We start from the raw sequence: 72,089 nt of genomic DNA on the forward strand, positions 1-72,089 counted from the left end.
GCACGTGACAATTGAATCCAATTCTTGCCATGATATGATATATGTAATAGCATGGTAACAATCGATCGTATTTCCTTTTACACATGCCCACAGGCTACAAACGCGTCACAGATTCCATGACTAACTTAAAAGGAAAAGGATGCAGTGAGGCAATCCCATGACACAATTCTTCCAATTAACATCAATCATGGTCATAATCAGGAGGATGTAGCACATGATTTTGCAATCGGCTTCAGAACTGATAAAACATAAAGCCATATATAACATGTTAGAAAATCACTATCAATCCTAACAGCCACAAGGTCAAATTCCTTCCCCAAAAAAGCCACTTTAATTAATTACTATACTTCAGTTGTGTATATCCACGAGGAATTTGATGAAAATAGGAAGACTGATGGCAAATATAATCGAGATCCGACAATATTAACAAACAAAATAAGCCAAAGCAAAAAAAAAAAGCTTCTTCATGCACCTTAGGAACAGATAACATAAAACAATGTTCCTGAAAAGATAACTTGAAAGCAGGCAAATTCATTCAGTTGCAGAAGGTCTTGCTAGTTTGTTAGAGGAAAGTTGCGCGGGTGAAATCTCACAACTTCTTGCTTTATCATCCAATTCATCAGTTGATAAGCGCTTTGTGGGTGTTAATGGAACCCTTAGAAGTGGGTCATGATCTATTGTCACTGACACAAATTGCTGCATAAAAAATATACTATTTAATAAGCTGAATGCAAAGTTGGAATGAGCCAAATTTCTATTTTTCCTGAGATGATACCAAAATATATCAGACCAAAAGACACAAGAGCAATCTTAGCTTACAGATTCAGCTTGTGTAGGATCCGTGCACTCAACCACTAGACTATCCATCTTGGAAAATGGCTGCATGATATATAAATTGAGACTAACCAAACACATTGAATATATTGCTATTATGACAACAACTAAAACCCAGGTGGCAAAAAGTACCTCAGTATCAGCCAGCATATCCAGCACAACATTGATCAAATCTAACTCATTTGAATATTTAAGAACAACAGCATTGCCAAACTTTGGCTGAACCTTGACTTTAAATGCAAGAACACAACCTAGCAGCCTATCAAGGGCCTGAGGAGAAGCGTCTAAATCAACATCACCACCCTTGTGCAACAAAAAATTCAATGACTTAATATCCACAATGAAATTGGATAGCAAATAAACAAAATCTGATTGTAAATTTACATACTTCCATTTTTAGCCTGTTAACTTCATCCACTGATTGGCAAATCAACTCTGCACATTCACGGGCCTAGAGCAAAAATTTAGTATCTTTGTCTTTGTCTTTAACCATCACTTCAATTCGATACCTCAAGACAGGTTTATCATTGTGTTTGCCACATCCACATGTGAATGGCACAACGTCTATGTTAGTCTTTTTGTGGCATTGGCTACAAGCTGGGTAACACCATGAATGATTATCCATCACTATTTTTGTAATCATGTCCACAGTAACACAAACAATTTCCTGCACAAATAACACTGACATCAAATTTTGCTCAAAGCGATCATAGAATTGAATAAATCTAGCCTAGTTGGGCTCTTAATTCCCCAGGTCAACGGTGAATATAAATAAGAGCATGACCTCCGAAATGGCATTAATTTGGAAAATGCTGCTTCAGCCTTTGAAAGAAATGCATCCTTCGATGATAACTGACTCGATCCTGAAAGATGTGAACTGGTTCGGCCAGGAGGCGCCAAAACTTATTTGACCTCAAATCCTGAATCAAAAAGCCTATAGGAATAGAATAAATTGAAAACCGTAGTGAAAAATAAGCAACACAGTTAAATAAAAAAATCTATAAATACAGAAGTAACAACATCAACAAAAGACCTCTCACTGAACTCTTGTATTTCCAACACAAGTTCATTGATCATTAGTTTTGAAGCTTTCAAAGAATTACTCATTGAGGGTGGATATGATCCAAAAAGAGCACGCATCATTTAATGAGCATTAGAGTTCACAAATTCCACATTAAGCCTACCCTGCCCTTCTTTGATTCTGGCATGTGTCAGAAGGATAACAATGGGCCTAGCATCTTCAAAGTCATTCAAGTAAGCTAAGAACTACAAGCAGTAATTTTCCCAAAGAGTGCAAGATAGTACTTGGCCACTATCAGAAACAAACAGCAATAAATGTATCAGTATATCAACTTATAATGTTCACAAAATACAAATAACAATTACACGGATTTAAAAAAGTCAAATTGTAGAACATAACCTCAAGTCCTTGATTTTGAATACAACCCTGGTATTTTTTTAGGAGAGATGCCGAAACACCACTTCATCAACCACACCAATAATATCTGAAGGAAGCAAAAAAAAAAAGACATGTCATTCTTAAAGCCATACATTTTTCGATCAAAATAAACGTGCATATTGCAGGTGGACCTACCAACCAACAGGCCAATTTGAAAATCACCAGCAATGACATTAGAAAAATCAGCAAATTTAAATTTCCTAAAAGGAAATTGGATTGCCTAACAACAGTAACTCCAGTAAAAGCTAATTTATATTGATGATCACAGACTTTGAATTGACCATCATTCTTCAACACTTTAAAATTATGTATGACATAAGTAGAATTTTCCTTCAAATCAGCTTTCCAAGACTTTAGCTGATCTTGTTTACAAACAACATGGATTCCATCTCCCTATAACATACAAACCATATGAATAGTTGGTTGAATGGTCAATAATATAGCAATACAAAGAGCCGGCAAAACCATACATCAGAATTAACAATAACCATTTCAGCCTATTCAGACTTGCTGGGGATCCCAATGAACCAAAGATCAGTGATCCTTATAGCAAGTTTTAGAGTTTCTTTTGATCCATCAATCGACTTAATCTTATCAAGAGCACATGCCATAACTTTGCATAAAATTGGTTGCTCCTAAATCTATGATGTAGTCAATGGAAAAACCTGAGCTACAGTGGTTATAAAAACAGATGATAAGATAAGGTCTCAACAGGTGAACCAATAAAAGTGCCCCTGAGACACTCCTTAAACCCAAAAGCAACAAAAAATTTAAAGCCTGGTCATCTAAACAAACACTAACAAACGAAAAGCAAACATGCACAGACATCCAGGCGTGTTGCTGCAAAAAGAATATCTTACTCCTGTCACAACCAAATGCAACACCTGACAAAACGCAAGTTGAAAGACAAACGGAACCCACCAAAGTCAGCAAAGAAACAAAAAAACAAACTTGAAAAACCAGCCGAATGAAGAAACACACGTGGAAAGCCAAACTGGAAAAAGCAGCCGATGAATCAACCTTAAGTCTGGCAACAACCAGTAAGGAGTCAAAGGCAAGCATGCATAAACATACAACAACTTTGCTGCAAAAGTATTACCTTCACTTCCCGCAACCAAACCGAACAACAGGGGAAAGCCAAATTGAAAAACAAAACAAACTCAGTCAAAAACAAACCACGAAAGTTAGCAACAAACCAAAAAGAAAAATCGACAATTACACAAAAAAGGTAGAAAAACAAATGCGATCGCTGCAAAAACTCACAGATTAAAATGTAGGATCAACCAAAAGGCAACGAACTTTGTAAACCCAAAAGCGACAAAAAACCTCATAGTAAAGAAGAAGATAAAAGTCACACATGAATATCGGCCATGACAAATTAAAGCTCTGTTGTGCCAACAAACAGGAACAGAGGAAAAGCAAGCATGCATAAATATCCAACACCATCATTAGAAAAGGATTATCTTACTCTTGGCACAACCAAATGGAACACCTGACAAAACGGAAACTGAAAGACAAACTGCACTCAGCAAAGTCAACAAAGAAGCAAAAACAATTCAAAAAACAGCCGCAAAAAGGCACACTCAACAATAATAGAACACGAATCAACCTTAAGTCTCCGAACAATAAATACAAGAAGTGAAATGCAAGCATGCATAAACAAATAACAATGTTACTACAAAAGTATTACCTTCACTTCACCCAACCAAACCAAACAACGCAACAAACCCAAATTGTGAAACAAACCCAACTCAGCCAAAAACAAAGTAGGAAAGTTAGCAAAGAACCCAAAAGAAAGCTGGAAAATAGCTCAAAAAAGGCTACAAGCATGGCAAAAACAGCCATGCAAATGCATAACATAAAAAAAAGTCATACCTTAAAATGCAGAAGAAATAGAACCAAAAAACAAAGTAAAAGGAAACAAACGAAAATGATACAAAGCACCACTCGAAAACCAAAATCTCATAATGATACAAAACATCAACCCAAAACCATAATAACCGGAAAGCTTTAATCATAAAACCACATGGCTCACCAAAAGAGTGACAAAGCAACACATAACACAAAACCAAGTCAAAGCTGGAGGGCTATAAAATGATCAAAAAGCCAGGAAAATGAACACGTGTCAAGCTTTTAGGCATGTATACATTAGTAATTTTCCTGTCCTTCTCTTTTAATATATAGTATATAGATTTATATTAAATAAAATAACAAATGATTTAAAAAAGAAAAAAAAAGTCAAAATACATTAATTTGTTTCAATTTTTTTCCATAAACTAGGTGAACCAATTCGAAACTAAAACATGTATGTACCGTTGTGTAAAGCTAATAAACATGTCCTAGTCAGTCCCACGAAAATTTCATGACAACTATTTAGAAATAGGACTGACTCATATTATTAATATTAATATTTAATATTAAATATATAAATTTGAACTAATAGTGCTTTGAGCCGTCCCATCATTTCAGCACCCTGTTTAATCTTGTCACTGTTTTTTCTTCTACTAAACCACTGAGAGACTTTCTTTGCCTATTTTCTTCTTTCAGACACACCTCTTAAAATTCAATTCTCTTTCTCCAGCAAAATCCCGAAGCTCTCGCACACTGAAACTTCTCAACATTCTCGCTCTCTACGGCTCCCTTCGCTATACTGCGTTTTGCTACTGATCCGCATTCACATTGTTAATTCTTTTGGAGATATCATTCAACATTTTAATATTATTCTTTTTTTTTTCTCTTTGACTTAAACTTCTTTCCTTTTATTTTTTTGTAAGCATGATGTTTTGTAAAATCCCATTTGAACTATAAATATTAGGACATGACTTGGCCAACTGCTAACTGAAATTTCAGATTCGACTGGGTGAAAACATTTTAAATTTTTTCAAAGTAACTTATAAGAACAAATTCATCATATATAGTCTTAATTGTTGCTATACGTGTACTTAGGCCTACTGAATTTTTTTAATGGTATTAGCCTCTTCAAAATTACTACTCTCATCAAATATAATATTTATTTTTAGAAATCGTTTCACTTAAGTTCATGATTCATTAACAATTTAGTTAACAACTATTGATTATTATTTATTTATTTATCTCTAATAATTCACATGTCTCTCAAAAGAGACATTAAATCTTATCCTCTCTCACTTAACTCATGTGATATTACCTAACATCATAGATAAATAAATAAATAAATAAATAAAACTTACATAATGCACACACAATTAAATCTCTTCATATATTAGACATATCATAATTTCATAATCAAGAATATATATTAATTTAAGTTATGATAATTATCTATCACTTAATTGACATAATCTGTACTATAAATTAAACTTTTCCTTAAAATGAACATAATTACATAATATTTTTATTTAAGACTGCATCTATTTATTATACAAATATGCATGTTAGAGAATGAAGATGGTCATTAACATAGATGAACTCAAAGTGTGAATATCACACTTACTGAGTAGCGTTACACTCAACAATCTTTATTAACAATAATTCCCATGTTTAAGACATGAAGGTGATTCTCCATAGATGTGGAAGTGAGTTGAGATCAAGGCTTGAAGTATTGAAGAAAAATATCATGGAAGAGTGTTGACAGTTGAGATTTTTCCTGTTGTCATATTAAAATGTTTAAATATCTCTGCAGATTTGTGGTTGCTTGTAAATTTGTTTAAGCGGTTTCTTGTGTTAAGAGAAAACATCTAATACCTGTTGGCCACTGATGCCAATTTTAGATTAACTTTACGTTGCTGTTTATTTCAACCAATTAGGGACTTGTTAGTTTCTCCATTTAAGTTATTGTTCAAAGTGTGCAAAATTTGAGTTTACAAATCTAAAATATATCATATCAATTTTTGCTCCTCTCTTCTTCTATATACCTTTATATTTTTACTGTCCTTATGTTCTGTTTTTGTTCTTTTTTAACAATAACCAACTACTAACTACCCAAGGATGCAGTTGAATAACTGCTCCTGTTTACAACTCTTTCAATATGGAATAGGAGTAGCACCCTCAACCATGAAAGTGATGAAACCCTGTCTCTTGGTGCTAATCTTTTCTGCCTTGAGTTTGTCATTCTTAATCTTCCTCAGATCGAACTCTTCCGAGCACCCCGAAAGCATGCATCACAATGGAAAGAAAATTTTATTTCTCATGATCCCGTTTCAAACAGCTTCTTGACCTCGACACCAAATTTTTGCTGCATTCCTTCCTCATGTCGACGTAGTAACCAATTTGGTAAGTTCTGAGGTAGGTAGTTAGGGTGATGGTGCCCTTTTTCCTGTTGGGACTCGAGGGAGTCTCTGCAGGTTGCGAGTTTCTCTGTTTTATTTTCTTCATTAAATAATCCAACAAAAGTGGCCAACTTGGGGTCATTATTTTGGATTGTTAAAACTTACTTTCTGCTTTTCCAAACTTCTCTGTAAATTTTGTTAGGAGACAGACAAATGGTATTACTCACTCTTTAGCTAAGGTAGTCACCAGTTACGCTAGCTCATACATACATCATACCATACCTTACTGTATTCAGTCCACTATTATGAATGAAAATAGCTAATTCTGTTATTGTCATAAAAAAACAAATATACTGAACAAAACAAAATGAAAGATTATAAAATGATAAATCTTGATTTTATTTAAAAACGGTAAGATTGAAAAGAATAATCAAAACATAAACTTTATTTATAAGCAAAATCAATATATTAATAATGCGTTCTAGCTAGCAGTAATCCCAAAAAACTTTTGTGAATTGTTAATTGTGCATTTAATTTTGTGATTTTCAACACAATACCCAACTGATCATAATTTTTTTTTGTTTCATTTCTTTTTTGTTCTCCATTTTGTCTGAAAACCAAACGCTAACTAATGTAAAATATATTGAACCTTTGGTTGCACATATGATCCAATCAATTGAACCTGGAAGAACGTGAAATATATATAATTCAGTATTAATAAAAATTGAGGTCTCTTTTGGCTTCTTAATTTGAAAGTTCAAAGCGACACAGAAAAAAATAATAACGAAGAGCTAACATGAGATCAATATGTGGTCATTGAATGGAATTAATGCCTTTCATTTTGAACAAGATTGTTAAGATGTGACTGTTGGGGGAACTGTCTAACAAACTATAGTAGATAAGATTTTTATGCTATTTTTTAGGAAAATAAAAGTCATGTTGACTAATAGGATAAAATAGTTTTGGTCCTATTTTCTAAGCATGATTTGTTAGTGATGTTATCTCTCTATTAGCCGTTACTTTCTTTTCTATGTTTATAAATATGTTGCTTCATAACTGAATAAAATAAGCCTTTGCAGTCTCAATTTCCTTTACGCTCTCTTTCATTCTTTAACACTTTTGTCTGCTGTTATTAACAAAAAACATCAAATTGGTATTAGAGCTCTTATCTTTAAGGGATCGGTGAGTTGAGAGAAATCGTAATGGAGGGAGAAATACCATACACAACAGGTCCAACACCAATTTTTTATGGTGAGGAGTACGAATTATGGGCTGCAAGGATGACCACTCATCTTGAAGCTTTGGATCTTTGGGAGGCAGTAGAAGAAAACTATGATGTTCATGAACTACCTTTAAATCCAACAGTGGCTCAGATGAAGAATCACAGAGAGAGGAAGACCAAAAAGGCTAAGGCTAAAAATTTCCTTTTCTCTGTTGTGTCAAAAATTATTTTTACAAGAATTATGAACTTCAAATCTACCAAACAGATTTGGGATTATGTCAGATCAAAATATCAAGGTTGTGAAAGAACCAAAGGCATGCAAGTACTTAACTTGGGCAAAGAATTCGAGATTTAAAGCATGAAAGAGACTGAAACAATTAAAGGCTACGTTGACCAGCTGTTAGGCATAGCAAATAGAGTGAGGCTTCTTGGGAAGGACTTTCCTGATGAAAGAATAGTGCAAAAAATCTTGGTCACTATACTCAAGAAGTATGAATCGAAGATATCAGCATTGGAGGAGTCTAAAGACCTGTCAACCATCACCTTGGGAGAACTCATAAATGCTCTACAAGCCCAGAAGTAGAGAAGAATGATGAGACAAGAGGAGGTGGTACAAGGTGTGTTTCATACGAAAGCACAAAATTCAAGAGGTGGCAAAGACAAGAAGAACAATAAATGGAGGAACAAAAAACCAGAAGGCTCCAACAAGCAGCAAGGTGAGACCTTTCCTCCTTGTCCGCATTGCAAAAAGACAAATCATTCTGAAAAAAAAAAGTTGGTGGAGGCCAGATGTCAAGTGTAGAAATTGTGGCAATATGGGACATGTAGAGCGAATATGCAAGTCCAAATCAAAGGAGGCAAAGGTGGCTGCAGAGGAACAAGAAGATGAGCAACTCTTTGTCGCAACATGCTTTGCCACAAGTAATAGTTCCAATGATTCATGGTTAATAGACAGTGTTTGCACAAACCATATGACCAATGACCTGAAACTCTTTAAAGAACTTGACAAAACCATTGTTTCCAAAGTAAAAATTGGAAATGGTGATTTCATCTTAGTCAAGGGAAAAGGGACTGTTGCTATTGAAAGCTTGACATGTTTGAAATATATCTTTGATGTCTTATATGTGCCTGACATTGATCAAAATTTACTTAGTGTTGCTCAGCTTGTAGAAAAAGGCTTCAAAGTTATATTTGAAGAAAATTGGTGCTTGATCAAAGATGCAAAGGGCAAAGACGTATTCAGGGTGAAAATGAGGGCTAAAAGCTATGCTCTACATCTGATGGAGGAGAAGCAAATAGCGTTTTCAAGCATGATCACCAATGTTGAACTATGGCACAAAAGGCTCGGACACTTCCATCTTGCTGGACTTTTATACATGCAAAAACATGCCTTGGTGAAAGGTGTGTCAATGCTTGAAGACAAGTTAGTCGATTGCGTGGCTTGCCAATATGGTAAGCTAGTCAGAAAACCATTTCCTCAATCAGCTTAGAGAGCAACTCAAAAGTTGCAATTGGTTCACACAGATGTTGGGGGATCTCAGAGAGTATCATCTTTAAATGGTAATAAATACTATATTACATTTATTGATGATTATACTGGATTTTGTTGGATTTATTTCTTTAAATCCAAGACTGAGGTTGCTAATATTTTTTGGAAATTTAAAGCATTGGTAGAGAATCAAAGTGGTTGCAAGTTGCAAACAATAAGGTCTAACAATGGGAAGGAATACAGAAATGATGTTTTTGATAAATTTTGTGAAGAAGCTGGCATTGAGCACCAACTCACCGTACCTTACATCCCACAACAAAATGGTGTGAGTGAGAGAAAAAATAGAAGTATCATGGAGATGACAAGGTGTATGCTGCATGAAAAGGAGTTGCCAAAGGAGCTATGGGCAGAGGTTGCAAACACTGCAATATTTTTACTGAATAGACTACCTACAAGAGTTCTACAAAAAAACTCCATTTGAAGGTTGGTTTGGTTACAAACCAGATTTACAAAATCTAAAAATCTTTGGTTTTGTTTGTTTCTCTTATGTTCCATAGGTTAAAAGGGACAAACTTGATAAGAAGGCAGAACCCGAAGTTTTCATTGGATACAACAACACCTCTAAAGCTTACAGAATTTTCCAACCTCAAAATGGGAAAATTCTTGTGAATAGAGATGTCAAATTTATGGAAGATCAACAATGGAGTTGGGATGAACCAATAAGGAAGCAGTTGCCAGAAATCCCACAATTCCTTGATGATGATGTAGATGACATTCTTGTTAGAGGTACAAGATCTTTATCTAAGATTTATAAAAAAAGCAATGTAGTTGTCCTATAACCTGCAGAATTTGAAGAAGCTAAAAAGGATGACAAGTGGATAAATGCTATGAAGGAAGAGTTGAGAATGATCGAAAAAAATGACACGTGGGAGCTAGTGGATAGACCTCAACACAAACAACCTATAGGGGTAAAATGGCTTTATAGAACCAAACTTAATCCAGATGATTCTATAAATAAATACAAGGCTAGGTTGGTGGTGAAAGGCTATGCTTAGGTGTTTGGAGTGGATTTTTCAGAAACCTTTGCTCCAGTTGAACGTCTTGATACAATTAGAATGCTACTTGCCTTGATTGAACATAAAAGGTGGAAAGTTTATCATTTAGATGTAAAATTTGTCTTTCTAAATGGTTACCTGCAGGAGGAGATTTATGTAGAGCAACCTGAGGGGTTTCAAATCAAAGGAGAGGAGCATAAAGTTTACAAGTTGAAAAAGGCATTATATGGTCTTAAACAGGCTCTTAGGGCCTGGTACAACAGGATAGATGATCATCTTCAAGATCTTGGATTTGTCAAAAGTCCAAGTGAGGCTGCATTATATGTGAAATTGGTAAATGCAAACGTAATCATTATTGCTGTCTATGTTGATGATTTACTTGTGACAGGAAGTGATGAGAAACTCATAAAGGAGTTTAAAGTTGAAATGCTTAAAGCATTTGAAATGATAGATCTTGGCTTGATGAGCTTCGTTTTGGGAATGGAGGTCAAACAAGATCATGATGGAATCCTCATTCACCAAAAGAAGTATGCAAGGGAAATACTCAAGAAGTTTCATATGGAGGACTGCAAAAGCACTACATCTCCAATGAACCAAAACGAGAAATTTAGCAAGGATGATGGAGCTGATAAAGTTGACGAAATGCATTATAGAAGCTTGATTGGTTGCTTAATGTATCTTACTGCAACCAGACCTGACATTTTGTTTGCAGTAAGTATACTTTCAAGGTTCATGCATTGTGCTAGTGAAGTTCATCTTCAAGCTGCCAAACGAGTTGTTAGATATGTTAAAGGCACTTTAGACTATGGTATAATGTACTCTCATTCTCATAATTTTAAGCTCTATGGATATTCTGATAGTGACTGTGCAGGTTGTATTGATGACATGAGAAGCACCTCTGGTTACTGTTTTTCCTTTGGTTATGAAGTTTTTTCTTGGTGTTCTAAAAAGCAAGAAGTTGTAGCTCAATCAACTACAGAAGCAGAGTATGTAGCTGTTGTTGCAGCAATGAATCAAGCTCTTTGGATCAAGAAAATTATGACAAATTTGCATATGAAACAAGAAGAAAGCACATAGATTTTTATGGACAACCAGCCTGCAATCTCAATTGCTAATGATCCGGTGTTTCATGGCAAAACTAAGTATTTCAAGATAAAGCTTTTTCTTCTAAGAGAAGTTCAAAGGGAAGGAGAAGTGAAGTTACTGTACTGCAAAAACAAAGAATCAAAGTGCTGACATTCTGACCAAGGCACTTCCAAAAGCCAAATTTGAATACTTGAGACAAAAGCTTAGAGTTTGCAGTTCCAAAGTCAAGGAGGAGTGTTAAGATGTGATTGTTGGAACTGTCTAACAAACTATAGTAGATTAGATTTTTATGCTATTTTTTCGAAAAACAAAAGTCATGTTGACTGATAGGATAAAACAGTTTTGGTCCTATTTTCTAGGCATGATCTATTGGTGATGTTATCTCTCAGTTAGCAGTTACTTTCTTTTCTATGTTTATAAATATGTTGCTTCATATCTGAATAAAACAAGCCTTTGCAGTCTCAATTCCTTTACGCTCTCTTTCATTCTTTAACACTTGTGTCTGCTGTTACTAACAAAAAACATCAAAGATATCTAATCGTGTCCTAATTTTGTTACATTGATTTTAATGTCTCGTCTTCTTTCTCTCTATGGATGAAGTGATAGAACCGTAGAATGTTACCTGTTACCACCTTATGCTCATGTGTGACAATCCTTCACATCCACGCATAAAGTAGATAGAGTTGCACAAAGAATGTAATTTTTTTTTGCATTAATTACATAAATGTTTGTTTAATCACTATTAGAAAATACACTTTCAACATCGATTATTTAGAACATTCTACATCGATTCTAAAACCGATGTTGAAAGTGCCGATGTTGAATGTATCAATGTTAACATCGGTTTTAGAGAACCGATGTTAACATTTATATGACAACATTGGTTCTATAAATACCCGATGTTAAACACAATGAACAATAGCAAAAAAATTGTACGCATGATGAACGTTGACATCGGTTTTCCAGTAAAACCGATGTTAATATGTTTGTTAATATAACATATTAACATCAGTTTTACTGGAAAACCGATGTCAACGTTGATGATGCATACACTTATTTGGTGTAGTTCTTTGTGTATAACATCGGTTATGTGTACATAATCGATGTTAATATTCAAATGTTCACATCGGTTATTTATAACTAACCGATGTTAATGTACAAGAGTTGACATCGGTTATCTACTGATAACCGATGTTAAAATACAAACGCTGACATCAGTTATACATAAATAACCGATGTTAATATACATACGTTAACATCAGTTTTCTATTACAACCGATGTTAAGGTTCATATCGACATCGGTTTTTGTAAATAACTGATGTTGTTTATGATATTAACATCGGTTTTTGTTAATAACCAATGTTGTTTTCAAGTATTTTTTATATGTACTTTCTGTTTTTACAGTAAACCCAAAATTGTACCTGTCAAATGCAATTTCAGGCCCAATTCACAGTAAATAAACATTTTTTTCTGCTTTCAAGCAGTTTTAATGATAATAAACATCAAATAATTGATTTATCATAAAGAACAATCATCAAATGAATTCAATGTTCATGTTACATAGAAAATGTAAAAAATGTTAAATCAAAGTAAACTAAAGCTAAAGATAATGTCCCTAAATCCTAGGCCTGATCTCTAACTCGAAGATAAAACTGTGCCCACTGGATCCGCAATGCTTTTAATCTCTCTGGCTCCAATGGTCTAGGATCGTTAAAATACTGCATGATGAAATAAATCATAATAAGTTAATAATGTAATACAAATTATAAATAAATCGATTTTGTTTGAAATAAACTTACCGCTTCCCAATTATTCCTAAAAGTTCCTAAAATGATGGTGGACATCCAGTGCATCACATAGTAGCCGCACTCAGTACTTCCTTTTTGTCTATTACACTAAATACATAATGAAATTTGGATATTAATTAAACAACTAATGTACAGACACATAAAGAAATATATATAAGTGGAAGTTTTATGTAAATGACGTACCTTGACGACAATCCACCTAGCAGAAGCCTTTGATTTAGGCTGTGGAGCATCATCAAGACCCTTGATAGCACTGTTCCATATAAGTAACAATTAAAAACTGGTGTTATACGTTGAGGTATTACAATGCAAATGTATTGAGAAGAACACTAACCTATTTATAATCCCCTTAAGGTAGTTGTCTGGCCTGTTATGCAATGAACAAAACTAGACAACTAGGTGTTCCTTGGGTAGGATGACCACCATCTGCCAGTGTCCGCTGCAGTGGAACCTAAAAGGGGTTAGTACATTAGTAAACATTAATTAAATTTAGTTATTTTGTGACTTACCCATTTAGGTAGGCTCCAAGATAGACATCGCGTTGTAAACTCTGCATCCAACTCTTTATGTAACTTTCAGACTCAAACTGCGATTGCCCAGACCACTGAATGGACTGTGGCTCGAGGAATCCATAGATATAAGAATTCCCCACTCGCATACATGTTTCAGTGATATGCTTGTTTATGTTAAGTCAAAGTTAAATATTTATGAATTGAAAGCCATAACTTAGGTGATTAAAAGCCTTTTATATAAAGACTTACAGAATCCACAACTGTAACACTGATATGTTGAGACGTTGACCATCGTGTGCGATTTCGGAGAGGTCTTCGTGCTTTATGTAGAGGGAGAAATCTAGATTAAAGACCTCGAACACGGTGGCATCCCATCTAACCTGATAAGGCCTCAAGAAAAGCTCTGGGATGGTCAATTTCATCAGATAAAGTGGATCATCGACCTCCGGATCGGGCTTCGGAGGTGGTTTTGCCGGAGACACAGCTACCTGTTCATGAAACAAAGTTAAATAGCCTAATTTGAGGCACGCTTAATGAATTAATTTAAAAAGAAGAAACATATAGTAAGGACAATAAGTACCTGCTATGATAAAGACTTGACCAGATGTGTCGGCCAAGCAAGGAAGGTGTGAAGTGCCTGCCCCACTAAGGAAACCTCATCAGTGGGTACAGGAACTGGAGCATTTGCATCTGTAACCTCCTCCACACTCACCTTTACTTGGCCAGGCAACAAAGGAGTGTTATGAACAACAGGGGATCCCTCATAAACTCTCCCCATGGCAACCAGGCGGGCGGAATCTGCTTCTATGTACAAGCCGCACCTGTCAGAGTCACCTGTCTTAGGATCGTTTCCTGAGGGATCAACACAACTCCCCTTTGTACTCACTCGAGGACTGGAGGGACCAACCAGAGGCTCAGGAGGCACTGCAAGTCCCTGAGATTGAATCTGCGACTGAAGCTGACTGAAGGATGCCATGACCTGCCTCGTCACTTTCTCTGTGATGAACTCCTCTAGCTGGTCCCTGATCTGCTGGGTCAGCTGCTGTAATTCGTCAGGAGGCACGGAAGAAGCGCTGCGGGACGTCCGTGGAGCCGATCCAAAGTATTGCTTGATGGTGACACTGGCTCCAGCAGCACGGACACGTCCAAGGTGCTCTGGACGTCCAATAGCAGCGGTGAGAACATTCTGACGTCCATGGGGGACGAACGATCCCTGTGTGGCCTGCTCCTCAAACGAATCTTGCACAGAAAACACACAGTGGTACATGGCATTCTCAAAATATTGAAACATAATTGTAATGGTTAGTTGAAAATGATTTACAATCTTCTCAGGGATTTCCTTTGCGGTCTCAGTCGTCATCTCCCCTGTCTTCTTCGTGCAGGCCATCTTCCACTTCACGTGGCGTCTGACCGGGGATGGAGGGTCGATGACGCCATCAACGCTTCTTGACTGTGTAGCTTCCTCCAGCTTCTTCTTCGTCTTCTCAGCCAGGAGCTTTTGCTCCAAATAATCATAACCCGTATGAGACAAAACGTGGGAGGCAGTATTCTGCTTTTCGATGGCCTGTGCCTTCTTGCGCACATCCTGAAAAAATTAAACAATAATGTTTGAAATTGGTAGAATGAAGTATAACAGCATCATGTTTAATATGAAAAACAACTTAAATGGCAAGGAACATACCTCCCAAGAAGGGTCTCTGTGAGTCTGGCAAAACTGGGCCCACTTTTCCTTGCTGATGCCGTATTTCTCACAGACAGTGTCCTCGACACCGTCCTGATCGGCTGCAAGGGCCCATTTCCTCGTGATGTCTGATTTAAACTGCCTTCATCTCTCCCTCATGGTCTGCAGTAACTTCCTTTTCGTCCTACTGTCAGAAGCCTCTGGGATATCAAATTCCGCCTGACAACATCAAACAAAGTTTATTTGTTACAATAATGTATTTTTTGGCTATTAATTAAACAAAATCAAATAAGAAAACAAAAATACCTGAATATCCTCCCAAATCAGGTCCTTGAGAGCAGTAGGGACCTCCTTCCAGTTCTCGTAGGTGATGTCCACCTTATCACGTGCCACAATCCCCAAATATGTTCTTAATTTCTTCCTGTGGGGACCGTCGGCCTTCCCAGTAGCAGGATCAACATGCACCACTTGTCTCTCAGCACCAGGAGGTCTAGTGGACAACGATCGTAGACGTGAGGCTTTGCGTGTCTGCTTCACGGCAGACAGCGAAGCCGATGCATCCGAAGGAGGAGGAGGAGGAGAAGGAGTGGAGGCAGGTGGAGAACCCATGATCTTTTATATAATAACATACAAAACAGGATTAATCAAAAGAGTATCAGTCATAATTTTTTTTTAGAAGGCAAAAGTATAATATTATTAATAAAACATAACTAGACCAGAGGTACTTAGGAGATCAGATACAAGACACCCAAGGTGCCACCTTCCAAAAACATAAAACCCAGCAAAACCCCACCACAGAAGGAGACAAGACAAATTAACCAAAGGACTCCGAAACATTGGTAGTTCTGCTTTTTAATTGTGATTTGGGGCAACCATGTTATAAAAAGTCTATTACATGTAATCAACAATCAATGTATGCTTGATGGAATATAAATACTATATTTTCATAAATACACATGTACATGGCATCCTTAGGACTTCATGCAGCTGATGTTTGTCGCCAGTTTCATCATCCACCACCCTTTTCTTCTCTGCCTTCTCACGTTTGTTGTTGTTAAACCCATATTTATGCCTTCTTCCCTTCATGTCTTGTTTTATCACAACTTTAGCCGAATTTCCTATCTTCAACACAGTTGAATCTCCTGTCTTATTGTCCAATGACACACTTTGATGGCCTGTATCACTTTTCTTTGTATGTTCTAGTGGTTCAGCTTCAGAATGCATAAAGCAATCTGAATTTTCCAGTGATCATCAAAGACTTCTGCATCAGCATTGACACTCTCCACCCTCTTTGGTTTATGCTTCTGTGTTGCATTTCGTGCTTCCTCCTTATAATTCTCAGATTTATTGGAGGTCCCACTAGAAGAATCAGCATCAATCCGTGCCTGTTCCTCCTCTACCAGCTCAATATCTTTATTTTCACTTTTGCTTTTGTAAACTACATTGTAATTTACAAAACAAAAGTTGAAAGGAAAGATATTGAGCTGGTAGATGAGGAAGAAGCACAGATTGGTGTTGATCGTTCTAGTGCAACCTTTAATAAATGTGAGATTTATAAGGAGGAAGCACGAAATACAGCACAAAAGCATAAACCAAAGAGGGTGGAGAGTGTCAATGCTGATGCATAAGCCTTTGGTTATCATTGGAAAATTCAGATTGCTTTATGCATTCTGAAGTTGAAGCACTATAACATACAAAGAAAAGAGATACAGGCCATCAAAGTGTGTCATTGGACAATAAGACAGGAGATTCAACTGTGCTGAAGATAGGAAATTCGGCTAAAGTTGTGATAAAACAAGACATGAAGGGAAGAAAGCATAAATATAGGTTTAACAACAATAAACAAGAGAAGACATAGAAGAAAAGGGTGGTGGATGATGAAACTGGCGACAAACATGAGCTGTATGAAGTCCTAAGGATACCATCTAAAAGAAAATACCGATGCTTCAATCAGAGAAAAATGTAGCTGTCACTTACTTGCTTTGGTGACCTTTGTCTCTGCACAAAATTACATTAGACGATGTTAATCAATTCTCCTTCATCATGATCATTTTGATTAGCATGAACGTCGTCAGCTTCTTCTTCTCCGACAACGTTAGGAGTGATTTGAGCGGTCAAAGGACTAACATAGGTGTCCATGTATGAATCATCATCTTCTACATTAACACCAATTGTTTTGCCCTACAGAACCACGCACCACCTTTCATCACAAGGGTCTTGCACGTAAAATACTTGTCTAGCTTGTTCTGCCATGATGAAAGGGTCATTGTGGTAACCAAGTTTCTTTAGGTCTACCAACGTAAATCCTATATCATCGGTGCGCACACCGGTGTTACTGTTAACCCATTTACATTTGAAAACACATACCGTAAATTTCACATAGTTAAGCTCTCAAATTTCATCAATGAACCCAAAGTAAGGGATGGAAGATACACTGGGATTGGCATCATTGACACTTGCAAAATGTTGAGATTCAGCCCTTAGGGTGACCCCGCTGTTCTGCATTGTACTTTTGTCATCTTATGCTTTTGTGTAAAATGAATACTTGTTTATGTTGTATCCTTGCCAGGTTATAACATTTCTTTTAGGCCCATCTGCTAGCTTTCTTAATGTTTCTGAAGCATTCTCATCTGCAAAGATTTTATCTTTAAACCAATCACAGAAAGTCTTGTTATGCTTTTTCAACACCCAATTCTTTGACATTTTCGGATTATTCTGTTTGACTAAAGCTTCATGCTTAACTATGTATGACAAAACTTCATTACTGTTGTTCAAGACATACAAGTGAGCTTGTAACAAATCTTCTACACTTGGAGTGATCACATGCAGTCCTCTTGAACCCTTACCACCCACTCTGTCATCATGCCGAGACTCAGGAAGCCCAACAGGTTTAGCCTTCTCTAAGTATTCTGAACAAAATTCAATGGCTTCTTCTGCAATGTACCTCTCAACAATAGATGCTTCTGGACGATATAGATTCTTTGTATACCCTTTTAAGATCTTCATGTATCGCTCAACCGAGTACATCCACCGTAGATAAACAGGACCACATCATTTGATTTATCTGACCAGATGCACAATCAAGTGAATCATGATGTCAAAGAAAGCAGGGGAAAATACATATCCAACTGGCACAGTATAATTGCGGCCTCATTTTCCAACTCATCAAACATGACTGGATCAATGACTTTACTACATATAGCATGGAAGAAAAAGCACAAGCGAGTTATCGCTAACCTGACTTTGTTTGGCAAGATGTCTCGTATAGCCACGGCTAACAATTATTGCATGAGCACGTGACAATCGTGAGACTTTAACCCTACAAGCTTAAGCTCCTTCAACTGCACAAGGCTCTTAATATTTGAAGAGTATCCTTGTGGAACCTTCACCCGACGAAGACACTAACAAAAACTTATCTTCTCCTTCTTGGACAAAGTATGGCAGGCTGGGGGCAAGTAAATTTTCTTCCCATCAGACCTTGGATGCAACTGTGATCGTATACCCATATCAGCTAGATCTTGACGGGTATTCAAGCCATCCTTCGTCTTGCCTTGAATGTTAAGAAGCATCCCAATCACACTGTCACAAACATTTTTCTCCACATGCATAACATCAATACAATGTCTAACGTCAAGATCACACCAGTACGAAAGATCAAAGAAAATGGACCTCTTCTTCCATATGCAACTCTGACTTTTATCCTTTTTTTGGGTCTTCCCAAATACAGTATTCAGGTGTTGAACCCGCTAATATACCTGCTCACCAGTCAACGGTATCGGCGCAATATCATGTTCTTGACTTCCATTAAAAGCTTTTCTCAGTCGTCTGTAAAGATGATTTGGTTTTAGAAAACGGCGATGCCTACTGTAGACAGTTTTTCTCCCATGTTTAAGTTGTATGTAACTTGTATTTTCTTCACAGATGGGGCATGCATGATGACCCTTAACACTGTAACCGCTGAGATTCCCATATGCTGGAAAGTCATTAATGGTACAAAAAAGCATTGCACGCATTTCAAACGTCTCCTTGCGAAACGCATCAAACACTACAACCCCCTCGTCCCACAACTTTCTCAGATCTTCAACCAACGGACTTAGATAAACATCAATGTCATTTCCTGGCTGTCTTGGGCCCGATATCATCATAGACAACATCATGTATTTTCGCTTCATGCACAACCAAGGAGGCAAATTGTAAATTACTAGCAGAACTGGCCATGAACTGTGTTGAGTGCTTAAGGTGTCATATGGATTCATTCCATCACTGGCTAGTCCAAGTCTAAGATTTCTTGGCTCTTTCCCGAAATCCGGATACAAACCATCAATCTTCTTCCACTGTGAGCAATCAGCCAGATGACGGACCATTCCATCAGAAATCCTTCCATTTGCATGCCATGTAAGGTCTTTTGCGTCATCCTCATTAGAAAAAAGACGCTTAAACCTTAGAATGATTGGAAGATACCTCAAAACCTTCGCTGGGGGGCCCTTGTTCGAGTTTTCATCATAACCGCTTTCTTCTTCATCCTTCACTTTGTACCGTGAAGTCCCACAGATAGGGCATTTGGACATGTCTTATGTAACATCCCATTTTTTTCATAAATAAATTTAAGAATTTTTTAGTAAAAATTATAAAAATAAATAAATAGAGTAAATAATAGGTCGTAAATGTCCCTAGCTATAAATAGCAACATGCTAGGTTTTTCAGACTGACTCCTCAACCTTCTCTGCCTCTCATTTTCGTTTTTCCCCTTCTCCTCTCAAAACCCTTTCTTTTTCCCGCAATCCACAAAACCTGTCTCGGAAAAACGATGATCTCGGAATCATTCACCGTTGGATCGTTGTGAAATTTGAACATCACGTTGGCAACCCAATTTTGAGCATTTTTACCGTTGGGAATTTCAAAATCATGTCTGAGCTTAGAGGAAAACCCTTCGCATTGTAGCTTTTTATTTTCCCGCAGAAATCCAAAACTGTCTCGGTAGAATTACGATCCAGGTTTCGTTAACCGTTGGATTTTCATGAAATTTGGATATGTTGCTCGAAATTCAATTTCACACACTCTCACCGTTGGGATTTGCGCGATAATATTCTTGGTGGGAGACAAAGGAATCGCATGAAGACAGTACAAGCGGAGGCTTCAATCTCTTCTCCGTCTCTCTGACGTTCGAGAATTCTATCGGAGCAGTCGGAGGAAAAACTTGAGGAATCTCAGGGAACCGCTATAGATGTCACTATCGTTGTCGGAAGACACGTGAGTCCGCTTAGAGGTAAGGGATGAGTTATTCACAATTGGGAACTAGTGAGAACATGTGTAGGGATCCTTAGAGATATCAATTGGAATGAGTTTTTGGGTGTTTTTGCAATTTCATTTTATCCTTATAATTATTACAGTGAATTATATATGTTTGACAGACCAATTGTTGTGAAATTGATATGTTATTATGTTGAGCGTGAACCCTATAAATTGAGTACTTTTTCTAATTAATATGAATTGATAAAATAAAGTAAGGAGAAATTTAGAGAGAGATATTGATTTTGTATTTTCTCTTTTTCTTGCTGTTTAGGTTTTTATATATAATTTAAAAAATTAATATCATAATTGAAACTGACCGAAGTGTTCATATAATTATTTAGAATTTGTGCATTGAAAGCTTACTTTGAAATTTGTGATTTAATATGATGTATGCTAGTTTATATATATAGAGGTAGTTATTTATATTAATAATTTATGTAAATAATATTGTAGAGTGTTATAGTATGATTCCAAAAATTATTAAGTGTTGGAGTTTGAGAATATTATGGTTAAATTTTATGAACATGTGTATGTTGTACCTTATGAATATCATTGGGAATGTTATGAGATGGTTGATGTGATGTTATGAGATGAGATGTTAAAGTGTGGACATGATATTCGATTGTGAATAAGTGGATGTGTTAACATTTGATGTTACATTAATTATATCGTGAGCTATGAATTATACAATAACCCGACCAGTGTTTATGCACAGTGTTAAAGAGAAAGTGTAGGTTCCTAGTTAGGAACCAGTGTTAAATTATAGCGCAATTGTGTTAAACATGTTTGAAACATGAGTGTGAGGTCGTGGTATTGTATAATTCATGAGCAGTGCTTATAAATGAAATATGTGATGAATTGTGGAATGATATGTTGCCTTGAGATTATAATATTGTTATTGAGATTGAGTAAAAGTGTAAAGTAGAACAAGTGTTGAATTGTGAGATATGTGAAAACATGTGATGGTGGATTGTGACATTATGAGATGTGAAATTATGAATGAGTTTTGGTTGTAAATAAGTGTGTGATTAACTCTTGATGTGACATTATTTGTGTTGTAAGCTGTGAATTGTACAATAACCCGACCAGTGTTATCTTGAGAAAAGTGTAAATGCGCAGTGTTAAAGAGAAAGTGTAGGTTTCCTATTTAGGAACCAGCGTTAAAGAGAAAGTGTAGGTTCCTATTTAGGAACTAGTGTTAAATTGTAGCGCAATATGTTGTACGTGCTTAAGACACGAGTGTGAGTTCGTGGGTATTGTATAATTCACTAGCAGTGTCTGTGTGCTAAAATGATTTTAGGGGTTGGACCTGAATCAGGAGGGAGAGGCCCTGACGGACTCTTCGGAGTGTAGGCCTTGGGGGTCACCGGGTTTGAGTGCTCCTTTAAGCCTATGCTGATCCCATATGGTTGGAGCATTCTCGCAAAACATCGTGACCTTGACTGGTCTCCCTATGATCTTACTTAGTGAGAGTGACCTGACAAACCCATTGTGTGGTGCGTCTTGTTATGTACTCCTAAGCACCCCAGGGTGGTTTTTCACTGACATGGTACCACATTGCATATAGGCTTGAGTCTTAGCATAACTGTCTCATGCGCTTGCTAATTGTTTATTATGAAATTGATGTGTTATTATGTCTTGATCAGAGAATGTGATTTTTGTGTAATGTGATTGATGATTGAAAAGTGTGATTGATGGATGAAAAATGAACTTTGAATGACAAAGTGGTGGAATTACGTGAATTACGTGTAAGTAAATTTTATTTAGTTTATATGATATGTATATCTAGTTGTCTTGTTTCTCTATTAGTTAGGAATGTGATAACTCACTCCCCGTGTGTTGCTTGTGTTTGAATCCTGTGATGGTCTTGAACTTTGTGTTCGGGGGAGCAGACGACTAGGTGAATTGATCTAAGGAACCTTGTGCTGAAGGACGTTGAGACACAACGCTCTGATAGGATGTGGCATTGGGGTATAGGGTTTTATATTAATTGTATGAAGTCTTAGACGGTCTTACTTAAACCGAGATAACTTTATTATTTATTTGGACAAGTTTGAATATGATGTAGAAGAAAGTGAATTTGAGCCTTTTACCCATTTGAAAGGCTTGTATTTAAAAATACTATTAATTAATATTTGGATTTTTATTCTTTTATCAGTATATATGTGAGGGGTAGAGGGTGTCACATCTTGGAATTCATGCCTGTACAGTATGCAATCATTGGGGCAAGCATGAATCTTGTGATACTCCATATCCATCGGACACAATATCTTTTTCGCCTTATAGTAACTTTTAGGCAACGTGTTGTCCTCTGGAAGCAGATTGTGCACTACCTCAAGCAGTGAGGTGAAACTTTTGTCACTCCACCCATACCTGGCCTTCACATTAACCAGACTTAACACAGCAGACAACAGGGTTAAGGAATTCTTGCACCCTGCATACAAAGGCTTCTTAGAATCACTCTACAATCCTTTATACACAAGGGCGTGTGCTTGCTGGAAAGACTCTTGTCCAAGGTCACGAATCATGTCCTCTAACCGATCTCCCATTTCTACATCAAACGGTTCAGATTGGGACCCACTCTGCATGTCTGTGACTTCACCATGCCATATCCACGTCGTGTAATTCTTCTTAATCCCATCACACAATAGATGGTCCCGTATGTCATCGAGTAATTGTTGTCTTCCATTCAAACAGTTGATGCAAGAACAATAATATTTTCCTTCTTCATTCGGTCGACCTCTTTCTGAAGCAAATTGCAAGAACTGTTCGATGCCATCCTCATATTCTGGGCTCATGCGACTTTCATTCATCCAACTTCGATCCATCTAAGCAATTCCATGCATGAAAATCTCACTTTTTTTATTTATAGGTGTGGCCCTATCCCATTTAGGAAAACTGTCTTTTATGTTAGCTTCAAACGTTAGGGTTACCATTATTTACAAAAATTTGACCAAATTTCGGCAGCATTTCGCATTGGTCTCCAAGTACACGACATGACATCGGTCAAATGAATTTCCCGATAATCAAGTATGCACTCAGAGAACAATATGAAATGCATTGGACCAAAATTTAATCAAATTAATGAAAATAATAATAACCTTCACGAATGAATCTAACATAAAAATACCAATCTCCCCAAACTGTCCAAGCGGACAATTCAAGACTAAATACAATGACTAATGCAAACTGTCCGCAAGAGTCATTGCATTCAGTCTCAAACGGGAATCTAAGGTTCACTCAGCATGAACAACAGTTGTTTATATAGCAAATTACACTGATCACATACAAGAACATACAAAAGGTTAAATTCAATTACAGACAAATATAGACATCAACAGTTGATTATGAAACTAATTTAAAATGTTGGGTTTGAAGGGTGCTTATGTTTTGTTATTGTAGTTGGGTATATGTGTGTGTGTGGGTGTGTCTGTAGTTCCTTCAGGCTTGACACTGCATAAACTCTTGTGTCAAGGTTCCTTCAGGTTTCTTCTTTTTTCGAGGACAAGGGTGAGAGCCCCGCCGAGTCTGATGAAATAAAAGTCCAAACTTGGAGCAACCAACACTACAGGAACGAACATGTGGTTGTTGTTGCTGCTCCACGGTTGCAAAAGTATTATAGTTTTCATGACCAGAGTGGGGAGCAACCTCTGCTTTTGCCCATTCGAAGCTTGAAATCTCGCTTATTCGAAGAAGATATTGATGTTCAATCTCTGAACATGTTAATGAGTTCTAAAAGGTTTTCAAGCAATTCAAATAGAAATGCAGAAGTTGAAGCTGATGTTGTTGATACAGATGTTCAATCTCTAAATAGGTCAACAATTTCTCAAGGATTTTCAAGCAATTCCAATAGAAAAGCTGAAGTTATAATGTTGTCTTCAAACACTTATGTTATAATGTTGTCTTCAAACGCAGAGGATTCGGTGAGGAAGAAGGGCTTCTACAAGTCTTGTCCTCCACCACCTCCGCCACCGCCACCAACAATGTTTTAGAAATCAGTGTTCATGAAGCCAAGGTTCGATGGTTCATCCAACGAAGCACCTTCCTTCAATAAAGAGTTGAAGAGAAGCTTCACAAGTGAGAGAACCACACTAGTGGGAAAGAAAAGTCATGAAGAAAATAAATCCAAGCAAGGCACATTGTTTAGAAATAACAAGTTCATGGGGCATGCAAGCGTGCCTCTTGTGTCACAGCCAGCTGAGAAAGAAAGCCTTCTTGTGGAATCTAACGATGATGATGACGACGATGACATAGAAACCGAGGACCAAGACGTTGAAGGAGGAAGAACCGTTGCTCAGAACAATGACAAGGGAAAATGTCCACTTGTTATTGGTGGAGAAAGTTCAAAAATAGATGGTGATGAAGGACCAGATGTGGATAAGAAGGTCGATGAGTTCATTGCTAAGAGAATTGAGTCAATCAAGAGGAGTAGAAGGAGTGCAAGAAACTCTTCAAGGTAATAATATTGAAGATGGATACATATCATATCCTTCTATGTACTACATTAGTTAAATGGAATGTAAATAAATTGACGTGGATGTTTCTTTCCACAGCTTAAGGTTGTAATTGGATTGCTGTCCTCTTCCTCTCCCTATAAATATCTATGGTATAGATAGATTAACTGATTTTACCTGTGCTTTGCTATAACTTCAAATTTTTTTGTGTATTTTCAACTTTCTGCTGTGTGTGTGTGGGTGTGTGTATGTCGCAGTCTGTGTGTGTATGTGTCGTAGTCTGTGTGTGTGTGTGTGTGGTTGTGGTTATGTATGTGTATGTGTGTGTGGCTGTGTGTGTGTGTGGTTATGTATATGTATGTGTGTGTGTGTGTGTGGGTCTGTGGGTGTGTGTGTGTGGCTGTGTGTGTGGGTGTGTGTGTGTGTGGTTATGTATGTGTATGTGTGTGTGTGTGTGGGTCTGTGGGTGTGTGTGTGTGTGAACAGCACAACCTGCATTTCAAAGATACCTTTAGGGGAGGACTATTCACAGATACTCATTAGATGTTAGATAAGTTAGTCAAACAAATACAGCAATATATCTACCAAACAATGGTATTGGGCTTGCAAATTCATTATTTGTTATTTACTTTCCAAATTTTTAAATAAATACTACTTTCATGGCATTGCAATTTATGCTGTACAGGACTAACAACTGGTCATCCTATATCAAACAGTTCTAAAAGTATACCAGTAATGCATACAAACAATTTGACAGTAGTTTTCGAATCAAACATATAAATACTTGAGTTCGAGGCTTCAGCACAATTCACTTTCCAGCAATGACTGCAAGACCAGTTTTAATTAATTTCGAAACAACAATGACCTCTACCTTCTGAACAATGCCTATCACCACAGGATAATTTCAAAGTCAACAGAAGCACAATAAATCTTATCATAATAATAATAGGAAGAATTTTATAGCTTTATATCAACTTAAGTGAACTCAAAAACATTAATGACTGTTCACCAATCAGACCAACTTTGGACCAGAATCCTATTTTCTAAGTACAAGGGATGGGCCTAATAAAATATGAAATGCAATTAGTAGCTAACAAGACAAGGTGATTTAATAGCAAGCTGAACCTAAGGACCTTAAGAGTATTTATTTTATTTAACTTTATTTGTGATTAGATATAAAAGTTTAGTCTTAAAATATGAATCATTTAGTACTCACTGCATAAAAAATTAGATTTCATCAATGCTCCCTCATCACCCAAATCCAAAAATTACTTCAACATCGTTCACAGCAATATAATTTTTTCACCAAAAGAAAGCAATATAATTCTTTCTTGTCCATATCATGCCACTTCACCCCAACTACAACCAAATTAACAAGGCAAATGCTTCCATCTTTCTTTCACTGAATAGATATTACAGTTTTATATTCTACCCATTGATTAAAAAGGCCACTTAAATGAATTACCCTTTGAGAGCCCTTGAGTAACTTAATGTCTATTCAATTAAATTAACAGAAGCATATGATCAACCCGCACTCCCCACTTATGAAGCTAACAGACCTCAATGAAAAAGGCCCCATCACAGACTGCCATGCAGACGCGGGTAAGTGGTTTAACACCCATGGGGAAATTTTGGGCAATACAAAAAAAGGAATAGAGGGGGAGCACGAAAAAGCATTGCCTCTTGAGGTATCTATGCCTCACAACAGCATTTTGAATATCACGAATCCCAGCATGGTCTATGCTGCCTCTGGTCAACACGACTTAAAAGTGGCATCTGAGGAAATGGGCCAACAGACATGTGGCCCAACTCTTTTTGCCACAAAGATTTATGTGAGAAGAAAGGAGGTGTTGAGGAGTAATAGCAAGGCCCAACAGTTTGAGAAATCAATTATGGACTTCAACCCAGCCTCTAAAACTGACCCTCTGCCTTCATTACACGAGGACTCTATAGAGCTACAATATGCCCTTTTGAAGGAAATGGGCTTGACTTATGGGGAAGATGATAACAAGGTTAAAGGGTTGTTGCTGGATATGGAGAATAAGGATAATATGATGGCAGCAGAGAAGGGAATTAAAATTCAACAATTATGATCATTCTCTCCTATAACTCTAGAGGTCTGGGGAGGGGAATCAAGTGGGCTGCTGTTAGAAGGCTCATTGTAAAGCACAAAGTGAACCTTGTCTGTATCCAAGAAACCAAAAGGGAGAAATTTAATAAAAGTATTTGCCAGGCCATTTGGGGGGACTCGACTGCCTATTGGGATTATGTTCCTTCTGTGCAGGCTGCTGGTGGCCTATTATGTTTGTGGAATAACTCCATTTTTGAGGTGGATAGGAGGGAGAAAGGTAGAAGTTTTTTAATGTTTGATGGGACATGTATTAGTAATAATCAGAGGATGATGTTTGTCAATGTCTATGCTCCCTATGATCTGGTTGGGAAGAAAGCTTTATGGGATGATTTGGCAGGATTTGCCTTTGTATCTATTTGCTATTTTCAGTACATCTAGTACTGAACTATTATTAATATAATTAATTTTTGCTGTGCAAAAAAAAAAAACCAGACCAACTTTGGAACAAGATTCTGGTTTCTAAATACAATGGTTGGAGGGGTTTGGGTCAAGGGCCTAGAAAGCTATACTTCTCTACTTGGTGGGCTGACTTAAGGGTCATCATAATGGAAAGGAAAAACATGCATTCTTGAGTCTAAATTAGCTCTGTCTGGTACTTTATCTATTCTAATATAAATTATCTTTGCTTTCCAAAAAAAAAAAACATGCATTCCAAGCATCATCATAGCTCAAAACATGCATTCCAATCATATTGCCTAGTCTCAGCTTACTCAAATATCAATCATATTAGTTAGTCTAACTAGGGTTTCGAAACATCACAACAAAGACAGATCATTGAACAATGGATTTTCATCATTAACATACAATAGAGACATACCTTCGATGGCTTCCCTAGGAGTCTTAAAGCCAAGCACAATGGACTTCCAAAATCGAGTCCCACCCTTTCCGGGACTCGATTTTTTCCTAGTTTTCTTCGACCTGCGAAAGTGAGCAAATGTTCAAACGAGGAACGCCTAATGTTAAAACCAAAGGACATACCTCAAAAGATAAGTGCCAGACACGAACTCCACAAACACGAACTCGACAATGTGGTTGCAGTCACGGAAGCGCAGCCCAGTTTGCGACAAACACCAACTCAGGCAGAAGGAGAAACAACAAGAACGCCCTGGGGGTACCCTTTCCGGGACTCTTTCCTTTCCTAGTTTTCTTCGACTTGCAAAAGTGAGCAAATGTTAAAACGACGAATGCCTAATGTTAAAACGAAAGGACGTACCTCAATCGATAAGTGGCAGAGACGATCTCCACAAACATGATCTCCACAATGTGGTTGCAGTCACAGAAGCGCAGGCCAGTTTGAGACAAAGACGAACTTAGGCAGAAGAAGAAAGAAGAAGAACGATAGGGTTCAAGGGCGCGGGTTGTGCAATTTCAAAATTTTAATATATAATGATAACAACATCGGTTTTTTAAAAATAACCGATGTTAACATCAACTACGTAACATCGGTTTTCTTAAAACCGATGTTAACATCGACTCGATAACATCGGTTTTTACAAAACTGATGTTAACAACGGCATACTAACATCGATTTTTCCGAAACCGATGTTAACTACTCCATAGTAACATCGGTTATTAAAATAACCGATGTTAATATCGACTAGTTAACATCGATTTCGGAAAAACCGATGTTAACTAAGTCTACTTATTTACAAAAATGTCACCGCACTTTTGTTAACATCGATTTTGTGAATAACCGATGTTAACCGTCCGATGTTATATCTAAAAATTGTAGTAGTGAGTATATGGTAATCGTATATCTGCCATATGATGATACATGCATATGTAATAATATTAATGTACACACTGGATGGCATGATGTATCTTAGACGCGCATGGATTGCAAAAGACATATAAGGAGAATAAATTCTTTACATTCAATTTGAGCATAAGTTTGATTAATTAAGATTTAAGAATCATGATAGTCATTGGCTAGCGGAAACAAGACCCTAAATCATTAAGAACAAATTATAAAAAATAAAATCAGGGATTCAATTATATAAATATATATGAAATAAAATATAAAAATATAAGATTTTATTTACAATTTTTAATTTAAAAAAAAAAATTATTAATGAATTTTAAAAAATAAGAAATGCAAATGCACACCCTCACATAGTGTAGGTCCACCACTTATGGTAGTTTAAACTTGACGTAAGAACGAAAACTTACTCCTCTGGCTTGGCATCTTCGTGAAACAGCGGGGATATTATAATGCATGATAAGAATATATAGAGGTTTTTGATTATGAGAATCACTAATTATAGAATTATATGTAGTCGGTTTAGGCATCAAGACCGTACCCTTTGATTTGACGCTTTTGGGCTTGGAGGATACAAAAATGTGGTCAAGATATGATGTATGACTACTTAAGAGTGCATGCGAGTATGTGATGACTCAATTTTGTAGTTCCGGTAGCCATTATTTTTTAAAAAATCATCACCAAGAACTTCTATATTTCTTTTCCTCAAATGGCCCATTAATTAGTTTTGCCTTCTAGCTACTTGAATTCATTATACTCTCCCCTTTCATAATTTGGCTTTTCTGATTAAACATCTTTTTAGTTTTTAGTATATGTAAATATATTAGATTTGACATTTAATTCCCATAACATTTTTTATTTATAAACTTGTATCTAAAGACTTCATTTTTTTTGTTAATTTTTGCTTACACAAATGCTTACGTGACTCGGAATTTTATTGCGTAGACGAACATGTACCATATGCCAGATATAAAAAATGCAAGGATTGGATAGTACGTACTTCCTAAACAAAAAAAATACAAGGATTAAAACAATCTAATATAATATTATTCATATAAAAATGAAAAAATATTTAAACCTTTTAACTTTTATCTTTGCCAAATTCTTTCCAATATATGACAAAAACTTAAATTAGGAATTACCTCATGCATGCATTGCATGGTATACCTAGCTAGCATAACTTCCTTGTACTTCAAATGCATGTTAATTGTGAATATGAATTTGCATATAAGCTCCAAGCAAGTACTACACAAATTACAAAGTAAAGGATTATACATACATGCCCTCGAGCCTCAATAATGTCAATATTATATACATTATTGCAAAAAAAGGGTTGGCGTTTGAGACTAAACAAATAACACAGAAAGTGAGGGATCTATAAGCACCTGGAAATAAGGGAAATGTATGTAAAGTGAGGGACAACAAGACAAGGCCTGGGCTTGAAATGCACGCATGCTTTGCCTACTAACAGCAACTTCCCTACTCACCACACCGTAACCCCTCTCTATCACAGACTCGCCAACCTGTTTTATTTTCCAACACGGCTAGCTTCAACCCCACACTCCTTTGCTTTCTTTCGACTCAGCACCTCTTTTCTCCCCCAAAGAAAAACGAAAAAGAAAGTTTACTTCCCTTTTTCTTTGATGCCTTTTAAATTATTTTGTTTGCAGAACAATGTATTCTCATAGTGGGATCCATGTAGCAGACCTTGTAAGATAAGACTTTGTTGTTATTGGTCTTCCAAAAACTTTTTCTTTCAATCTTTGAAAGGTCTCGGAGATCAAATCCTATCAGCATTTTTAAGAAACTCAACTATGTAACTCTTGGGTGCCTTTGTTGCCATTGTTTTGTGAGCTTTATCCGTGTTTGTGTACATATTATAGGACTTTGTCATCTTGAAAGGAACGAACTAAAGCTCCTAAATAATGTGGGCCTTAAGGTATAACCACTTTTCATCCACGCATAGTAATTTTTTGCGGTTATTATAGGGCAAGTATATATGGGGCATGCGTATGTTAGGAATTTTTCTTTTCATGAGTTGACATTTTTTAGTTTTATTGGGCGCATTTGTTTAAATAACTTAGGCTGATCAGTTTGAACTAACTTTTAACTTATGAGAGTACTATTTTGATTGGTATAAGCACTTGGTTATTAACAAAGAAAAGCAAAATGGTTTATAAGTTTATATGTAATTATAGAGGGTAGTTAAATAAGGGATTTTCTGAAATAATTAAGATGCACAAGTTAAATTCAACTTAATTATATAATAAACTTAATTCATTGTGATTCCTATATTCATTAATTATTTTCTATTTCTAATGTTCAATATGATCTTATCACGAGAGAACTTTTTCATAGTTATTTTTAAGACAACGAATGGAAAAAAAATTGAGATATTATTTAATTTTATTTTGATAAATTTTATGATGAAATTTTTTAAATGAAAATAAAAGGAAAGTATATAAGAAAGTTATAAGTTATTATCATAAACCTAATTAAACATTTTCCATTTTCCCATTAAGTGTTTATATAATACAAAAAAATTAAATAAATTCTAGTATTTTTATACGTAGAAATCAAATTCAACTATAAGAAGATTTACAACAAGTTACTGTATTATTGAGGTAGATCTTATTGAAAAAATAAATTCTATTGAAGTTATTCCATATGCCTAAGACGCCTAGTGTATTGTGTATGGTCCTCGTCATACTCATGAATCACATGAATGGGAGACTTTTCTTAAAGTACATTTATCTTTCATATGATCAAATTCGAAATATTTAGCCTTCATTTTCCTTTTCAGATATCCGTTTATCAGCAAGACTTTAATATACACTCTACTTTTATAACAACAGAAAAGCAAAAAATACAACCAAAAACCAGGGCTGATTATGTTAGAGAGCGTATTAAGGTCCCACACAGAAGATAATCAACTTGAATTTAGCATCATAGACAGACAGGTAGTAGGTCACTTTCAATCTACAGGAGCCACACACCGGGATTCCTCCTTTTGTACACAACACTACAGTACCATGCAAAATATTAAGTAGTGAGAAAGAAGATATGCCTCTATATCACTAAATTAGCATCGACATTATTCCCTTTAGTCCATGGTGTATAAAATATAAACCATCTCCAACATGCTTACCTAGAAAACTATATTAATTAGTTCTTTATAAGAATCTAGCTAGCCAATTATCTCTTCCACATCTCCCTCTATAAATGTAACCCTTTGCTTTCTATGTATCTCACCACATATCACAAATAAACCAAATATAGTGTTGCACATAAAGTTTCAGCAATATTATTATCCCATATATATATATATATATATTCCATTTAATCATGGCTGCACCACATGATGATGATCCTAGAAATATGGTTTCCATTTCAAGGATTGTTTCTGTGCATCCCAAGCTTGTGCAACCTCAGAGGGTTTTGACCCTTTCAAATTTGGATAGGCAGTGTCCAAACCTCATGCAATTGGTGTTCTTTTACAATAACCTTCCTCACCAAACTCTGAAGGACTTGTCCCTCAATTCAGTGTTCTCCAACTTGAAATCTGGCTTGGAAGAGACCTTCACTCTATGGTATCCTAGTGCAGGTAGGCTTGGGCCAAATCAAAGTGATGGCAAGCTCAATTTGTGGTGCAACAACCAGGGTGCAGTTCTGGCAGAGGCTGAAACCTCTGTTAAAACATCACAACTTGGAAACCTCTCTGAGTACAATGAATTCTTTGAGAAGCTCGTTTATAAGCCAGCTTTTGATGGGAATTTCTCAAACATGCCTCTGATTGTTGCTCAGGTGAGACAAACATATATATAATCTGTGAAGAATATAATATCTAATTGCAATTAAATACTAGAATATATAGCAGTTACATATGTAAATGTAAAATATGTCGTCACTGAAGAAAATTAACTTGTTTAGGGTCTATGTTTTTTTATCCCATCTGAGTTACCTGATTGATTAATTTTTGCCTTTTCTAATTTGTGTATCACTCCATTGCGTCCCTGAAAAGTACTCTTCTCCCCAGAATTAGTTATAAAGAAATGTTGGGATTTGTTTTTCTTTCTGTAAGTATGACAGAAGTTAGGATTTGTCCTTGTAGTTGTATAAAAACATGGACATGTTCCCTTCACACTGGACAATAAGCGGGGCCGTAAGATCTTCTTGTTTCTATAATTTATTTGCTTAATCTTTGTTAATTCTTGTCTTTCTTATCATTTTTGAGGAAACCTAGCTTCCGAGAAATAGAGAAACAAGAAAGAAGAAAAATAAACCCTCTTCCTTCTGTGCCCTAAGTCTCTTAACTATGCAGCCAAATCACACCTCACAACTAAGTAGTATTTATCACATGATCAACAATGATACTTATTAATTAACTCATGTGGGTAGGATTTGATCTCCAAATTTGTGTTATGAAAAATTATTTGTTGAAAGAAATTAATTTCTCAAAAATGATTTAGTCCTTCAATAAATTAGGTTAAATTCTCAACCGAATGCTATGTTGTATTCACAATACTTCGACTGATCGATGTACTTTATTTTTTTTTCCTACTATATTTTTTTTTATCTATTTCGTCTTATTACATAACATATCATCTCACCTGATACATCTTTCACTCCTCTGCCTTCTTTTTCTATACTAGTGTATACACTTAAGGAGGTATAACGATTATTTCTCTTATCACATTAAAGTTATTAGAAAAAAATATTAAATTGATTAAGTAGACACTTTCCCAAAATAAATACACTATTTGATAAACATAGGTTACTAAATTTGGATGTGGAGGGTATTCAATTGGCATTGGAACAAGCCACTCGTTATTTGACGGGGCAGCAACCTATGACTTCTTGTATGCATGGGCCTCAAATTCTGAAATTGTGAAAGGAAGAAGCAGATCTGATGAGCTTCCAAAACCAGTGCATGAGAGAGGGATACTTCTCAGTGGTAGTCTTCAAGCCCCAAGAGGGACTATGAATTTTCCTTCAGATTCAAGTTCAAATGCTAAGCAAGCTAGGGCCATGGCAATAGATCACTTATATCAACTTATAATGCAAACAGCTAGTGGACAAAAGGGCTTTCCTATGCAAATTGGAGGAACCTCTAATCCAAAGAAGTGTGTGCTTAAAACCTATCATCTTTCAGGTGCAATGATAGAAGACTTGAAAAGGAAACACTTTTCCATGCAAAGAGGTTCTCTTCCTTTCTCAACCTTTGAGGTTCTTGCGGCTCACCTTTGGAAGGTAAGTTAATATGCCTCAGTTGTTGTTGTTCCTGTTGAATCCTGTGTGTTTGTTTTTTAGTTCATTATATGGCAAAGATATGACAGCTTAACATGCATCTTTTGTTTTGCCCCCTAACTTATGCCACCAAATTTGAGAAGGTACAGTAAGCAAGCACTACTAATCGAACCTAACAAAACAACATAGTATAGACTTGACTTTGCAAGTATCAGAAGATTCAAAACCAAAGACTTTTTATTGTCATGAGTCGCAAGCCAGGAGCAATGTTATCCTTGAATAACATTCAGGATTCAAATGTGAAAATTAAAAGTAATATAATCTTGTGAGAATGACAGTAAATTTTAAAGTCGCATATCATCATTTAAAAGAATCGTGTAACATTTAATAAAATTCACATAAAGTATATATTTTAATCATAACCATTAATAAGCTAGATCTAACATTTGGTACTTAGAGAAATCGAAAGGTTTTAGTGCAAATATTTTCGGGTCAATAGTTGAATGTGTTTAGATACATCAAGAGAAAGAAAGGGAAAGAGGTCGAGTTTATTAAATAAAAACTAATTGGATTATTGGTATAGAAAAAGTGTCAAAACATTTAATTTTTTATGGGTACCATGGAATTCTCTAATAACTATTCTTCTTAATCTCACATAGAAAAACATTATCGATAGACATAAACATACATGTACGGATATCAATATAAATATATAATAAGACATAATTAATTGACACCAAGTGTCAAACTTTTATATTTACACCAACTAACAACTTTTTTTTATACAATACGAAATTAATCAATCTAGTCGTTGAATTGAAAGTTCTTTAAGTTTATAAAATTTCATGCAAATCAAAATCTAATTTCTACTTCATCGCATTATTTTATTTTGACAAATAATATGCTATTTAAAATATAATTAAATATTTATTGATATATATATAGCATAAAAATGTGATAATATCAAATGATTCACACACATACTGTTAAATTTGGTAACATAATTCTTTTTCATAAATGATAAAGTTTATGAATTCAACAATTCTTATTTAGTTGTTGTAATTGTCGATATGCCTAAAGAGTCAGAATATATATATATAGAGAGAGAGAGTGACAGAGAGGGGGAACTAAACAAAAAAGAAAAAAGAAATATAATTGAAATAACTAAACTTAAAATTGTATAAGTGATGTGTCATTACATGGTAGGATGAGTAGTTAACAGTGGTAAAACTTTACTTCAAAAAATTAAAAGTGGCTATATATTAAAGGAGTTAAAAAAATTTAAGTCTAATGTTTATTCGGATAAAATATATATTTCGTCTCTCTAAAATTTTAAATTTTCATTTTGTCCCTCTAATTTTTTCATACTGAATTTTAATAATCCAGACATTTCTAGACATATAATCCAATGTTTATAATTTAATTATCAAATTATATATACAAATAAAACAATGTGATGAAATATTAATTAACTTTTAAATTGTATGAACTTTTTGGACTTTGCTAGACTGAAATTTCAATGAGAAAATTGAATTGGTACATTTAATATCTATAAAATATTATTAATTAATTTTGTCTAGTTTGACTTGATATTAATTGATTTTGTCCCTACACAAACATAATTAATCTATAATTTTTTAAAAATTAAATAACATTAAATTTTTATATATTTTACATCATTAAATTATACTACTTTCATTTTTATTTTAAAAATTATATTGGTTAATCTACATCTATATATTATGCACACTAATGTAAATGAGCCTCTTATGATTAATTTACTCTCTTTATGAATTTTACCTTTGTCCAAAAAGCAGTTTTGAGCCTATATTATTAACTTTGGGATTTTAAAATTGATATGAAATCAAGTTTTTGAGCAAAGTTCCAAAACCATTAGAATAATTTTTAAAATAATTTCATGTAATAAAATCTTAAAATCAGTGTGTTGAAAACTGGATCAACTAGTTCAATCAATTCAACTAAGAATTGGTGGGTGGTCAATCCGTACACTCCAAAAAAATTGAGACTTTTCTGAACCGGTGAGAATCGATAAAGCATCTAATCGATTGGTCCAAAAATGTTGTTAAATCTGCACAAAGAACTAGTTTGAACTAAATTAAAAATTATGTGTCTTTTTCAATTTTACTTTTAAGATAAAAAAGAATATTTAAATATTTTACATATCTATAAAAAGTACACCTCGAACCAGTGTCTTTGTCAGTTTAATCACTGATTCGATTTTAAAAACATTACTTAAAATTAATAATACAATGTTTAAAATTAGCTCTTGATAACCTTAAAAATTGCAAAAGAAGGAAAATAATTTTAGGAGGTCTATTATAGGTTTTACCATTAGCTAACATACTTATTTACATTAAAATAAATAAATTGTAACTCATACTAATCTTTGTGAACAGGAAATGCAATTTAAACATCTCAAAATGAGAAAATGACTGTAATTGATTTATTTATGACACAAAAAATGACTTTAATATTTTTAGTCTCTCAAATTTAGGGGGAATTCATTCTACATGGGTCTCAGAAATTAAAAGTTGATCTTTTTAATTCCTATAATTTGAGGGAGAAAAACTATTTTAGTTCATTTGCCAAACACCCTTTGAAATTTTATTTATGTGTCTAACAAATCACAAGTCACTTGTTACATGAAACCTACTTTGATTTTACAGTTTTATTATCAAAACCCACACTACATTTGTGTTTTTGAAGTATTCATTCTAAGTGTGCTTGGGCACAGGACATTTTGATAGAGAGACTAAAACATTATTTTTATAAAAAACGTAGACTGAAAAGGTTAATTTTAAATTTTAGACAAAAAATAAATATAACTTAAATTTATGTAAACAAAAACATATTTAAATAAATTGAGACTGAAAGGTTTTATTTTCCACATAATATTCCCCCATTGAGTAGTCCAAACTATACATTGTTTCATTTTGAGTATAGGCAAGGACCAAAGCATTAGAGATGAAGAAAGAGAAGCTAGTATGCCTCCAATTCGCGGTGGACATAAGGAACAAGATGACACCTCCATTGCCAAAATCTTTCAGTGGAAACGCCTACGTTCTCGCCTCCATCATGATGTCAGTGGCAGAATTGGAACAAACAAGCCATGAATTCATCATTGAGAAAATAAGAGAAGCCAAGAACAGTGTAAACCATGACTATGTAAAAGCCTACGTTGATGCCCTAGATGGGCCACAACAATGTTCTTCACTCCCTCCACTCAAGGAGCTAACTTTGGTCTCTGATTGGACAAGAATGCCCTTTCACAACATTGAGTTCTTTCGTGGAAAAGCAACCTATGCATGCCCTTTGGCCACTCCTATGCCACAGGTTGCATATTTCATGCAAAGCCCTAGTGACAACAAGGGCGTTGACGTGAGGATTGGCTTCGAAGCGGAAAACGTAAGTGCTTTTAGTGAATGCTTTTTAAACATGGCGTGATGGAAACGTCTATTGATGTATCTAATCATAAATAATTGTGTTGGTGAGGTCTCGTAGAAAAATATTTCATGTTGACTTGTGGAAAGATAAATAGCTGAAGCTATAGTATATACACTACTATTGTTTTTAGACCAATAAATCCTTGCCTTTATCTTCATATTACATGATGTGTTGGGTATTTTATACTCCAATTTTGCTAAAATTTCACTTTAGTACATGGTTTCCGAAAACTTCGGCCAAGAAAATCAACATTTTTATTTTTGTTTTATGTTTCTACTTTATGTTTTGATTGTGTTTTCTAAAAGTCTGCACGGGAAATAGTAAAAAAATAAACTTTTTTATTTTTTTGTTTCTATTCACTTACAAACTTTTAAAAATAAAATGATAATTTTTGTATTTAAAAGTGACAACAGAAAATAAAAAACAAGCGAAGGTAACTTTTCAAACTAAATATTTTCTTTTTTCTGAATGATGTTAATAACTAACACAAATGATATTTTCTTTTAGTGAATATCGTTATTTAAATTAGTGCTTACAATAGAAGTTGATTTTAGCCCATGCAAAAAGTTGTTTTTTTTTTCTCCTTGTGTTGAAATATAAACGCATTTGATACTCACCTTACAAAGAAAGTAAGAAAATTAGTAGAGGAATATCGTAGTGTGCAAACTTTTTTCCTATGATGAGAATAAATACATACTATCCAAATTTTCACTACTATACACACTCTAATGGGCTATACGTGTGCAAACTTCATAAGCAAAAAAGGCATTTCTAGCTATAAGCCCCCCATATGCAAGAACGTGTTTATTGCTAAATAATAAATGAATGCTATATATGTATTAAAAAAATGAATACTATTTCGTGGGCCATTATTTGCATTCATAAAGGGAAGACCCCGAGTTTATTGTCACTAAAGTTATTTTATTCTTGCCTATGGACCACTAACAAATTGCTAGAAAAGCATGTCTACACAAAACTAAACATGGTTTACTCCATAATGCGCTAGAGGGCCCGTCCATGCATAAACAACGCAATTTTCACAAATTGAGAAAGCCCTTGCTGAAAGTAATACCCAAGCCTAGAAAAATACTACCAAGAAGACAAAACTGGGAAAAGTGGTAAACCAAGACCTGTGACACGCTACAAAATTCATCAACAAAGCATGACATGATGGTTAAATATACTGCCAAAATTCGTGTCACATGGATGTTCCGGCCGGGTAATTATTGTTGCATAAGTATGACCCGTCCAAGAATTTCACCTTGTCTTGTTTCTGCATCACATGACAATGTTATTATTATTAGATGGTCATGGTGCAAAATGCAAAAAAGGATCAACGAAGAAAGTATTGGATCACAAGTTAAATAGTAAAACAGCTTTGAAGGTCAGTCTAATAGTTTTACAAATCATAGATAGACAAGCATTTATGTAACATCGTCAAGAAGACAAGTTTATACAGAAAATAGTGAAAACAGAAAATAAAAACAAGAACAATTATCCCTTGTATCAGTATGTATATAAACTTCTTAAAAATAAAAGAACAAGGTGAAATTTTTGTAACTGAGAATTAACACACAGGACATTCTTAAACAAACAAGCTCTAAGGTTCTTCCTTCTAATTGTTTTCAATAAAAATTATTCATGTCAAAAGGTGATGTTAGTCTAAAGTACCAGCATTTTTAGCATGAAAACTTTAAGAGTTATACCCAGTAACAGTTCAACATTGAACCAATCATCTTCAGTTTAACATAGCAGCTCATGATCAAGTTAATTAAGCATAGCATCTTTGATGTACGTATAAAAATACATATCATCTCACTGAACACAAAATTCCTCCAATTCTGTTTAGTTCTGAGGTAGCTAGAAGGGAAATTGAACAGATAGATTTATATCCATCATGCCACTAATGTCTCATAGCATAAGGGAAATATGAACGAACTTATGGAACTAATATCCACAGGTGTTCTTATCTGATGCATAAAATATTCAATGTCTATATTGTCATCAATCAACCAATGGTTAAACAAAACATTACATTTTGACATGGATGTGGACCAACTCAATTAGCCGTAATGGCAACCAATAATACTTGTAGCTTTACCTTTAATTCAACTAATTACTGAATACTCAATCAGAAAATAACAAGAGTTTAGCAGGCCCTCCATACAGAGTATGTTGCCTATTTATAACAGTAGTGTATACATTGATAAGAATGATGTATAAAGTTTTAAAACTTTAATGGTATTAGACTATTAGTTAATAATATGGTCAAATAAATAACTTTCTATTATCTTCTCCATGATGGTATCAACCTAATCAAAAGGTCTACACGTGTTTTAATCAATACGCAAACAAGAGTTGAGAAAATTCTGTAATCACATAGAAACAGAAACTCCAGAACAGATGCATAAATAGGTAAACTGATCAGATTTTTAAAACAGTAATGCAGAAATATCAAATTGCATAAATTTGAATACCTGTTTCATCATTGAACTGGCAAAGTCTTCCAATGAACCAAGATTATTAGTGGCACTACTGTTTTGAGACTTCTGCCGGTTCATGATGTACCCATATTGTTGTTTCAATGAGTTTTCTTCACTCAATCCCATAATTCCATCATGCTTCATCTGTAAGGGATTACAGAAATTGAAGTCCAGATTTCTATTATAGTTTGAGTTGATAGAAGTATGGCCTTCTGGATCAATCAGAGTGTCTATTGAATTACCAATAACATTTGCATCGTAATTACTATCATGATTATTGTCATCCCAGCCTTGAAATGGCACATTATTGCTCATTTGTCCCAAGTTATTTGTAAAAATGAGTCCTTGAGAGTGCATATCTGTCGGTGAATCATGGGATTGATTAAACAGTGAAGTAATGGATGATTGACCACTCAGATTCCCCCCTTGCAAAGTTTCACTTGGAGGGTAAGAATTTGTCCCAGATGACTGCATAGGACTTGACCAAATATCACTACACCTACCATGATCCAACAAAGGGAGAGAAAATTGGGAATGCTGAGAGGCTACTGAAGTTAAATTCTCATATACTCCGCCCCCTTGTGTGTTTTCACTATCTGCTTTCAATACCAAGTCATTGTTTGAGATGTCCAAAACCGGAGAGGGTGAGCAACCAATTGTTACTTTTTGTGTTTGATCTGAGAGTTTCTTTGACACGCCAAAAGTTGGTCTATCATCAATTAGGGAGGACATGTTTTGAATAGGACCAACACTAACACCCTTATTATGTTGCAATTGATCAAGGCCTATAGACATTGGCATTCCCTGGATACCATTTTGATTACCACAAGCTATGGCTGATTGGAACTTAAGTGGATCATTTATGGATTTGTTTAAATTTTGTGCATGACTCAACTGAAGAGCTTCTGAAGAAGATATCCCATGCATATTCAGACCAACAGAAGCATTCAATCTACCAATCATTCCACCAGGTGGAAAGGGTCTGAAAGCATTGTTATGAAACTGTTGAGGACCAGTCAATGTCTGCATATGTCCAACCCCACTCAGAGAACCCATTCTCAAATAAGATGAATCTGCAGTGCCTAAGGCTGCCACCAGATTAGCCTGTCGGTTCGCCACACAGCTAATTCTTTTCAGATAAAGCCTATATTTCTGCAACCATTGCAAACACAGTGACATTCCCTAATTGAAAGGGCTCATGTTACATTAAAATAATGAAGACAAGTAGAGAAAAATACCTGGAGGTGGCTGGCCACATTCTCCCTTGTAAGCTTTTCAACATTCATCAAGTCAAGAATCTTTTTAGGTACAGCCTCTGCAAGCAAAATAATTAACACTATCATATCATGAGTCACATAATTTAGTATTGGAACACTCTGGCAAGGTGTAAAATATAAGTAATTATCATTGTATTATATTTTCCCCCAAGGGCACCTATGCTAAGAGTTCAAATTAATTCTTGATAAAATTTTCATTTCATATCATAAGAAACTCAACATTGGATTGCTATCATCCACCCAAATATTCATAAAAAACTTGTTAAAAAAGATAAAGGAAACAACTAGTGATTAACCTCTTGTAGCAATTGATCAGAAATAGAGCAAATTACACTAACACCTCTTGTTTCATCAAATTTCACATGCAATAACAAGAATATTTCTAGTGGAACATCTTTCACAATCCCTGGAGAGATAGTTCACTAAAAGACCGAATACCTCTTCTTTTTTAACTTTACAATAACCCCCTTACAGGGATTCATAGTGTGATGCACTTCTTCAATGATAGGTGCATCAATGTATTATATTTGAAACAATTAAGGGGGTTACTGTAGGAGGGAAAAGGAAGAAATATCGTGTGAATTTCAAAGAAACCGTACGAGGTGTCAGTATAATTTGTTCTAAGAAATATGATAACACTTGTTTTGCAATAATAGATAGATTGAAGAACATACTGTCAATGCCTAGTTGATTAACAGCAGAAACAAACTTGCGGTGCAGCTCCACAGACCAAACAACTCGAGGCTTCTTCAGAGTTGATGAGTCCTCATTGTCATGGCCATCCTCGTTCTCCTCCTCATCATCTTCATCCTGATCTTTCCTCTTTTTGGAAGGCTTTCCATTTTGATCTGAATTTCCTGTTCCTGCTGACACTCTTCCATTGCCATTATCAGCATTAGGTTTGTCATGGTCACTGGTTTTGTTCCGCTCCTTTGAATCGATCTTCTTCCTCCTGATTACATGCTGCCAAATGTTCTGTAGCTCCTCAATTCTAACAGGTTTCAGAAGATAATCACAAGCTCCATGTGTAATTCCCTTCATCACCATCTTAGGGTCATCATTTACAGACAACACTGAAATCAAACATTTAACAATGTCAAGGGTTCATTAAACCACTAAATGAAGCTGCAACACATAATCAAAAGAAAATCTTCCTAAGATCACTTTACATTTGTCTACCAAAGTTTCATATTTATCATTCGATTCTGAAAATAGTTGTTAGAATCGCATGATTTATTGTAGGCTAAAAATTTGTAGCATGTGCTGAATTGCAAAAGACTTTTAATTGTGTGATAGTCAAATACATGAATGACTTTAAATACTTGTTAGGCTTTTGGTTTCCATTTGTATACCAAAGTTTCATGTTTATCAATCAGTTGTGACTTGTGAACATAGTTGTTAGAATAGCATGATCGGCTGGCTAAAAATTAGTATCAGTGATAAATTGCAGAAGACTGACTAGGTGCAGTTCCATATCAAACACCTTTTATGCTCTACAAAACTAGACCCAATCCTACAAAATCTTTGGTAGTGATGAAGTAACAATACTTAGTTAAAACATACACAAAGACAATCCAAAAACTAAAACCTCAACACCAGAAAAATATAAGCATAGTAACCGTTTAACTTCATTAGTAATTATGTCATTAATCAATAATGTGGATAAAACTGAGAAAGATGAACTGTAGAAGATTGACTACAAGATCATCACTTACTTATGACTGGTAGGTCCATCTCAAGCCCCACAAGCTCAAGCAGCTTAAATCCATCCATGTCTGGCATGTGGACATCACTGATTACCAGGTCAAACATGGTTTTGTTTTCTCTCAACAACTTCAATGCCGTTATTGCATTTTTAGTAGTGGTTACTGAAAAATCCATAGCCAAAATAAATATCATTCTGAAAGAGCAAAATTGCATACCGCAGATACAACCAGAACACAAAATCTATGTATTGTTCATTAAAAAAATCCAATCAAAGGAAAAGTTTTGCATCCTTCATCCAATGAAACCATGTTTGAGCGGGTCCGAAGGAAGAAAAAATAGAAAATCAGAAAACAAAGAAACAACAGAAAATCAGAAAAAAAAAATAGAAAATTGGGGAGCTTCAAAATGCAAATTCTGTCCAGTCACTAATTTAACTGATCCGAACGTTTCAGAACAGTATCAAAGAAAAATAGAAAAACAAAATATTAATTTAATTGATTGATAAAAACATTGACAGACCAGAAAGTAGAAAAATAGAGTCCGATGGAAAAAGAAGAGTCAACTCTATTGACAATAATTTCACATATCTACAGATAAATATACACATAGACATATACATATTTCCAAAACTTAAGTTATATCCTATGCAAAGATCTCTCAAATGAAAAATCAAATCAACACCCTCAATTTGACAAATTCAAGTTTACAAAACAAAATCCTTCATTATTTCAATAACAATGTCTAGGCCAAGAAAAAGAGCGCAAGATAGAATTCCCATATAGTAATCAATGCAATCAAAAATTCAAAATTCAAAAAACGAAAAGCAAGAGTAGAAGAAGATCACCATGGTATTGACATCTTCTAAGCAGAGTCTCCAGAACCATGAGACATGTTGAGTCATCATCAACAGCAAGAACACGCATTCCAATAGGGAACTGGTCTCTGAGATCATCCATTCTATGATCCTCCACCACGGTCATTTTCTTGCAAAAGGGTCTCGAAGCCAAAAACCCCAGAACAGAATCTATGAAACACGTACAGAACCCCAAGAGAAAGAAAGAAAGAAAAAGAAGATTTTTAAGGAAGAATATCGTTGACAGGGAGAAAAAGTAGGAGTGATGAAGGGAAAGAGAGAACAATTAAAAAAGTTTTTTTTTTTTGTGTTATCTGTTGTGTGACACAGTTGAATGAGAAAGATACAGAATCTTGAACTAAAATGTGTGGTGGTGTGTGTGTACAGTGAAAGTTTGAATTAACAACGTGAAGATTGACCGAATTATTATGGAAGATGGTGATGATGGACCTTCCTTTCTCGTTAGAACAAGAAAATCGCCAATTCAATTCAAAATTTTCCCAGAAAATTTTGACGCGTTGTGTGCACGCGCTCAGAAAAACGGAAACATTATGATTCTTTCCCTTTAGAATTTAGACACCAAATTACAGATATCTTATCTTTATTATCGATTTTTCCTAATTTCTCATTATTTCTCTGTCTGTTATTTACCCAAACTAACTTTCCTTAATTATTTGAGATACATTATAGCATTATCTTGTTGTCCAAGAAACACATTGCACCATATATCCCCTATTATCAAAAACACTTATTAAATCCTTTACTTAAAAAAAAACATTAATTTTTTTAAGAAATCACCCGAAATAGTACCGTAATTTAGTTTGAAATTTATGTTAAGTATTTATAAAGCTATTTTAAGTTATCATCTAGTTATAAATTGTGTAAGATTATTGATTTTAACAATAATAATTACAAATCATATCTAGAAAAAAAATTATATAACATAATAAAAACAATTATTTTAATATTTTATTAATTATTGTATATTTAATATTTAATTTACAAATACTTATAAGCAGGAAAGAAAGCAAGTAGTCACTAAATATATGATGTAGGATTAGGTTACGAAAAACACGCTCCTATCTACCATATAACCAAGACTAAAAATTAATGTAAGAGAAAACATATTGGTTATTTAAGATTGATAGTAAAAATATATAAGTAATAATATTATAATATATAATTATATAATATTAATAGTATAATAATATAATATTACTTAAAATTTTGCATTCTTTCTTTGGATTGATTAGGATCAAAATGTTGACTTGATTAGTTCAAAAATGTCTTTCAAGAAGAATAAAAGAAGGAAATTTCTATGTTTAACCAAAATTATTAAGTGAAGAGAAATATATATATATATATATATATATATATATATATATATATATATATATATATATATATATAGTAACGGCCGCTACTTGTTGTACAATAACTTTTTTTTTCCTCTTTTGCCTATTATTTTTATGTGGTTTCATTGATTGCCAAATTAGTAAGAAAGGGTAAATTAACTGTATTTAATTGACAGAAAATTATGTATTCGTAATCTCTATTAATATTGCACTTTCTATAATTTAGTGTTTATCTTCCATTTTCTTAAATGGCAACAATTAATTGTTTCAAATTACGGATTTATAATTTATTTGAGATTTGATGGAAATCATCCCAAAGAAGAAAATAAATATTCTTTTTCACCATAATGCTTTCTTTTTGTTTCCAAAAAAACAATGGAAGACGAATCCGAAACTTAAGAATGTTATGTTTAAAGGATCAGAACTAATTAATTTGGAATATTAAATTCAATTTCTAATTAGAGATTATAGAACTAGATAGCTATATACTAATATGTATTTTTTTAATATAAATGTAGCCATAAATAAATTTGTATATTATTAAGTGAAATGACATGAAATAAATACTTTATTCTTGATCCATTCAAATGTTTGTTGATACAAAATAAAAACATTTTACTCCTTAAAGTATTTATTAATTTATTTATTTCTTCAATATGAAAATTTATTTATTTCTTGAAGGTTCTTTTCTTTTCATTACATATTATCACTTAACCTTTTTAATTAAATCCAGAAAAATTAACTTCCACAATCTGAAAATTAAAATTCAAGATGATCAAGTGATAAATAAAAATATATATGTGATTAATTAGTTAAATATACAAACAAATATTTCCATAATAATTTAATGTCTTGTAATGTATGTTGGTGCTTTATGTTCTATTATATGCACTAGGGGATGCACCTTATATGATGTGGGGGAATTGCATCCACCAGATTTTTTTATTTGTTAATATATATAAAAAAACAATTGTCCTTATAAAAAATTATATATTGTTCTCATATTTAACCTAAATCCCAAATAAACATAAGACATTCAATACAAAAATTATATACTAAAAACTCAAACCATTTATCTCAATTATCGTTATTGTTATATTAACAAAAAAATTCACACAGTGCATAAAACACACTGTTTCATGTAACATTCCAAAATAATATAATAATTAGTTAAATAAAGATTATCTAAATATATCTTTTAGTACAGAAAAAGATAGATTAAATTGTTTTAATATATTAGATTGTTGTATTTTTTAAAATATATTAGTATAATAATATATTAGATTGGATAAAGATAATAAAAATAATAGATAAAGAAAGATTTGTTAAACAAATCTCAAAAGATATAATTTCAAAGTGCACATAACGCTTACATAAGGATAGACAATTCTTTTTCCTAGAATCACACAAACAAACAATCTCCCTTGACATTAGTGGGTTGTTAAAGGATTGAGAAGAAAGGAAAAAGCGAAGAAATTCTATTGAGACAAAGATAATGAGGAACTCAAATTACTTGCATCAAGAGGTGAGTAAAACACGTACCTTTTAAAAATTTCCATGGTATAATTCTTTTAGGAACATTTTTCTTTTACTGAATTCTTGATATAAAGAAATCAGGATTAATGATGTTTTAGTGTTAGTTATTTTAATGAAGGGTATTACATTTCACACACTAAATTAGTAACTTATCGCACATGTTTGATTATAATGTGAATCTTCCCTCACTCCTTCTAACCCTCTCATCTTCTGAGCCCCTCAATTCTCAGAATGGCCAAACACCACTGTCTCTCACCTTAAATCACTTTGTCACTCACTTAAATTTTTTCATTCAATTTTTGTACATCTAATTAGATTTAATTCCTAAACTTATTCAGTTATTCATGTTCACAGAATCATAGTGGTCTTACTCACAGATAGGGGTGGGAATAGGCCAGGCCGGCCTACAGGGGCCTATGACCTGACTTACATAAAGTATGACCTGAACTGGCCTATTTAATTAAAAGGTTAGGCTCAGGCTTTTTAAAAAGCCTATTAAATTAAATAGACCAGACTTAGGCTTATTAAAAAGCCTTATATGTCTGATAGGCCGGTATATATATATATATATATATATATATATATATATATATATATATATATATATATATATATATATATATATATATATATATATATATATATATATATATACTTATATTATTTTTTGGGCACAATTAATTTTTTTAAAACTATCAAACTTTGATTACACATTACTGCTCCATAACTTCTATTCCTATAATCAAGTAAGACTTTAATTACAATTTAGGTGTGAGTATGTGCCCCTTTATATTTCTCATTATTTTTATTGGCTTTCCTATTTCTATTAACGTTTCCTTTTCCTTTAACTTTCCTATTACATGTCTACTCCAGAGCAAAGGGATATCAAAGATTTAATGTAAAGAAGATTTTTAAAAAGGCTATCAGGCTAGGTTAGGCTTTTAAAAAGACCAGGCCGAGCCAAAATAAAAGCCTTTGATAGGCTATAGGCCAGACTCAAGCCTCAAAAATTCATCGTAGGCTAGGCTCAGGCCTTTCAAAGCCTGACCTGACCTGGCCTATTCCCATCCCTACTCATAGATGTGTGTATCGTGTGCATTAAAAGCATTGTGGAGTTACAGTTTTTGCGAAATTACGGTAAGACTTTTATCAAAAAAATAATCTTTTACGCTTTTCAAATTTTTAATATAAATTATTAATGAGGCTTAACATAATGTAGGGGCTTTTATTTGTAATCAATAGGGAGATTATGTTTATTTTGTTCTTTTTTTTTACCATAATTAGCTTTACTTTTTTCTTTTGTAGTGTGCTAAACATAAAGAAATTTTTAGAAAGGGATTCCACAACACCATTAATAGAGTCATCTGCGAAAAAATAATTCTTAGAATTTTTTTAAAAGGGATTCTACAACACCATTAGAGTCATTTTGCATTTGATAAGAAAAAATTGATTTGTTTGGCTAAATTTTATACATCAGAATTTTCTTGTGTGGAACTATGGGACCTGAAAGTCAACTTGAAACTTTTATAAGAGATGTTCTATCTAATGAATAATTTTTAAAGTTAAAAGGGATTGTTGATCTTTCTCAATTGTTAGTGAAAACTAAGAAGCATATTGTGTATCCAGTGGTATACTTGCTTGTGAAGTTAGCTTTGATTTTGCTTGTGGCAACTGCAATAGCTCAAAGATGTTTCTCTACAATGAATTTCGTGAAGAATAGAATGCATATTCGCATGGAAGATAAATGGTTGAATGATTTGTTAGAGATAAGAGGAGCAACATGAAGACTAAGCTTTGGAGCTTGAAGAAGTTTTATCTTTTTACATGCCCAACTCTTTGAGTGACATTTGTATTGGTTGTTGCATCTAAATCACTATCTTTTCATATGCACATCATGCATCATCACGTAGAGGTAAAAAGATTGTTTCTAAAGTTAGAAACTTCTTCAGTGCATAAAACTCTCTGTTTTAATCAATTACAAGGTTGATCGTAATCAATTACACAAGTGTTTGTAGCTTGTAGAAAGATTCTAGTTTCGATTTAATCGATTACCAGTTAACCGTAATTGATTACACAGTTCAGTTGAAACCATGTCTGGTTTTTCATGAGTCTCTGCTTTAATCGATAACTTTGTTCTTAAAGTTTTTCCCAGAAGTGATCAAGAACACTTTAATCGATTACATCAGAAATCTAATCAATTACATTGCTCTTGAAAGTTTTCTAGATGTTGGGAAGAACACTTTAATCAATTGAAATGATAATATAATCGATTACTTTTTCAAAATAATCAATTACATTGGATATTTAATCAATTACAGGTGGTTATAATTATTTTCTCTATAAATAACCACCTTGTGTTCTCAGTTTTATGAAGAAAACACATAGAAGAAAAAGTGCTTAGAATAAGTATGTGACTCACAACTTCCAAACTTTGTTTTTTCTGAAGCTCTCATGGTAAAAAGTGAGTTGTGAATTTCTTGTGAGATCAAGAAGAGACTCATTCTCTCAAGCAAAGGTTCCTGCATGTGATTAATCAGGTTGTGTCTTTTTTTTACTCAAGTTTGTCATGTGTTACATGTTGTTTGCATATGCATGAATTTCTAAAGGCATGCTAGAGTATGTTTTTCTATTTTGGGCTAAGGGTAAGTTTCTCTTATGGTCTTATTCACAAAGAACCCTAGGGTTGGGTACCTTAATCTCTTTTTCTCGGGTAAGAACTAAGATTGATTGTGATTGCTTGTAAGAATTCTATATGCATAGTGAAAATCTAATTCGGTTTGGATTAGATAACTGGAGTAGCTCCCCTAGAGATAGAGATAGAGAGTGAACCATCATAAAAATTAGGATATATCTTCTCTTCTTTCTTTCTCATTGTATTCTTGATCAATTTGTTGAAGGTTAAAGAAAATATCTTTTTGAATAAAAACTTTAACAAAATTATTTTGTGTTTAGAGCGGTTGATTAAATATTGGTTTTAACAAAAGTTTGTGATACGATCCTTGTGGAAAAGAAAGTTTTTCAAAACTCTTTCTTTTATTTGATTTAGAACCGATTCACCTCTTTCTTGGTTGGTGAGTTCCATCATTTTTTTCAATTGGTATCAGAGCTATATCTTGAAAGTTGCTCAAGATCACAGTTTTTCTGAAATGGTCTCTAAACAAATCACTTTCTAAAAGGGTGCATCTCTCAATCGACCTCCATTGTTTAAGGGAGAACATTTTTCGTTTTGGCAAAAAAGAATGGAAATCTTTAATCGGTCAATTGATCCCAGTGCATGGAATGCTATTGTTAAAGGACCTTTTATACCAAATAAAGAAGTGAATGGTGAATTGGTGCCTAAAGAATGGGATGAGATGAAAGATGATGAGAAAAGAAAAGTGCAAGATGATCAAAAAGCTAAAAGCATTTTAACTTTTTTCATACTGCAAGGTGCAAAAGTGAAAAGGAAATATGGAAAATGCTTGATGTCACTCATACAGGCACTACGGATGTAAGAAGACCAAGAAAGCACACTCTCGTATCCAAATATGAAACCTTCCAAATGAAGAATGGAGAAACCATTTCAGAACTTCAAACAAGATTCACCCATATTATGAATCACTTTCTTGGTCTTGGAAAAACATTTGAACATGATGAGCTAAACATCAAAATCCTCAACTGTCTTACAAGAACTTCAGAACCAAAGATCACAACAATCAAGGAATCCATGGACTTAGCATCAATGTTGATGGAAGCTCTCTTCGAAAAATTGCTTGCATATGAACATGAGTTGATTCAACAATCTCATGCAGAAGAAACAGAAAATAAAAGAAAATGAATTGCATTCAAAGTTAGTTCTTCAAAGGAAGATTGCAAAGAAAGTTCTAGTGATGACGAAGATGCAAAGAATTTAAGCCTAATGATGAAGAAGTTTGGAAAATTTCTCAAAAGATCCAAAGACATAAAATTCGCTAAACCTTCAAAGAAGATAGAAAGCAACAACAACACCTTCACATGCCTCGAATGTGGAAAGCAAGGTCACATCAAATTTGTGTTCTTGATGGTAGATTTGATGGATGACTCCTCGACCATTGAAGAAACTGAGGTAAATTATGAATTTGAAGAAGTTCTGGAAGCATTTAATGAAATGCACGAAGAAGCGCAAAGACTTGTTGTTTCGAACAATAAGTTGAGAAGCGATCTAAAATTGCATATCACCAAATTGACTTCAACACAAAGTGAACTAGATAAATTGAGACAAGAAAATGAAAAACTTGTTTCAAGCTATAAAGCCATTGGTTGTGTTTGTGCTTATACTTCTCTTAATATGGATGATTACAAATCTTTGCAAATTGAGTTTGAACAGTTCAAAAAGGATCACTATGAAGAACGTATAAAGTTGAAAATTGAGCTTTCCTATCTTAAAGATCTTTTTAAAAAATGAACAAAGGAAAGAGTGATCTTAGTCACTTGCTTAGTGTGAGAAAACATATTACTGATAAGACTGGTTTGGGGTATAACAAGAAAACTAGCTTTTCTAAGAAAACCAAGTTTGCATCCTCCAAAAGGGTGAATCCAAACAAAGTCTCCAAAAAGAAAAACATGGTGCATTATAAGCCTAAAGCAAAGACTTTGTCATTATTGCATGAAAAAAGGACACACATCTTATAAATGCTATGTTAGGAGATTTGATGTTCCTAGAGGTAAATGATTTTGGATTCCTAAAGATTTAATGGTGGAAAATAACCCCATTGGAACCAACCTCAATTGGGTACCACCTTTCTCTAATTTATTTTGTCTTATTGGTGTGCTTAAAAGCAAGAGACTCACTATGGTACTTGGATACTGGTTGCTCTAGGCACATGATGGGTGACAAGTCCTGACTTACTGAATTTGTGTCAAAGGAAGGAGGATATGTCACTTTTGGAGAAAACAATAAATGAAGAATTATGGGAGAAAGAAACATTGGAAATTAGCACAAAACTCAAATAAAAAATGTTTTATATGTTAATGGACTTAAGCACGATCTCTTGAGCATAAGTCAACTATTTGAAAAAGGCTTCAAAAATGAATTCAACAAGAATTCTCATGTCATTTGTGAAGCTATAACTAGTGAGGTTGTTCAAATAGGTAAAAGACTAGGTAACATCTATATGTTGAATATTGAACATGCATCATTTCATGAACTTAGTTGCTTGTTAAGTAAGATTGATGATTCTTGGTTATAGTATCGTAGGGCTGCATATATGAACATGCATCATCTCAATCATCTAGTTAAAAAGGACTTAGTGATTGGTATTCCAAAACTCAAGTTTTAGAAAAATAAATTGTGTGAAGCATGTCAAAAAGGGAAACAAGTTAAAAACTCTTTTCAAAGTAAAAATGTTGTTTCTACTTCAAAACTCCTTGAACTACTTCATATAGATTTATTTGGACCTTGCAGAACTATGAGTTTAGGTGGCAACTACTATGGCTTAGTAATTGTAGATGCTTATTCAAGGTTCACTTGGACTTTGTTTCTGAAAACCAAAATGAAGCTTTTGATGCTTTTCGCAAACTTGCCTAGGTTATTCAAGATGAGAAAGGTCTTAATATTGTTTCAGTTAGAAGTGATCATGGAGGTGAATTTCAAAATGAGTATTTTGAAAATTTTTGTGAAGAAAATGGAATTCACTACAATTTTTCCACCCCAAGAACACCTCAACAAAATGGTGTTGTGGGAAAGAAAAATAGATCCCTTGAAGAAGGAGTTAGAATTCTTCTAAATGAAACAAAACTACCAAAGTATTTTTGGGCTGATGTTGTGAGTACTAGTTGTTATACTTTAAACAGGGTTCTTATAGACCTATTCTACAGAAAAATCCTTATGAGCTTTACAAAGGAAGAAAACCAAATGAATCTCATTTAAGGATTTTTGGATGTAAATGTTTTGTTTCAAACAATGGAAAAGAATCTCTTTGCAAATTTGATGCAAAAGCCGATGAGGCTATTTTTCTTGGTTATTCATTGCAAAGCAAAGCATATAGAGTGTTTAATAGGAGAACTTTGTGTGTGGAAGAATCTATACATGTTGTGTGTGATGAAACTAACTCTATTGTTCAAGAAAATTCTTTGGAAGATGAAGATGTAGGTTTTGAGGATAAGGATACTGCACTTGAAGATGAAACCAAAGTTGAAGAGCTTGAACAAAGCAAAGAGATCACTGCCACACCTCCTAAAGACCTCCCTAGAGAATAAAGAACTCAAAGAGACCTCTCCTTGGACAACATTATTGGCAAAATATAAAAGGGAGTATCTACTCGCTTTAGACTCAAGATTTTATGCAATAACATGACTTTTGTTTCTCAGATTGAACCAAGAAACATAGATGAAGCTTTGTATAATGAGCATTGGTTGCTTGCTATGCTTGAAAAGTTAAATCAATTTAAAAGGAATAAAGTGTGGGATTTAGTTCCTAAATCTACCTCTCTCAATTCAATAGGAGCCAAATGGGTGTTTCAAAAAAACTTAACGAATCAGGCGTCATAGTAAGGAGCAAGACCAGATTGGTTGCAAAAGGATATAACCAAGAGGAAGGCATTGATTATGATGAAACCTATGCACCTGTTGCAAGGTTGGAAGCCATTAGGTTGTTGCTTGCTTTTGCATGTATTATGGATTTCAAGTTATTCCAAATGGATGTGAAGAGTGTTTTTCTCAATGGATACATTGAAGAAGAGATATATGTAGACTAGCCTCTAGTTTTATGCAGATAGAATTTGAGATATCTATGATGGGAAAGTTAAACTTTTTCCTTGGACTTCAAGTCAAGAAAATGGAAAATGAAACCTTACTATGTCAAACAAAATATTGTACAAAACTAATTAAGAATTTCAACATGGAAAAGTTCAAAGAAGCATCAACACCAATGGCAACATCCATTTAATCGATTACTATGTAATTTAATCGAATACTTGCGTGTTTTTTGTGTGTAATTCGTTACATCTCTTCGTCTTCACCTCATCAACTACCATTATTACTGCATTTACTCCTACCACTCATCTCAACCAACCAAAATGCCTCAGCCTTTCTTTATATGCCAACCCAAACCTATCCATAAATCACACCAGCACCTCCTTTAAAACCTCTTATTACCACCCCTCTCTGAACCCAAACATTTTCTGCTCTCAAACCCTCTATCTCTTCTTCAAGATGGTGAGCAATCCTTCAAGAGCACAGAAAAAAGCAAAAACCTCCAAGAGGAAGTAAGGTGAATGCTCACAGGCTGCTCTCAATCATTTGAACACAAGATTCACAGATGAAAGCAAGAAGAATGACTACAAGATGATATATGCTATAAAAAATGTGAGGATCCCCAAGTATTTGGACTTGGAATGGTTCTCTCAACAAGGGTTCAACTTTCCTAATCTGTTGGAAGCACAAGGATTGTTAAAGCTGGTGCAAATGAAAAAAACTTTTTATCCAAAGCTAGTCAAGGTTTTCTCCACTTGTGCACGTGCTGACTTTGAAGGTAACCTCTTCTATACTATAAATGGAGTAGATATGGTCATTGATGCTTTTGTGTGAAAGGAAGTAGTTGGTTTGTGCATAGGTGGAGTCCGCAAGTTCGATGAAACGCCTGATGAGTACAACAAGATGCAATACTATAAGGGAATGCTTCTTGACCCAGCTAGGAACTTGAGGAATCACTTAGGAGTTGGTGGACTGACTATAGAAGACAGTATTTTGGTTTACCTCATTACCTACATTTTCACTCTAAGATCAAGAAATCATGCTCAGGTAATAGATAATGATCTACAAATTGTTTATGGTCTGAAATCAGGTATTAAGATGAACTGGGTACTGTTGATTTAAGACATCATGTTGAAGAGTCATCACCTGGTGGATTATGAATTTCCTTATGTTGTGCTTGCCTCAAGATTCATTGACTACTTCAATGTTGATGTCTCTAATAAGATTGTGGACTTTACCAAAGTGTCTAGTGAGATTATCGAAAGGCATCAAGTAACTTGGAATGAGGTTTGTTGATCATGAATGGATAATGACTGGAGAGCCGGTAGCTAGAAACTTTCACCAGATGGAAGAAGATGTTGAGGCTTAAGCTCCACAAGAGCTTGCACATGAATGGAGTCCTTTTGAGTCACTTATGATTCAAAAGATGAACACTATGTTTCACCTCCATCAAGAGCACTCAGATGAAGTTCATAGTTTGTTGGAGAATATAACTACCCAACTGGAAAACATAGAGACTAGGTTGACCCTTAACAACCTCCTTAACCTTGACGAGGATGAAGCTTAATTGTGTTTTAAGTGCTTGCTTTTGTTGTCTGATTGTCCTTTCCCCGATTATGTTTAATTCTATTTTTGTGTCTCTAATAACTTGTTTTGTGATGTTTGATTAAGTAGTTATGCTTTCTGATAATAGTTGTAATGATTAAGTTGTAATGTTTTTCTATGAATGAAATGCTATGATCTTTTCCCTATTCACATCATATATTTGTCTATTTACTTTATGAGTAGTTGTGACTTTTTGGCCTTGTTATGCCGAAAGGGGGAGAAAGATTGCATTAGGAAGAAGTAGTACATTGCATGCATACATTTGTATAGAACTCTACTTAATGATGATGATGATGATATGATTTAACACTTCTTTTAGTGTTAAAAAACTTTTAGGTTTTTTTAAGAAAAGTCTCTACTCTCAAGACTCTCCAAATGCACTTAAATGGAAATTCAAGTTTGGCATCATCAAAGCCAAAAAGGGGAAGATTGTTAGAGATAGGGGGAGCAACATAAAGACTAAGCTTAGGAGCTTGAAGAAGTTTTGTCTTTTTACATACCCAACTCTTTGAGTGACATTTGTATTGATTGTTGCATCTAAATCTCTATCTTTTCATATGCACATCATGCATCATCATGTAGAGGTAAAAAGATTGTTTCTAAAGTTATCAAGAACACTTTAATCTATTACATCAAAAATCTAATCGATTACATTATTCTTGAAAGTTTTCCAGATGTTGGAAAGATCTCTTTAATCGATTAAAATAATAATATAATCAATTACTTCTTCAAAATAATTGATTACATCAGATATTTAATTGATTACAGACGGTTATAACTGTTTTCTCTATAAATAACCACATTGCATTCTCACTTTTATAAAGAAAAAAGAGAGAAGAAAAAATGTTTAGAATAAGTGTGCGACTCACAACTTCAAAAATGTAAGGGTGATTGATTAAATTTTAGTTTTAACAAAAGTTTGTGATAAGATCCTTAGAAAATAAAGTTTTTCAAAACTCTGTTTTTTTTTTTGTTTGATTTGATTTAGAACCAATTCACCTCCCCCCCCTCCCCTCTTGATTTGTGGGTTTCATCATCTTTTTTCATGATTGTTTGGTTACAAACATAATGAGAGATATATATGTTTTATAGTATTGGTAATGAAAAAATCATAGAACATTTTCAAAGTATGGAAATGCTAGAGGACAATTGTAATTTGTAAAAGCTTAAGTACTTTAGATTTCTTTTATCATGATATTATATACATTGTAGTACCTTATGATATTTTACTTTTATGAAAAATAAAAAAATATTTCTTGTCCCCACTAAGAATTTTTTGGATCTGCCATTGACTATATGGATATGTTAAAAACTATTATACTTGCATAATAATTTCGTTAAAATTATAATTTTTATAATTTTGTAATTAATAAAAAATTAAATTAAATTTTTAGAAAATTATATATAATTTTAATGTAACAATAATTTGAACATGAGTCATATTATATCTGATTTTTCATGGGAGCTAGTTCAATTGGTTGATTAGAGACCAGAGAAAATTGTTCCCATGAGACATGAATATCTATCTCTTCATGAGTAAAAATTCATATATTCCCTGTTACTAATCATCGCCTCACTACTCTCTCATTGTTCCTTCGTGATATGTACTTAAATTTTTTCTAATCCCGTAAATTTTGTTCCCATCCAATTAATGCTCCCGTAATTTGATTTACTGTCGATTTCACTCCTACATTTTGAGATAATTTTTTTTCCTCCAATGTTCAATGTTTTTTTTTAATAGGCAATCCTTACTCCTCTTTAAATCATCATAATCGTCGATCAAAAAAAGATTTTTTGTAATAAGGATATTTTATTAATTATAATATATATTCCCCAAAAAAATCTCAACCAAACACGTCTTTTAATTATTTTCAGGAATATAAAAAATAATTTCAATTAATTTTAATAATTAATCAAACACTTTTTTTTCAATAATACTCAGGAATAGCATTCCCATGATATATTCCCAATAAATATTTCTGAAAATAAAAAAATTCCGTGAAACAAATACCTCCTAAGAAGAAAAAAAAAAGTAGAGCAAATTATATTAACTTTTCATGAGATGTCATTAAATTATTCCTGGTATCTATTTTTGTTTAAAATTTTTTTAATTGTTTGAAAAAAAAACATTACACTAATATTTTTTATACATTACACTAGTTCTTTATTATTTAAAAAATATTCTTGTTGTGTGTTTTTATGAGAGAATTTATTATATAAAGAAGTCATTGGTAAACTAAACTTGATTTCCTCAAACAAAAATTTGAGTTTGAGTTTTTAGATAAAAAAAACATAATTAGAAGAAAAGAGCTCAGGTCAGTTACATTATCAGATAAAGATTAATCATCAATAAAATTAATAAATATTTTACACCAATATCATAATAAAAAAAATTACTCTAAAGTTAAGAGAAAAAAAAGGTGGTGAGCAATCTCAGAAACCTGAAGAAGAGTCTTTGTAATTTATTCTAAAAATATGTTGTTACAAAATTTGGTTAAAATAAATTACAGTACATCACAGGTCCTAACGTTAAAAATAGCCTTGTCTTTAAGACATTATTCCCAAAATTCCAGTGGGCGATAGTCAGAGGTTCAATAGTTTAGTTATTTTCAGGCTTTTATTGTTCTACTGCTTGTCATCCCTATTCTTCCACCTTTTTTTTTTTGTTTGCGTAAATTAATATTTTATAGATGATAAAGGCTGTGTTTCAAATTAAAACTTTTCTCCTATTTTCCTTTTCTGTCTCTATATATACGTGAAAGTGTTTCTTTTCTCTATTTCCTACCCCTGATCCCATTTTGTTTCTAATTTCTTACTTGTTTTTAGGACCACGTATTAGATAAAAAAAAAACATGATAAAAGCGGGGAGATAGGCAACTATCCATCAATGCAAACGTAAGTCTAAATACAAAATTTCTAATTTGACAAAAGAATATATTTAATAATTTAATTAGGATTAATGTCAATCTAGTATCAAAATGGATAGTTTTAATAGGAATTTTGTTTTGGTCGTCATTTTATATTATATTTTTTCACTTTTCCATTATTTACTTAATCAATCAATCACTAAAATCATAATGAACACTTTGGGTAAAAATTGAACGTAAATTTGAAACATAAATAAATATTTTTGTTTTTTTAATGGTAAATTGCCCCAAACTTGAAAATGATCTTTCTACTGAAACAAAAACATGATCTAAGTTTTGAAGGAGTTTCTGGTTATAATTTCTTCACGTGAAAAACACATTTAATTGCGCGCCTGCATTGTAAAAAGGCAACAATGACCTATGGTACATGGAAACGTAGAGAATCACTGATTGGTGGAGAAAGTTAGATAATGACTAATAAATCAACAATGACATCCTCTTAATCCAAACAACTCTAGTTAACAAATCATCTCTTAGTTGAATGCCCACTATGTTGACTGCTGTCTATGCCCTTTGGAGGTGGAGAAAACTTTATCTATGGTTCTAAGATATGGTTCCAAAAGTTGTATAATTAGAGGATGTTGACATTTTCCCTTTGTTTAATTGTGAAATGTTTTATTCTATCATGCATATATACTTGCTCTTAATTGGTGGTGCCTATTCCATCTACAATCCCAATAATCCTATATTTTAATCCCTCTACCTTAGTATAGACATACAAGAAATAAAAATTGAAAAGTAGAACATTAGATAATTAACTAAGATAAGGACAATCTTAGCTAAATCAACTATGGACGTGAAAAATAAGGTTTTATTGAAGTAGCTTTTATCACTGTTGAAACCACAAAATCTTAATTATATCTTAAACCCCTCCATCAGTACATACAGCTTCTCATACATCTCTTTTTAAAATCTCAAATGAAGAAAATATTAAGAACTTATTTAAATGTTTTATACCAATAATAATAACCATATATATTGTCAACTATATATATCTGGTTTCTTTCTTAATAAAGGGACATTTTTATCATTTTGCAAGATATATAATTTTATAATAGCTAGGTTTATCTGGATTGGATACTAGAATATAGTTATTGAAAAAGAAAAAGGAAATTTATTAGTAAGACATTATATATCTAACTTTCCCTTCGCTCTAAATATCCCCATTGCTATAGATTACAAGAGATTTCTTATCTGGAACTAGCAAACATGATGAAGAAATCAAGACAAGAATATTCATTAAAAAAAGGTTGAAGAGAAAGTTACTTCCTTGGAGTTGGCTCCTCAAATCACATGTTGGAAGATCCTCGCGCATTAGAGGTATCCAAAAAAAAATCCTATGAGCTCATTTATGATTATCCTAAGCACCATCATTGGTCCTCCTCTCTAATATTTAAATAGGTTTATAACCTCTGGCTTATATAATAAGCATATCTTAAAGATTCATTCTAGGTACAAAATCTTGGGATTCCTTGCTTTTTGAAGGCACATGACTCTTTAACAAGTTAATTATTTCATATTTTGTTTTTTGGTTTGGCGGGGACACTGTTGGGGGCAGAACAGTGTAACTTTGCTTGCTTAAATGCTTATGCATGCTCGGATAAACTTAATTAGTTAATGCTGTCTCCATGTTGATACAGATTGCATCTTAATTGTATATATCTTGTAACCATATATATATATATATATATATATATATATATATATATATATATATATATATATATATATATATATATTCTCACAAATTGAAAAACTTAAATATGTATTACATAAAGAGAAATATTAGTGACATTCTCCTTATGATTGGCTGTAATTTGTTAAAAATTATCAATTTTGGTAGGTCTCATTTATCATTTAATGACTCTCTTTTTTTATTTAAATATCAAATCCACCAAAATTGATAATATTAAAAAATTTCAGAAAATCACAAAGAGAGTGGTGGAAAGAGAGTGTCGCTGGCATTTCTCATAATGTATATATTGGTTAAAATCACAAGTGATAATTCTGAACTACTGAGTTTCTGCTTTAAAAATAAAGTATTATACAAGGAGAATTAAAGTTGAGAAAAAAAGGTTACGCATAGTGTAAAAAATTTTGCACAATTATCTGATCACAACTCACCATGTATGGTAAGTTTGTTAACTTTTAAAATAATTATCTTAATGTAATTCAAACAGTTATTTATGATTGGATCAGTATAAAATTGTTTTCCAATATGAATGCATAGGCATTAAATTCATTAAAGTTTATGACAAGTAATAACTCTACTTTCATGTATAAAAAATAACTACTTTATGCGTGTTTGAAGTTTGGTGAGTTAGGCATGTAATTTCACTCAAATTTCACATCAAAATCAAAAAAGAAGTAGAAGCTAATAACACTAGCTTTGATCTTGTGAAAAAAAAAACACAAATGAGTGACAAACACCTAGATAGAGGAGGAGGGAAACACTTTAAGTGTGAAGGTAAGGAACAACCTGAGGGATTGAAGGATAGGGAAGCAGGAAAGGAAGATGGATGAACTATGATGCAACAAAGGAAAGGAAAGATGAGTTCTGAGATAACTACATTCTACTTCTTCCACTTCCTGGAAACCTACAGAGAAGTTGACCTGAGAAAGGTTTTCCAATGATGCACGGGGTGATGTTAAGAGGTCATCATAGTATCTAGGAAAGAATAATGAAGGTAGAAGTTTCGACTTTGTGAGGTTCAAGGGTGTTGCAGATGTAAAAAGACTAGAATATCAACTAGATGATATTAGACATAGAAGGGATAAGATGAGGGCAAACCTATCCAAATTTGACAAAAATAGATAAGGGAACAAAGAACGCAAAGGACGAATAAGATTCGTGTCACATATATCAATGACCCTACTCCACTGAATAACTCTACGAGAACTCAAAACAGCAAAGGGAAATAGGCTTGGGGAGGATATAACAATCAAAGGAAGGATATAGGAGAACATCCTATGCCGAGGTGGCAAAAAATGCTATCCAACATGGCGCTCATAGATGGAAGAATAACCAACACGAAGCTAATAGATGAAAGAACAAATATTATACACTATACATGAACAAAGATTGGAAAGAATGATCTATGACAACAACCTCTACCAACATGGATTATTTGGAAAATTGTTTAGTGGGAAAAATGTTGAACCCACTCAAAATTAAGCAGTTTCAGGAAAGCTTCATAGTTCAGGGATTTAATCTGGTAAAATCTTGTACTTGGGAGACAATTTGGTTCTATTACCAAGCCAGGAAAATCATAATATCTATAAGCTGATGCATAACAAGGAAGAATTGTTAGGGGAGTGGTTTGAATGGAACCATGGACCCCTAATTTTGGCATGGGGTATCGACGTGCTTGGGTGAGATGTTATGGCATACTGCTTCATCTTTGGAACACTGAATGTTTCTCCAAAATTCTTGGTGTTTTTGGAGTGCTTACTATGTGTGTGGAGGAAACTTCCAACCTTTCATGCCTAGAGTATGCAAGACTATAGGTCCAGATTCCAATCCATAAATTCAAGAAGCTCTTTGTCAAAGTGCGCACATTGATGAGCAGATAATCCCTACCCAAATCATGGAAGAAACTTCGTTAGATGAAAACTCTTTTAAATGCACAAGATGTGGAAGAGGGGATCTATTTGATGACTTTGCCTCAACGGAATCACTTGAAGGGAAAGATAAAGGCTCCCCTATGTCAAAATGGGATGACAATGTAGGTTGAAGGTATTTTCTTGATGACGGTTAGACACCACCAAAAGGGAACAATGAACCTACAGAAACTCTTTCTCTACCCATGAGGTAAAAATTAAAAAGGGGTCAAGAGCATTAAATGCGGATAAAGGAAAAACAGTGATAACTTGGGAATATAAGACATTAGGGCATGGTCTGAGGTAAACAAGGACGAAAGGCTACAAAATTTTCACCAAAAAAGGAGATTAGCAATGTTGGAAGGGGGTATGATTGGGAAATAATCTTGATTGTGTAGATTTGGGGACAGGTTTTCAAATGAGAGGAGGCTCAATGGGAGATTCAGGAGGAACCTCGGGGTGTGTGTGTGTGGTGAGGGAGAAACTCAATAGACTATCAATCATCACCTTGATATAGGCAACAACAAAGTATGTGTTGGAAGGGATCTTGGACCTGGAAAAAATACACCTTATTTTGCTAACCTACTTGAGGGGGGAGATTTTGGGCTTGCCAGCAATCTAGTTAATATGGGCACTTCACATGAACTTGGTATCAACTTGGGGTATGAAAATTATGAGCGTTCTAAAACAATAGTGATTAGGGATGTTGTCATTTGAGCCAAAAAATTGGGTTGTGAGCCATAGAGCCTTTATGGATCAAACAATGGGGAACAAAATCTAGTTGGGTCATCAAAAGTCTATAGTCCTATCTAGGTGCCAGGGGAAGGCCCTGAAGACAAAGGGGTGCAAGAGAAGGAAAAAAGAACTTCAAAGGTTAACAGGAAGGAACTCAAGCAATAAAAAAACTATGGGGTAGTCAAAAAGACCAAGAAGATCTTTTGCCACTTTCAAGCCCAAATACAATTGGTTCATCAACAAAGGGTCTAAAAGGACTCTCTGTCACGCAGGTCAAAAGGAGAAGCCCACAACACCCAAGAAAATTCAGCCTCCAACTGACTTTGCAGGTCCATCTAAGAATCTTGCTTCAAGTATGAGTCATAAAAAAAAGGTGGAACAAATGTGCATCTGAGGGAGGAAGTGAATCTCTAAAGGGGAACTAGCAACCTTGTTTCCTATCTCTTCCAGCTCAGCTCAAAAATTGCAAAAGAATTCTGACTTTGTAGGATGCTCAAGCAGATGCCTTGAAATTATGGGAACTAAGTAAGAAAAGTGGGGTTAATAATAAAGAAAATGAGTCTAAAATGGTTAAAAGATTCACTGATTTGGAAGCAAGGGATAAGGAGGAGTTCGAGAAATTGAGTCAAAAGAATAAGAAGGGATACTAACCAATGCAAATATGAAAGTCTTCTCTTACAATGTTCGAGGCCTAGGGTGTAGGCTAAAATGGAGGAAGATCGTGAAGATCCTAATGTTATTTGGGGGGACAAAACTTACAGTGTTGAAAGTCTTCTCTTATAGTGTTGACTTGGTTTACATCTAGGAGACAAAACTTCTCTCAGTGGGGAGAACAATCTATAGTGTTATTTGGGGGAAAGAATTCCCAATGAGTAATATGGTTGGTTGTCTTATGTGTATATGGAGAAAGGGAAATTTTAGATTAACTAATGTTTTTTGGGGATAGGAAGATGATTCATTGGGTATAGATGCAAAGGTTCGACAAAGAGTATATTAGACAGATTTCTACTCTTGGGTGAATGGTTGAGGTTATGGCCTAACTCGACACAATATGTACTCAATCAAACTTTCTCAGACCACTACCATTTAATTTTGAAACACAAGGATGAAGATTGGGGGCCCAAGCATGAACGGATGGATTTCAAGTGTTGTCAAAACCAAATATGCAAGCATGTATGTACAAGACTAGAGACCATATAGAGTGAAAGAGAAATTGAAAGCTCTTAAAAATGAGATGAGATTGTGGAAGAAAGGGAGGTTTGGAAACTTGGAAGAGAGAGCACTCAAATTAGAGAAGGAAATTGCCTCCTTGGATATTAAGGATGAATGTGATGGATTATCAAATAAAAAGTTAGCACAAAGGGCACACCTATAGGAGGAGCATTGTGATATCAAGAAAGTTTGAATCTCTCCTTCGTCAAAGTTCAAGAATCAAATGGTTTTAGGAAAGAGACGACAACTCCAAATTTTTCCATTCAACCATAAATTGGAGGAGGAGGTCTAATGGGGTTAAAGGCCTATGGAAGGATTACAGTTGGTTAGATGACTTGAAATATGTAAAGAAAGAGATAAACAATTTCTTTCAACAAAAATTCAAAGAACATGGGGATGTTGACATGAATTTGGATGGGGTGCACTTCAAATCAATTGGTGATGCTGAGAATGAGCAACTTACTTGTCCTTTCTCTGATGAAGAGGTTAAGAGTGTGGTATGGGATTGTGAGGGCAAACAAAGTTCCAACCCATATGGATATAAATTTAGCTTTATCAAAGCTTTTTGGCATATACTGAAGGAAGACATTTGTTTTGCCTTAAGATAATTTCATGTAAATGGGAAGATTCCAAGAGGGGTTAATGCATCCTTCATTGAATTGATCCCTAAGGTTGATAATCCACAAAATTTTGGAATTGTATAGACCTATCTCTCACATAGGTTGTCTTTACAAGATTATAGCCAGAGTTTTGGCAAATAGATTGAAGGGGCAAAGAATATGCTTGATGGAGTTGTCATTGCAAATGAAATTGTAGATGAGGCTTGAAGATCCAAGAAAACAACAATGTTTTTCAAAGTGGATTTGAAAAAGCATATTATACAGTGAGATGAGACTTTTTGTACTATGTCATGCATAGGATGGGATTTTGTCACACTTGGATCCATTGTATAAAGTGTTGTGTTGAATCCGCTTCTATGTCCATATTGGTTAATGGGAGTCCCACAGATGAATTTATAGGTGAAAGAGGTGTTTGCCAAGGCAATCCTCTAGCTCCTTTCCTTTTCATTATGGTAGCGGAAGGGCTTGGTGAATTGATGCGAGAGGTTGTGAGACAAGATCTTTTTGAAGAGTCTCCTTAGGTGTTGGGGAAATAGTTACGCCCATCCTCCAATTTGCGGATGATACATTATTCATTGGAAAACCTTCTCTAAAAAATATCATTACTATGAAGGCAATTTTGAGAAGTTTTGAAATTGTAGTGGCCCTAAAGGTTAGTTTCTACAAAAGTAAGCTTGGTGGAGTGGTGGTTGACTGTCATGCATTGAGAATATTGGTGGCTTGTTTGAATTGTAATCTCATGGAGGTACCTTTTACTTTCTTGGGAATATCGGTAGGTGCAAATCCAAGAAAACAAGAGACTTGGAAACCATTGATTGATAAGATTAAAGCAGCATTATCTAGATGAAGCTCAAAATTCCTTTACTTTTAATGTCCCATAATAGGTTGTATATGTTTGTGTGTGTGTGTTTTAAGGAGATTTGATTTGCTCTAATGTTGTATAAGTGTATGTCATGATGGGGTGTCATAAGGCACATAGTTATTTAGTTTTACAATCATATCACGTGATGTTTTATCTTGATATTGTGTGTTTTTAGCTTTGACCTTTGAAACGCGGAAATTTTAAAAGTGTTTTCATAATGAAATTTAATCAAAAGTTTTAAATGAATTTAAATAAAGTATTCCACTAGAAATATTTTAGTTTCATGTAACTATAGCGGGTTGTTGCAAGTTTATAAGATTTAATAAATAAAGTTAATTTAAAAGACAAAAGTTATCCCCCATATATTTATTATACAAATATAATTTTGATCATATCACTAATTGATATGAGGTCCCTAATATGTCCTCCTCACGCTAAAGGACATACATTTTGCGTGTCAAATTTGTTGAACTAGACATCTGAGGATGTTGCAATAACGAGTAGTAAGATAAGTTTAACAACAATTGCATTCATTGGGATAGAGTCTGGTACCATTTTAGAATCTGAATACGAGTCTAACTATAGCCTAAAAACTAGTTCATAACATAATGAGTATCCGTTGTTTATATACACTTTTAAATATCACAACAACATCCTTTAAGGTTTTGTGTAATTACACAAGCACCCCTACTTTTTTAACCATTACATTCACCTCTCTTGTAAGAGGTGTATGTTAGTGTAAGGTTTGAGAGAGTGTTAGTGTAATATTTCAAAAAATATAAGGAAATGTTAGTGTAATATTTTCAAACTTAAATGAGGGTTAGTGTAGGAAAATAAAAAAGGGTGGAGTTAGGTGTAATTTGATAAAAGTTCAAGGGGTGTGTAATTTGCTTTATGTTGTATTATACATGTATCTCAATTCATGGATGTCTTTACTAAAAGTCTTCATCCAAGACCTTTCCATGATCTCATGGTCAGGTGATGCCTTGCCAAGATATACATCTAAATTTATGAGGTGAGGGGTATGTACATATACAAATAATTCACTACTAAACAATTATAGCTGAACATAGGCAATAGTCACATGACCATAAATCTATGCCTTCTTTAATTTAATTATATGCCAATATGACTTTAAAAACCTTAGTATTAGGAAATTCCCGTGTGACTTAAATTTAATTGAAATTTTTATATAAAAAAATCAAGTTAATTAATATATATTTGTCCTCTTTTGACAAATCTCACTTCTATGGTCTTAATGGGGTTTGAATGTTATACTTTAAAGGCTAAAAATTAACTTTTAGTCCTTTATCTTTCAAAGTGATTCAAAATGATTCTTTTCTTTGTTTAAAATTGACATTGTTAATAATTTAAAGATATTAACAACTAAAAACTCCCATAAAAGGTACACTACTCAATTCTCCTCTTCTTCTCCCTCCACTCCATCCTCTCTCTTTCCCTTCCCCCATGTATTTCAAGAAGCGCTTGATGTGAACAAATTTATACCTTCAAAATTTAACAAACTAGAAAGAAAAAAAAGGAAAACCCACAATCAGGAAGCACCCACAAACCCTAAAACCTCAATTTTTCATAAGAAAATGAACAAATCGTAAGCAAAAGAACAATCTATGAAATTGAAACTACAAAGAACTAGAGCAACATTTTAATCATGCATCAAAAAAGTAAATCAAATAAATAACAATAGCAATAGGCATAAAAAATAGAACAAAAGAAGAATCAACACTCCAAAATAGAAAACAAGGCACATTTAATACACAATTAAAACCTGGATGAAGAAAATAAGAAGAGGAAGAATGAAACACAACATGAAGAGAACAAGTAGAGAGAGAAAGAGTTATGTAAATGTGATGTCTTTGGGGAGATAGGAAAATGAAAAGAGAAAAGAGAAAGAAAAGAAAAAAAAAACTTCAAGTGCGTACAATTTGTGACGAGAAAGGAGAAAGGGAAGATAGAGGAGGAAGAGGAAGGGAGTAGAGGGAGAAGGACTAACCCAAGGGTGAGTGAGGCTTAAAACAATTTTTTTAAATTTTAATGAGAATGTTATATGTTGGTCTTTTGTTAGCATATACCACCTTTTTGTCAATATACATGGTCTTTTTTCTTTTATAAAAATTAATAAAAAAAATTTTGTTGTTGGGTTTAAAGTTTAAGCTTTAGTTGTTTTACCCTTAGGTCGATCCTGAGAGTGAGTGAAATGAAAGAAAATGAGGAGGAAGAGAGAGAAATAAGCTTACAATTTGTGATAGTTGTTAGTTGTCAATATCTTTATATTATTAATCACATCAATTTTAAATAGACAGAATAACCATTTACATTAAAAAATTACTAAAATAAAATTTTTAAAAGAAAAGTGATCAAACTTATTAAGAAAAAAGGAAAATAAATGACCAAAAGTAATATTTACCCTACTTTAAAATTAAATACCTTTGTAAAATACTAGTAAGGTGTAATTATCCTTTTGGTTCTTATAATTGTAATAACTTTCTCAATAGTTTAAAATATCTCATTTTGATCCTATAGTTGCAATTTTTAAACTGTTTTGATTATCTTGACTGTTTAAAGTTGTCTAGCATAATTACATCTAGATCTTTTAAAATTGTTACAAAATTGGAATTTTCATAAAACAATAAGGGTCTATTATGATGATCCGTCCATAATGGCTAGACAAAGCTACTCTCGACAACTTTCATGAACAAGCAAGAGTCTTGTTGGCGTTGGGACGACCCTTATGATCACTATGTTTTTTTTTTTTTTTTTTTTAATTTTTAGGTTATATCGTTAATTAGTTTCAGTTTTGTACCGATTTTAAAGAATTTGAATTGACGCAACTTTAAATGAGAGACGACGGTAAAAGGATTAAAAAATTATAACTATAGAGACCAAATGATATGCTTTAAACGATAGTGACTAAAGGAAATATTGTTGCAATTATAAGACTAGCTAAAAAGATAATTAAACCTAAAAAACAGTTAAAATAATTTTGTGTATTTTTTTATTTTTTTTATTAAATGACTTTAAGATATAACATTGATTATTAATTTCCATTATAAACTTAAAATAAAAAACTTATTAACATCACCCAATTATAATAAGTTCACGAATGCGTAAATTCAAAATTACCTATATATATGTTATGCGGCTTGCAAAAGGTTAACTAATGAGTCGACCCCCATCAATTATAAAAAAATGTCTATTCTATCTATTTGTTGGAAAATTTTTGACGATAACCTTTACGATTATGCAACCAGTTTGCATCGGATGATTTTTTAATCCCGATGCCTTAACGACTCATGCATAATATCATCAATCTTTTGTTGAAATTCGCAATATTTTTTGATTCATTGTTGGTACATAATGAAAGTATTCAAGTATATTACAATCCTATTTATGGTGACACCACAACTCCGAATATGAGGATTCTGTATCATGAATTAAGGTTTGAGAATTACATGAAATTCTGACTTATGTAAAATCCTAGTAAGGGGAGTACAACAATATGGATAAAAATATATAACTCGGTGTAGCCGTCAGTGTCCCCATGCATTTGAAGCTGAAAAAGAATAATAAAAAAAACAAACAGATAAGACGTTACGGATAAAATTAATCATCATTCATGCACGATGACACAAAGCTACCAAAATCAAAATCAAAACAAAAATTAGAAAACAAAGAAGCCTGAAAAGTATGTCAACAAGCACAACGAGTAAATAGTTTATTTTGTTCATAGAAGATAGTATCACTAAGATTTGTTTATAGTTAATTTTGTTCATTAAAAAATTACACTCGAGACTTTTGATTGTGCACTTCTATCAAATAAGTTCCCATATCACGAATCTCAATAAATAATTTAATGATTTATACATATTAAGTCACACTATTTGGAAATTGGACTTAAATATTTTAGTTTATAAATACGGTTTCATTAATCATTTGACTGTGATTTATTAAAAAAAATTCATTAAATTTGATTTCTGTCCAAACCCACAAAACATACGTGACATCCTACATGACAGTCAGAGACACATGTCAATCCTCCATGTCAGCCTTGTTATAGGAGGGCAAATGCCTAACCCTTAACAGTTAGGCTCCCCAACAATCAGGTTATCTCTAACCTACTAATATTCAAATGTATTTGAATATCTTATCTATTTATAAATTTATAAGCCCACACATTATCTACAAGGTATAATTATCTTCTATCTTTTATCTATAAGCAAATATTTATCTCTAACATTATTTATAAGCTCCCGGCTATTATCTACAAGCCAAAAATTATCTGCAAAGGTTACAACAGTCCCTACAAACAAGGACCAGCAACTATGCTAAACTAATATAAACAAAGGTTCCATCGAACCTCTCTACACGAGTGATCAATCACACACGAGCAACAAGCATGTGCCTCTTTCTCTCTCTTTCTCTCTCATATGAGCTTTACTTAAGCATATACTTTATTTTCCTCACTCATATTCTTACTTGAGTGTTGAAGTCCTTTGTTTTACAGGCCCCTCCTCCTGTGAAAGACACCTCTCCTAGCCAATGTGTGAAGCTCGAGACCCCACTCAACCACGTCCACCCTAACGTGTTATGATTTTGGATTTTGGTAAGAACATTTGACACTCACCGTGGGGCCGCGATAAAATGTACCCTGCGGCCTCTCGTCAATCTTCTTACATCCATACATGGTTAGCACTCGGTCTAGCCTCAGACGCGAGACCCCCTTCGCAGACTCCCATCTTCATCCTGCAGCTATGACAAACGTAGATACTTTACAACTCCAAAACCGCATCGCGAAGATGGAAAAACGTCACGAGGAAGAGTTGACTAAGCTAAAGACCGAACATGCCCAGCTGGAGGCTCGTGTCAAACGTCCCCAGGGTGACGAGCAATCTGCCCACACCTTGCTTGAATGCACACAAGGGGAATCACACCCCCGACGCACAGGCAACACTGCAGATGATTTGAGTCTCTCCCATATGCACTGTTCAGTGTGGATTGTCCATCAGCATCCTTTTGTCGACCATATTATGGAGGTAGACATACCTTTAGGGTGGAAGTCACTCAACCTCAAGCGGTACGATGGGACGATAAATCCAGATGAGCACCTAGACACCTTCCTGACATAGGCGAACCTCTACACCAACGACGACGCGATTCTATGTTGTGTCTTCCCTACATGCCTCAAGGGAGCAACATTGACCAGGTATAGTGGACTCGCACCTAGGTCCATAGACAGCTTCGACACCCTCGTTGAACAATTCAGTGTGCAGTACACCACTAGCAGGTCTCGCCGCATAACCTCAACCGCCTTGGCCATTCTACGATAAACAGACGACGAGTTCCTCAGAAATTTCATGCACAAATTTGGGTGCACAACCATCCAGATCCAAAATCTCAACCCCAAGGTAGCGTTGCATTTCATGCTCCTCGTCTTATGCCCCGACAAGTTCGTAGATAGTCTATGCAAAAAACCACCTGGTAGCATGGACAAGCTATGCGAATGAGCCAAGGGTTAGATTCAGATGGAAGAAATGTCTAGATTCCAAAATGAAGTCTGCTAACTCGGAAAAAAGCGCGAAGCAAACACAAAGGCAAACTTACACAAGTTTGACAAGAGGCACAAGCCAGACAAGCGCCAGCCTCTTTCTAAAGGGCCCAGGTATGAGCGTCACACACCCCTAACGCCTAATCCGCCACAATTCTGTAGAATCAAAGCTTCATGGTGAATCAAAGGTGATTCAAAGGTGTTTTGATGATAACAATGATGATAACAAAAGATGATGACAAAGGTGATGACAAAAAGCTCAAAGATCAATCAAAGAACAACTCAAGTGAATCAAGAACAATTCAAGAGTTCAAGATAAGAATCAAGAAGAATTCAAGACTCAAGAAGAAAGTTTAGAGTCAAGAATCAAGATTCAAGGTTCAAGATCTCAAGAATCAAGATCAAGATTCAAGAATCAAGAGAAGGCTTAATCAAGATAAGTATGAAATTTTTTTCTCAAAAATTGAGTAGCACATGATTTTTCTCAAAACATGTTTGCCAGAGAGTTTTTACTCTCTGGTAATCGATTACCAGATTGTTGTAATCGATTACTAGTAGCAAAATTGTTTTGAAAAAGTTTTCAAATTGAATTTACAACGTTCCAATTAATTTCAAAAAGCTGTAATCGATTACAATGTTTTGGTAATCGATTACCAGTGCCTTTGAACGTTGAAATTCAAATTTAAATGTGAAGAGTCACATCCTTTCACATAAAACCCGTGTGTAATCGATTGCACTGATTTGGTAATCGATTACCAGTGATTGTTTCTGAATAAATCAAAAGATGTAACTCCTCAAAAGGTTTTTGACTTTTTCAAATTGGTTTTAAGTTTTTCTAAAAGATAAAACCAATTTGTTTTTCTATAAAAGCAAGGCTTTGTTTTGCATTTTCTATTAATTCATTCAATCTTGAATACTTTTCCAATCAATCTCTTACAATCCTTTACAAGCCTTGAATCTCTTTGAACTTCTTCTTCTTCATTGTACCAAAAGATTTCTGGTTTTCTAAACCTTGAAAACTTGTGCTATTCATCTTTTCATTCTTTTCTCCCTTTGCCAAAAAGAATTCGCCAAGGACTAACCGCCTGAATTCTTTTTGTGTCTCTCTTCTCCCTTTTCCAAAAGAACAAAGGACTAACCGCCTGAATTCTTTTGTGTCTCCCTTCTCCCTTGTCAAAGAATTCAAAACGACACAGTCTGAGAATTCTTTTGATTCTTCCCATTCCCTAATACAAAAGTGTTTAAAGGACTAACCGCCTGAGAATTCTTTTGTATCCCCATTCACAAAGTATCAAAGGTTT

At 34.1% G+C, this 72,089-nt stretch overlaps 3 protein-coding genes across 3 annotated transcripts; 1 reads left to right on the forward strand and 2 right to left on the reverse strand.

Annotated features, from left to right (window-relative positions):
• Positions 1–531: 531 nt before the first annotated feature.
• On the reverse strand, positions 532–1,974 carry LOC114383829. Its single transcript, XM_028343562.1, has 6 exons — positions 1,843–1,974; positions 1,692–1,754; positions 1,325–1,501; positions 967–1,137; positions 820–879; positions 532–696 (listed from the first exon to the last, which is right to left on the reverse strand). Exons 1-6 carry the CDS (start codon positions 1,972–1,974, stop codon positions 532–534), a joined length of 768 nt encoding a protein of 255 aa, XP_028199363.1.
• A 30,337-nt stretch (positions 1,975–32,311) lies between these two features.
• On the forward strand, positions 32,312–37,866 carry LOC114383118 (brassinosteroid-related acyltransferase 1-like). The gene is made up of 3 exons (XM_028342711.1): positions 32,312–32,834; positions 33,804–34,280; positions 37,242–37,866. The coding sequence occupies exons 1-3, from the start codon at positions 32,376–32,378 to the stop codon at positions 37,740–37,742; spliced, it is 1,437 nt and encodes a 478-aa protein (XP_028198512.1). The 5' UTR covers positions 32,312–32,375; the 3' UTR covers positions 37,743–37,866.
• An 841-nt stretch (positions 37,867–38,707) lies between these two features.
• On the reverse strand, positions 38,708–44,641 carry LOC114383677 (two-component response regulator ARR12-like). The gene is made up of 6 exons (XM_028343401.1): positions 44,054–44,641; positions 43,218–43,370; positions 42,177–42,575; positions 41,464–41,540; positions 40,220–41,377; positions 38,708–39,015 (listed from the first exon to the last, which is right to left on the reverse strand). The coding sequence occupies exons 1-6, from the start codon at positions 44,187–44,189 to the stop codon at positions 38,941–38,943; spliced, it is 1,998 nt and encodes a 665-aa protein (XP_028199202.1). The 5' UTR covers positions 44,190–44,641; the 3' UTR covers positions 38,708–38,940.
• Between the last annotated feature and the right edge of the window lie 27,448 nt (positions 44,642–72,089).

The sequence above is a fragment of the Glycine soja genome, chromosome 14, assembly GCF_004193775.1.
Source record: "Glycine soja cultivar W05 chromosome 14, ASM419377v2, whole genome shotgun sequence".
In the NCBI taxonomy this organism is placed as follows: Eukaryota; Viridiplantae; Streptophyta; class Magnoliopsida; order Fabales; family Fabaceae; genus Glycine; species Glycine soja.

Bases quoted from the DNA above. Each gene is read 5' to 3' on its own strand.
- LOC114383677 (XM_028343401.1), bottom strand. From the start codon at position 44,189: ATGACCGTGGTGGAGGATCATAGAATGGATGATCTCAGAGACCAGTTC. The intron at 41,378-41,463 runs GTATTTTTCTCT...CAATGGTTGCAG, and splicing joins ATGTGGCCAGCCACCTCCAG to AAATATAGGCTTTATCTGAA. The intron at 39,016-40,219 runs GTATTCAAATTT...CATGTGATGCAG, and splicing joins CCAGTTCAATGATGAAACAG to AAACAAGACAAGGTGAAATT.
- LOC114383829 (XM_028343562.1), bottom strand. From the start codon at position 1,974: ATGCGTGCTCTTTTTGGATCATATCCACCCTCAATGAGTAATTCTTTG. The intron at 1,755-1,842 runs GTATTTATAGAT...TTTTTGATTCAG, and splicing joins TTGTTGATGTTGTTACTTCT to GATTTGAGGTCAAATAAGTT. The intron at 1,138-1,324 runs GTTAAAGACAAA...TTGTTGCACAAG, and splicing joins GGTATCGAATTGAAGTGATG to GGTGGTGATGTTGATTTAGA.
- LOC114383118 (XM_028342711.1), top strand. From the start codon at position 32,376: ATGGCTGCACCACATGATGATGATCCTAGAAATATGGTTTCCATTTCA. The intron at 32,835-33,803 runs GTGAGACAAACA...TGATAAACATAG, and splicing joins TGCCTCTGATTGTTGCTCAG to GTTACTAAATTTGGATGTGG. The intron at 34,281-37,241 runs GTAAGTTAATAT...TTTTGAGTATAG, and splicing joins TTGCGGCTCACCTTTGGAAG to GCAAGGACCAAAGCATTAGA.